The sequence below is a fragment of the Symphalangus syndactylus genome, chromosome 11, assembly GCF_028878055.3.
Source record: "Symphalangus syndactylus isolate Jambi chromosome 11, NHGRI_mSymSyn1-v2.1_pri, whole genome shotgun sequence".
Taxonomy (NCBI): Eukaryota; Metazoa; Chordata; class Mammalia; order Primates; family Hylobatidae; genus Symphalangus; species Symphalangus syndactylus.
Window position 1 is genome coordinate 49,064,369 of NC_072433.2, and position 71,875 is coordinate 49,136,243.

Here is a 71,875-nt window from a genome sequence, read left to right on the forward strand (position 1 = left end):
TCATCAAAAAGGTTTTCTCTTCAGCCTTTGAGATATTTATAAATTTTATAATAGCTCCTTTACATTCTCTTTTCTAATCCTGGTACCTTTGTCGTTATTGGGTCTGTTTTTACTGAATGACTTTTCTCCTAGTTATGGGCTGTATATTCCTACTTCTTTTCTTGCTTGGAAATCTTTGATTGGATTCAGTATATTAGAAAGCCTATATATATTTTTTTCAATTTGGAAACAGGGTCTTGCTCTGTTGCCCAGGCTGGAATGCAGTGGTGCGATCTCAGATCACTGCAACCTCTGCTGTTTTAAGCAATTCTCTTGCCTCAGCCTCCTGAATAGCTGGGACTACAGGCCTGTGCCACCATGCCCAGCTAATTTTTCTATTTTTAGTAGGCATAGGTTGGCCTGGCTGGTCTCGAGCTCCTGTCCTCAAGTGATTCACCTGTCTTGGCCTCCCAAAGTGCTGAGATTACAGTCATGAACTGCCATGCCATGCCAGCTTAAATTGCTGAATAACAATTTTTTTTCCCCAAAGAATGCTATACATTATCTGGTTCATTTTTGGGGTTCTATATGTTTATTTAGTTTTTTCAGGAATGGCTTGAAAATTTCTTGAAGCAGTTGCAGAGCAGTTTAATCTAGAGCTAACTAGCACCACTACTTGCGGATGGCTTTCTGAGGACTCTGAATTCTCTCCACTCTGCTGTGGAGATGCAAAGTTTTCAAGACTTGTCGGTCCTCCTGAAAATGCCATTCACTCCCTTATGGAGTTTTTGCTTTTTTCTGGCCTGGGGAAGTCTTAGCCTAAGTGTGCACACATCATAACATAGCCCAAGAGTGAAGGCATTCTTCTGTTCTCCAACACTCAAGATCAATGCTTCCTTTCAGTGGCCCACTCTCTGATATGTGCCCTGGAAATTGGGGTCTGATACAGGTTGGATGTTTGTACTCTCCAAATACTATGTTGAAATGTAATCCCCAGTCTTGGAGGTGGGACCTGACTGGAAGTGTTCGGGTTGTTGGGGTGGATCCCTCATGAATGGCTTGGTGCTGTCCTAGAGATAATCCGTGAGTTCCTTCTTTGAGTCATGGGAGATCTGGTTGTTTAACACAGTGTGGCACCTCCCTACTCTGGCTCCTTCTCCTGACTTGTGATACTCCTGCTCCCCTTCCCCTTCCTAAACAAACGGAAGCGTTCTGAGGCCTCAAAAGGAGCAGATGCTGGCACCACGCTACTCATACAGCCTACAGAATAGGGAGCCAAAATAAACTTCTTTTCCTTATGAATTACCCAGCGTTAGGTATTCCTTTATAGGAGTAAAAACAAACTGACACAGAAAATTGGTACTGTGCAGGGGGCATTGCTGTAAAGACAGCTGAAAATATGGAAGTTGCTTTGTCACTGGGTACTGGCAGAGGTTGAAAGGGTTTGCAGGGCCCAGCAAAAGATAGGACGATGAGGGAAAGTTTGGAACTCTTTAGAAACTTGTTAAATGTATGTGACCAAAATGCTCGCAGAGATATGGGCAGTGAAGTCCAGGCTATCAGGATGTTAGATGGAAAAGTGGAAGTTACTGGGAATTGGAGCAAGGGTCCCCAGTGTTACACCCCAGTAAAGAGCTTGGCTGCATTGTGTCCAAATCCTAGGGATTTGTGGAAAGTTGAACTTTAGAGTGGTTACCTAGAGCATCTGGTCTAAGTAATCTCCAAGGAGCAAAGTATTCAAGATATCTAGCTGCTTCTACAAGCTTATGATCAAATACAGGAGCAAAGAAATGATTTAAATTTGGAACTTATACTTAAAGGGGAAGCAAAGCATAAAAATTTGGAAAATTTGCAGCCTAGGAATTTAGTAGAGAAAGAAAAAGCATTTTCAGAAGAGGAATGTAAGGGGCTGTGGAGAAACCACTTGCTAGAGAGATTTGCATGACTGAGAAGGAGCCAAGTGCTAATAGCCAAGACAATGGGGAAAAGGCTTACAAGGCATTTTTGAAAACTTGGAGGCATTCCCTCCCACCACAGCCCACAGGCCTACGAGGAAAGAATGGTTTCAGTGGCCACATCCAGGGCACAGCTGCCCTGCTCAGCCTCAAGACACTCTTCCCACATCCTGGCTGCCCAGCCTCCAGCCTCAGCTCAAAGGGCCTAATGTGCAGATTGGCCACTGCTTCAGTGGGTGAAAGCCATGATGTCTTGGGAGCTTTCATGTGGTGTTAAGCCTGTAAGTATGCAGAGTGCAAAAAGGAAGGAGGCTTGGCAGCTTCCACCTAGATTTCAGAGGATGTGTGGCAAAGTCTTGTTCTCCAGGCAGAAAACTGCTGCAGAGGGAGAGTACCAAGAGAAAAACTCCACCAGGGCAGTGCTAAGGGGAAATGTGGGGTTGGATTCCCCACACAGTGTCCCTAGTGGGGCATTGCCTAGTGGAGCTGAGGGAAGGGGAACACTGCCCTCCAGACCTGAGAATAGTAGCACCGTTGACAGCTTGTACCCTCAGCATGGAAGAGCCACGGGCCTCAGATTCTGACCTGTGACATGAGCCATGTGGGCTGCACCCTGTAAAGCCACAGGGGTAGAGCAGCCCAAGGTCTTCAGAGCCCACCCTCACCCTAGAATACAGGACATGGAATCAAGAATTGTTTTGGAGCTTTGAGGTTTAATAGCTGCCCTGCTGAGTTTCTGACATGTGTGGGACCTGTAATCCCTTTTACTGGCCAATTTCTGCCTTTTGGAATGGTAGTGTCTAGCCAATGCCTGTACCATCATTGTAACTTGAAAATAAATAACTTGTTTTTGATAGTACAGGCTAAAAGGTGGAAGGAACTTGAGTCTGAGGGGATGAGACTTTGGACTTTGGACTTTTGATTAAGTTAATGCTGGAAGTAGTTAAGGCTTTTGGGAGTGATTGTGAAGGGATGATTGTATTCTGCAATGTGAGAAGGACATGAGATTTGAGGGGCCAGAGGAAGAATAATATTTTTCAAATGTTTGTCCCCTTGAAGCCTTATGCTGAAATCTAATCTTCAGTGTTGGAAGTGGAATCTGGTGGGAAGTGTTTGGGTTGTGGGGGTGAATCCCTAATGAATGACTAAGTGCTTTCACCATAATAATGAGTGAGTGCTTGCTCCGAGTTCATAAAACATGTAGTTGTTTAAAAGAGTCTGGGACCTCCTTTCACCCTCTCACTCCACTCTTACCATGTGATATTCCTGCTCCCACTTCACTTTCCACTATGACTGAATGCTTATGGAGCCCTAACGGGGAGTGGATGCAGGCACCATGCTTCTCACACAGCCTGCAGAACAGTGAGCCAAAATAACTTCCTTTCCTGATGTATTATCCCACCTCAGGTATTCCTTTAGAGCAACATACACAGACTGACACAGGTGTATTGTGTTATGTGAGCTTTGACCTCGGTCTCCTCAATGCCACAGGGTGCTGGTCTCCACGTGAGTCTTCCTCCCTGTGCTGCAACCTGTAACCTGGCCCTATAGAGAGCTGGGGGCAAAAGGACATCTAGTTTATTTGTTTGTTGCACTGCTTATTATCCAGTATCTGACACAGCTGTCTCACACCTGCTGACTGGTTCCATCTTGTCTACTGTAGGAGGTCAATTCCTATGGCAGTGATTCCATTTGGATGGAAACTGAGGAACAGGCTCAACATTTTCAGTCTTTGTCCCTTCTTCCCGAGAGCCTCATTGTCTTTTCATATAAGCCTTCAGAATTTGAGAAAGATATACATAAAGTTCAGCAAAATGTTGATAGGTTTTCGTTTCTGTTCTCCATTACATAAATGTAGCCTTAGCTTTTTTGTGTTACCAATTTTATGCTCAGTTTATAATTTGAAACCAGTAGGCCCTTCCTATTCGTGGGTTCCACATCAAGAAACATTGTACAAAAACATTGTGTCTGAATTGGGCATGCACAGGCATTTTTCTATTGCCATTATTTTCTAGGAAATACAGCATAACTCCTATTTTCTTAGCATTTACATTGTGTTCTGTGTTACAGGAAATCTAGGAATGATTTAAAATGCAAGGAGGTGTGAAGATTGTATGAAAGTACTACTCTTCTATATCAGGGACTTGATCATCTGAGGCATTTGGTATACACAGGGGGTCCTAGAACCAATCCCCCATGGATACTGAGGAGCAGTTGTATTTGTTTTCTCTTGCTGAAGTAACAAATTGTCATAAGGTTAGTGACCTAAACCAACACAAATTATCTTGCAGTTTTGGGGATCAAACATGAAAAATCAAAGTGTCCGTAGGACCTTGTTCCTTTCCAGAGGCTCTAAGAAGCTGAGTTTGCTTTCCTTTTTTTTTTTTTTTCTTCTTTGCCTTTTCAAATCTGAGAGGCTGACATGTTCCTTGGTTTGTGGACCCTTCCTTCATCTTCAAATCCAGCAATGGCTATTGAGTCGTTCCCACATCACATCACCCACACACTGACTGTTCTGCCTTCCTTTTCCACATTTAAGGATTCTTGGTTTACACTGGTCTCATTCACATGATCTAAGTTAATCTCCCTGTTTTAAAGTCAGCATATTAGCAAATTATCCTATCAGCTGCCTTAATTCTTATTTGCCATAACGTGTAACATAATCCCAGGTTCTAGGGATAAGGACATGGACATCATTGGGATGTCATTATGCCTGCTACACCTAGTAAAATAAAACTCAGTGACATAATAAATACTTTCGCCGAGAAAAATATCTTTAAAGAAAAAATGTTTTCAGTGATTCATAGTCTTATCAGATGAATATAGGAGGCCAAGTTCAATCTGGCTTTCAGAAAAACCATGAAGAACTTTTTAGTGTATTTAATCCCAAATAGTATGAGATAGATAATGCCACAATAAGCTGGATGTTGTTTATCTAAAGCTCACATTTAACTGAGTGTCCTGTATTTTTATTTGCTAAATCTGTCAACCCTAGTCATTTAGGATTGATACAAACAAATACATGTTTCTTCTAAGTTGTTCATATATGAGAGCAAAACAAAGAAAAGTACATTTAAGGTTCTATCACAGGTCTCTCAGGAAAAGTTTCTTGCATGTGTTATCATCCCCCAGATACCGTACAATTAGATCCTTTTGATGTTTCTTTAGTGTTTTTTTTAATTATCTCCCTTTGATCAAGACCATCACTGAAATTTATTCTTTTAAAAGCAAACACTCCTCCATTTTGGATTCATTAAGAGACAGATGTTAACATGAAAAAGCCCATATCCCAAGAAGGCTGGGGCATCTGAAACATGTCTGACCCTTTTCATTTTTGAATAGACTCTCCTGTCTTATGCAAAAATATTAAATAATTGAATTCTATTACTTGATACAATATCTGAAGTCAATATCACAATAGATGGGATTAATAGCAAATTGACCAGAGCAGAAGATCCAAGAATTAAAATACAGGTCAGTGAGCTGGGCACAGTGGCTCACGCCTATAATCCCAACACTTTGAGAGGCCAAGGGAGGCGAATCACTTGAGGTCAGGAGTTCAAGACCAGGCTGGCCAACATGGTGATATTCTATTTCTACTAAAGATACAAAAAAAAAACAAAATTAACTGGATGTGTTAGAGGGCACCTGTAATCCCAGCTACTCAGAAGGCTGAGGCAGGAGAACTGCTTGAACCTGGGAAGCAGAGGTTGCAGTGAGTCGAGATCACACCACTGCACTCGAGCGTGGGTGACAGGGCAAGGCTCTGTCTCAAAAAAAAAAAAAAAAGAAAAATGTAGGAATACAAGTCAGTGGAAAATTTTCAGGTTGAAAGGCAGAGATATAAAATAATGAAAAATACAAAAAATGACATAAACATATATGTGAAGAAACAGTAAAAGGATGCTTTGTATATGTGTGTCTGTGTGTTGGTATTGAATATATATGCAATACACACATATTGCATATGTGTTTGTGTGCGTACATATGGTTGGTGCAAAAGTAATTGCAGTTTTTGCCATTACCTTTAAAGGCAAAAGCCACAATTACTTTTGGACCAATTCTCTATCTATCTGGACAATTCTATTTCCAGGAAGAGAAAGGGGAGAGGAACAGCAGCAATAACTGAAGAACTAATGGCTGAAAATCTGCGTAAAGCAATGTTATTATTCCACATATTCAAAAAGCTCTGAAAACACCAAGAGGATGTGTCGAAAGTAAACTCTACCTAGACTAGTCACAGACAAACCCTGTTCTTTGGAGAGTTTCTTCATCTGCTTTAAATATAGTTGGAACAAGAAAAGTTGCTAATTTTGTAGCCAGGTGAATTCAATAAAATAATGAATGAGCTGCAGTGTTTAAAATTAATACCTTTTTTCTTTTCTTATGAGTCTTCAGGCATGATGAAATGGGAACAATTTTATTCCGTTATGTGATGAGTTCACAGGTTCAGAGACTTAGAGTATGACCTGCAAGCTCACTTGGTTGGAATGGATTCTGTGAATTCTGTAAACTTCTAGAGTTATCCTGTCTTTGACCACCCAAATTAAACAGCTCCAGCTCCCATTCCTCATTAGTGCAGACAGTCAAATGTTTCTCAGAACTCCCTATAGGTGCTTATGCTCCTAATATCTTGTGCAAATTCTCATTTCTGTCTTCTGTGTGACATTCTCTGGCCACCTCCACCTCACACCTGCAACCCACTACCCGTTTTCTTTGTAGCTTTGCATTAAGAATTACTGAGACTTTCCCCCTTTTCCAAGAATTTTCAAATACACAGCCATTGATTGAGACACAGTTTTGCAAAAATATAAGGATAATGATGGGTGGTTAATGCACAGAACTGTTAAAAATAAGATTAGAAATCAGAGTGCATTCTAGCTAAAGAGTTCAGCCACTCTTGGTAATAACCTCTACAGGCCACTTTGTGCCCTGATGTTACAGGTATACCTGCTCCTTTTGGAACCCGGAACTCCTTTCATTGTTAATCTCTGACGGCCAAGAAACCTTTAGCATTTTATTTTTATCATTGTAGAATGATTTAGGGCTTACTGGATTGTATCTCTATTTCACAGATGCAGTCAGCTGTCCTATCTTCCAAGACCTAAACAGCCGTTAAAGGGTCTTCTTAAATAAAAGGAGAGTTTCTTCCTAAGAGAGTTGTGCTGTTTCCCCTAGAACATAAGAATGAATGTCATTTGTCCATGGTGAATTTTGCTTTTTTTGTGTGTGTGAACCTTCACTTCTTTTATACAATCAAGTGATATATGCTTCCAGGAATCAAGAAATCCACTAATTTATTCAAAATAACAATGTATGCACGATGAATATTAAGTAACTAAATAAAGGCAGGGTCTGACTGTCCTGGCATCAAGGTAGATGAGTGCGACTGAGTTGGACAATTACAGGCTTAGACCCTGTCTTGATTTAAATTTTGGACAGTTTGTTAATTATGGTGATTTTTCATGAATATTATTTTTTAAAAATCTATCGCATTATAAGATCATCTATCGCATTATAAGATCATCTGTCTTAAGCACGGAATATCTTAGTGCTTACATTTTATACCCGAGGCCAGAGCCTCCCTCGATTCACCCTAGTCCTGGCTCTGTCATCACATCTGGATAAAATCTATATCCAGATAAAAATGCTTTTACTCTAACAAGGTCTGCTTACTTTTTTCAATCTTGAGATTAGCAAAGACAATGGATTATTTTGGAACTAAGGTGCATTTTCACAGAGGTAGATGATATGCACATTTAGTGCAGAGTTAATGTGAAGAAATAAAGAGCTTCTTATGCGTCTAGGATACACCCACAGAGTTCATGATTTAAGGACCAAACCCACCCAAGGAGAGAGAGCAGGGCCAGGGAGCTATGGTGATGCTTCCCCTTAGAGTCGATGCATCTTTCTTCTTGCGGTTTGCTCCCCTCTGCTTGTGTCCTATGCCATATTGTCCTCATTTAATTGTGTCCTCAAAAAGACTTGTTTTTAACAGCATTTACTTGGATCGTATTATGTTTGTATGTAAGGAAACCCTTGTACAACTGCATTTTGCCATCCAATTAATGAAATAGTTTATGAATGGCCAGCACATAAATGAAGAAGGCGAAGTCCACACTAGTAGAACTCTCATAGCTAAATGGAGAATTAAAAATTCATGCACCTCTCTAGGAGGTGTAATTGCATAAGAAACCTTAACCAGAAGAAGGGAGTCCTTGTGAAGAACAGGACTGGGCATCCCCTCCCTTGGCAGATCCACTATGATTCCATGAGGGAACTGGTCTTTGAGTTGGGCTTGTTTTTTTTAGGGAAGATGTGGGGTAGGTGAGGGCATGCAAGGGGAGGATGCAAGAGGAGCAAAGCACACGTTCCAGGAAAATGCCAGAAATAAATGGGGAAGGTCAAGGGATCCAAAGAATACAGATGCCTGTGACCCTGGAAAGCACTCCAAGCCCCACTGTGGCATCCCTGACCCCTGCCTGGAGAGCAGAAAAGGGTGTTTCAAGGATATTAGAGATGGCCTGCCCAAACCAGCATCACACAATGACCACAATTACTAGGATAAAGATTCCTTATCTTTGAACACCATAGTTTAATTTTGTTTACATGTCGCACGTCTCTGATGAGGTAGCCGTTTCTGAATCCACATCAGCCACAGCAGCTTCTTGACCTCCTCATGGCTTTTTGCAGCATTTTGTTCCAGGGAGACCACAGGTGCCAATTTGTTTATACCTTCTAGGGCAAAAGACTGGATGACATATGGCACCACTCTTAAGGCAGGTAACAGGATTCCTTATATCACCAAAAACACCTAACAGGGAAAAAACACACAAAAAGAGCAAACAGCGTGTTAGAACTCAAAACTCATGTTGGAAAAACACAAACTCTGTGTCAGTATTGCCTTGAGTAAATCCACAGCGGGCTTCTTTCCCAAGCCTGGGCTTTTCCATCATGATAATGAGACGCGAGTCAATCATTTGGATCTAAGTTTCTGACATGGAAACTGGCACTGCTGTGGTCTGGGGGATGTTTATTTTTGTAGAACCTGATTGTGAAAGACCCTGATCTCTCCTGAGTGACTGGGGCCTCCAGGTGGGGTCTGGTAGGAGCTCAGCAACGATCTCTTGTGAATTCAGCTCCACCATAAGAAGATAACATCAAAGCCACTATACTTCCATCTTAACATGCAGAAGCCAGTAACTTTTTTGCTTTTTCAGATCATTTAGTCTGTTAAGTATTTGATCTAGATGGGATAAAAAGATGCAACTCACTGAAATTGTTTAATATGAAATGAACACCAAGTAACTTACAAATGAAAACCACAATTAACCATAGAAATAAACTTTTGTGATGGCTTCTTTCTAATATCTAAGTCCTGGTTTCGACCTCATTCTTCTTTTTTTATCCCTCCCTCCCTCCCTCCTTCCCTCCTTCCCTCCCTCCCTCCCTCCCTGCCTGCCTGCCTCTCTGCCTCCCTGACTCCCTAACTCCCTGCCTTCCTTCATGATACTGTTCTAGCTGTTGGAAAATATGAGGTCTCTGGTGCCTCTCAGAGCCCCGTTGTTCTCACAAAACCCAGGACTCATAAATACAATTGGTAAAATGAGGCTTTCACAATATAACATCTATGTGATTAATTGTTTTAGGAAATTTTCTTTTTCCCTCTCTCCATCCTTCCCTTCCACTCTCCCACTTTTATCCTTTCATGGTTTTTATTTTATTTTCATAATATCAAGGAGAAAATGAAGGTTAGGCATCCAGGTTTAAAATTTGGTTTCAATGGGCTGTCCCTGTCCTGTGAACTTGCAGTGGCCTCACGGCAGGGACTGTTCTCAGGGCCTCTGATCAGAAAACTCCTGGGGGCAGAGTGTCTGCCTCAGTAGTTCCCACAGTATAGGCTGGGCCTTAAGATTATCTGGAATTCTCTAGGTTGCACTATCTACCCTTTAAATATAAAAATTTAGAAAATGACATTCTATACTACTTTCTTTAGATAAAATCAAAATTTCTGCCTTTTATTTAAAAAGTCACCTAACAGGTTTCAACCATAGTTTCAGCAGTTGTAGCATGGAAAGCAATGAGGAGATGAGATTTACAAGCTACTGGGCTCCTTCATATTGGCTTAGAAGAGAGAGTGAGGTGTCCATTGGGTTCTCAAACTCCTTTTCTACTGAAGGAAGCAATGCTTGGTTCAACTAAACAGGGCATTCAGTCTACTCAGTCTAAAAGTGTGGGTAGGACAAAGGAAAGAGAGAGAAAGAAAGACATGCTCTGGGGAGAGAGGGAAAAAGAAAGAAAAAGGAGAGAGAGAGGGAAGAAGAGAGAGAAACAGGAGAGAAGGATGGAGGGGATGGAGAGAGAGAGGCAGGAGAGAGAGGGATGAGGGAGAGATAGGTGGAGGGGAATGAGAGGAGACAGAGAGCTTCTACACCATTCTTCCATTTGTCCAACCCTCCTATTTCCCTGCCCCATCTCACCTGGAAGAGGCATCAGGAATACGAAGAGGAACGAAAAGAGGAGATACAAGACCCTCATGGCTGATGGCTAGGAGCTTCACCGGGAGCTGAGTCTGGGGAGGACATCAAGCTTTCCACCTTATAAAGGTCCTGGCCCCTGGTCACCACGTAGAGTTCAGAACTGGTATTGGCTGCAAGGCTCATTACAGAGATTAGAATTCAACCACTTACCTGGTGAGTCAGAGAATGGTCCTCAAAGAACAATGCACACGCAGGAGATCTTATGCAAATCTGGACTCAGGAAACCCCAGAAAATCCCTTCCTCCTGCTCTTGGGACCAGAAAATTCCTCTTATCTTGTGCCATTTAAAATCCAGTGTATAAATGGAGTGAGGGGCTGGGCCTATCTCACAGGGAAACAAACTGAAACTCAGGGCCTATAACCTGCCACTCACCTGCTGCCCACTCTGTGGGATATCCTGTTTTTCCTGAGTATCTGGGGACAGTCTCAGGCCAAATTGAGAGCTCTTTCCATCTAATTCTATCCATTGCTGGGACATTCAGCTCCTGGGGATGATACAGGGCTGGCTCAAACCCAGGGACCCTGGAGGGGCTCAGGGCTTCTGGCAGCACTGGGAGCATGGTGGGCCCCATCCTCACAGGAGATCTGAGCTGGTGAAATTCATGTGAAAGTGCCCCTGAAACTCCCCATCTTCCCCACAGGACAGAGATGAGGCAGATGGGCGCCCGCTTCCTTCCTCCGAGAAGGACAATGGGAGGGTGGGATTGTGACTGTATGTGTCCCCTCAGAGGGCACACAGGCCTGGGCCAGGAGGTGGCCTACCACCCGCACTTGAGTTCCTTCCATTCATACTGTCACTCAGGGAATGTCAGCTCCACAGGACTTCAGGGCTTTTGGAGCCAGGGCTTTCCCTGCTTTCCACAGACGTCAGCACGAAGGGAGCTCACTGCCATTGGGATTTGTTGGAGAAGCATGGAGTGGGGCTGCAAGGCCTTGACATGGTCTCCATGTTGGTGACAGGAAACACTTTTGGAGGAGCCCCATGTTTTCAGGGCTGTGTGAGGTCTCTGGGGTCTCTCAGGACCCTGTCCTTCCTCCGTAACCCAGAGTAGCAATTGTCGGACACAGGCAATGGACAGAGCCCCGTGCCAGGTGCTCAGGAGAGGGCCTTTCTCAGGAAAATGAGTGGCATTCATCCTGGTTCTTCCCTCTTTCAATCTAAGGGCAGTTTGAGAAAGAAGCAGACCCCAGTGTCTGTGTCTGTGATGTCTCAGGGATGCAGCAGTGACAGAGACATGGGGACAATGAGGCTTTCCTCGTGACCTGCCTGACCTCTTCATTTAAAATGTCAGATTCTGAAGAACGCTGATTCCTGGCAGGCCAGAGGTGGATTTAAAGGAAGCCGGTAACGATATTGTGTGGCCAAGATCCTTAATGACATTATCATAAAAGGAAATTTCTGAGCTTAGCATGGTGGCTCACACCTGTCATCCCAGCACTTTGGGAGGCCGAGGCAGGTGGATCACATGAGGTCAGGAGTGTGAGACCAATTTGACCAACATGGCGAAACCCCATCTCCATGAAAAATACAAAAATTAGCCAGGCGTGATGGCTTACGCCTATAATTCCAGGTATTTGGGAGGCTGAGGCATGGGAATCGCTCATGAGAGAGCAAGACTCAGTCTCAAAGTGAAAAAAAAGAAGGTTCTGATGGGGTATGCCAGGAGAGGGCTGGGTCAGATGCTGTCAGAACTGCTAAACAAATCTGCATCCGGGGCTGGAGCTTAGTCATCAGGGAGTCACTCTGATTGTCAGAACTTTGTTGCCTTGTGTGTTGAGCAGGCTGGAATTGAGGGGCAGACTCATTCATTCCTGACACTAAAACTATTTCTTCCTGGTGAAGAAAGCATACAGAGAAACAGAATATTAAATGAAGCCTTTATGTGCTTTGCCTAAATTAATAATTTATGTGTTTTTTTAGGTATATTTGCTATGTCACATTTAAAAAGTAAGAGGCAGCACTCACTTGCTGCTGATGACCTGCCTCGCCATGCACAAGTCGTGCCACCACCCTGCAGAAATGCTTCGATTACCCACAGTCTTTCGCCAGATGAGACCGGTATCCAGGCTACTGGCTCCTCATCTCACTCGGACTGATGGTAAAGATGTAAAATTTGGTACCGATGTCTGAGTCTTAATGCTTCAAAGTGTAGACCTTTTAGTCGATGCTATATCCATTACAATGGGGCCAAATGGAAGAACAGTAATTATTGAACATAGCTGGGGAAGTCCCGAAGTAACAAAAGATGGTGTGACTGATGCAAAGTCAATTGACTTAAAGGATAAATATAAAAACACTGGAGCCAAACTTGTCCAAGATGTTGCCAATAACACAAATGAAGAGATTGGGGATGGCACTATCACTGCTACTGTACTGGTAAGCTCTATTTCCAAGTAAGGCTTCCAGAAGGTTAGCAAAAGTGCTAATCCAGCGGAAATCAAGAGAGGTGTGATGTTAGCTGTTGATGCTGTAATTGCTGAACTTAAAAAGCAGTCTAAACCTGTTACCAAACCTGAAGAAATTGAGCAGCTTGCTACAATTTCTGCAAATGGAGACAAAGAAATTGGTAACATCATCTCTGATACAACGAAAAAGGTTGGAAGAAAGGGTGTCATCACAGTAAAGGATGGAAAAACACTGACTGATGAATTAGAAATTATTGAAGGCATGAATATTTGACCGAGGATATATTTCTCCATACTTTATTAATACATCAAAAGGTGAGAAATGTGAATTCCAGGATGCCTATGTTCTGTTGCGTGAAAAGAAAATTTCTAGTGTCCAGTCCATTGTACTTGCTCTTGAAATTGCCAATGCTCACTGTAAGCCTTTGGTCATAATTGCTGAAGACATTGATGGAGAAGCTCTAAGTACACTCATCTTGAATAGGCTAAAGGTTGGTCTTCAGGTTGTGGCAGTCAAAGCTCCAGGGTTTGGTGACAATAGAAAGAACCAGCTTAAAGATATGGTTATTGCTACTGGTGCTGCAGTGTTTGGAGAAGAAGGCTGACACTAAATCTTGAAGATGTTCAGCCTCATGACTTAGGAGAAGTTGAAGATGTCACTGTGATCAAAGATGATGCCATGCTCTTAAAAGGAAAAGGTAACAAGGCTCAAATTGAAAAATGTATTCAAGAAATCATTGACCAGTCAGATGTCACAACCAGTGAGTATGAAAAGGAAAAACTGAATGGAGAAACTTTGAGATGGAGTAGCTGTGCTGAAGGTTGGTGGGACAAGTGATGTTGAAGTGAATGAAAAGAAAGACAGAGTTACAGGTGCACTTAATGCTACAAGAGCTGCTGTTGAAGAAGGCATTGTTTAGGGAGGGGATTGTGCCCTGTTTCGATGCATTCCAGCCTTGGACTCATTGACTCCAGCTAACGAAGATAAAAAAATTGGTGTAGAAATTATTAAAAACACTCAAAATTCCAGCAATGACCACTGCTAAGAATGCAGGTGTTGATGGATTTTTGATAGTTGAGGAAATTATGCAAAGTTCCTCAGAATTTGGTTATGATACTATGTTAGGAGATTTGGTGAATGTGGTGGAAAAAGGCACTATTGACCCGACAAAAGTTGTGAGAACTGCTTTATTGGATGCTGCTGGCATGGCCTCTCTATTAACTACAGCAGCTGTTGTAGTCACAGAAATTCCTAAAGAAGGGAACAGCCCTGGAATGGGTGCAATGTGTGGAATGGGAGGTGGTATGGGAGGTGGCCTGTTCTAATTTGTAGAATAGTGCTTTACCTTTATTAATGAATTGTGATAGGAAGCCCAAGGCAGTGTTCCTCACCAATAACTTCAGAGAAGTCAGTTGGAGAAAATGAAGAAAAGTCTGGCTGATGTTTAAGAAACCACTATAACCATCAGTTACTGGTTTCAGCTGACAAAATATATAATGGTTTACAGCTGTCATCCATGCCTACAGATGATTTAGTTTGTATTTTTGAATAGAAAGATGTTGTACATTCCTGACACTGGGTACAAGAGCCATGTACTGATGTACTGCTTTCAACTTAAATCACTGAGGCATTTTTACTACTATTCTGTTAAAATCAGGATTTTAGTGCTTGCAACCACCAGATGAGAAGTTAAGCATGCTTTCTGTGCAGAGTGAGACTAATTGTGTACAAAGTAGAGAAACTTACAATTACGTGACAACCTTTGTGTACTAAAAATTTGTTTAAAGTTAAAAAAAAAGAAAGACACGAACATCATGACACTTCACTATAATTATCTCAGCATGAATCTCTTACATATGAGGGGAAATTCCCACATCAAACACAATACAATTTACACACATTAAGAATACTAGTTCCTCCATGTCATTTATTATCTTGTGAGTATTTCACATTTCTCCAATTGTTCCGACCATGGCTTCACGACTGTTGATGTTTCTGGATACATGTTTAACCTAGATTTGCACGTCGAATTAGGTTGTCACATCTCTTAATTCATTGAGTAAATATTCTTAAGGAAATGTCATGATACTGGGAGAAGAAACTTACTAGGGCTTAGAGTTTGAATTAAGGGACTGGTTGCCATCTTTTTCATGTGTGACATCACTCCTGATCGATACGTTCTTAATGACTACTAGGCGTAACATGATTATTATAAAAGTAATACACTCACATTTAAAAACTGACCCATAGAAGAGAGGGAATTCTTCCTACACACCTGTTCCAATCCCAGGAACCACCGATAGCATTGTGGTTTATACTTGTCCTCTCTAGCTCTCAGTACATTTGTGAGGCCTTGTTAGAGAAGGAGGTGAAATTGCTCTGAAATAGGAAAGTCACTGTGAAATGCAGCACCTCTGTGTCCCTGGGGAAGAAGCCACCAAGGCTTAGGTAATATGGGCCTGGTTGCTCAAGGACAGCTGGGCTGACTGTTCCCATGAAGATTCCTATGGTTGCAGCTGCTTCTTTTTTCCTGGCACAGCCCAATAAGACTCCGTCACAGCTGTGTTCATCCTAGTGATGAAGTGTGTTTGATAAGGACCAACAGGGGACATCTTTGTTTTAAAGGTAGGGTTATTATCTTGCTTCATCAAGGAAGACCATCCACTGGCAGAACTGTGGGGTTCTTCACCAAAACCAGAGATGCAGCAATTCGAGGATTTGGAGACATGTCAAGATTTGGTAAAATATAAATGACTTTTCTTTTTCTTTTCTTTTTTTTATTTTTTTATTTTATTTTTTATTTATTTATTTTTTATTATAATTTAGGTTTTAGGGTACATGTGCACAATGTGCAGGTTTGTTACATATGTATCCATGTGCCATGTTGATTTCCTGTACCCATTAACTTGTCATTTAGCATTAGGTATATCTCCTAATGCTGTCCCTCCCCCCTCCCCCCACCCCACAACAGTCCCCGGAGTGTGATGTTCCCCTTCCTGTGTCCATGAGTTCTCATTGTTCAATTCCCACCTATGAGTGAGAACATGCGGTGTTTGGTTTTTTGTCCTTGCGATAGTTTACTGAGAATGATGTTTTCCAGTTTCATCCATGTCCCTACAAAGGACACGAACTCATCATTTTTTATGGCTGCATAGTATTCCGTGGTGTATATGTGCCACATTTTCTTAATCCAGTCTATCGTTGTTGGACATTTGGGTTGGTTCCAACTCTTTGCTATTGTGAATAGTGCCGCACTAAACATACGTGTGCATGTGTCTTTATAGCAGCATGATTTATAGTCCTTTGGGTATATACCCAGTAATGGGAAGGCTGGGTCAAATGGTATTTCTAGTTCTAGATCCCCGAGGAATCGCCACACTGACTTCCACAATGGTTGAACTAGTTTACAGTCCCACCAACGTGTAAAAGTGTTCCTATTTCTCCACATCCTCTCCAGCACCTGTTGTTTCCTCCTTTTTTAATGATGGCCATTCTAACTGGTGTGAGATGGTATCTCACTGTGGTTTTGATTTGCATTTCTCTGATGGCCAGTGATGATGAGCATTTCTTCATGTGTTTTTTGGCTGCATAAATGTCTTCTTTTGAGAAGTGTTTGTTCATGTCTTTGCCCACTTTTTGATGGGGCTGTTTGTTTTTTTCTTGTAAATTTGTTTGAGTTCATTGTAGATTCTGGCCAAAAGAACAAAGCTGGAGGCATCATGCTACCTGACTTCAAACTATACTACAAGGCTACAGTAACCAAAACAGCATGGTACTGGTACCACAACAGAGACATAGATCAATGGAACAGAACAGAGCCCTCAGAAATGATGCCGCATATCTACAACTATCTGATCTTTGACAAACCTGACAAAAACAAGAAATGGGGAAAGGATTCCCTATTTAATAAATGGTGCTGGGAAAACTGGCTAGCCATATGTAGAAAGCTGAAACTGGATCCCTTCCTTACACCTTATACAAAAATTAATTCAAGATGGATTAAAGACTTAAACATTAGACCTAAAACCATTAAAATCCTACAAGAAAACCTAGGCAATACCATTCAGGACATAGGCGTGGGCAAGGACTTCATGTCTAAAACACCAAAAGCAATGGCAACAAAAGCCAAAATTGACAAATGGGATCTAATTAAACTAAAGAGCTTCTGCACAGCAAAAGAAACTACCATCAGAGTGAACAGGCAACCTACAGAATGGGAGAAAATTTTTGCAACCTTCTCATCTGACAAAGGACTTTTCTTTTTCTTAATGAGCTAAAAGCAAAGCCAGGTTGTGTGTAAAATGGGAACCATCAAGTCTAACTGACAAATAGACCCACCATGCTGTCTTTTAATGAAACATGACTCATGCTGTGTCCCCAAACCTCTTTCTGTAACTGGGGAGAGAATTCCAGGCTGTTTCTTTGTGGCAAAATGGTTCAGTTCCCCAGGCAAGGGTGGGAAGCCTCATTCTTACAGATAGGCTCCCAGAAAGCAAAGTCATCTCTATGATTTAGAAAACAAAGTTTCTCTGCATTGTGTCCTCAATGTTAAGTAATAGAAGCAGTTTTACTGGTTCTCAATTCTGGAGGCAGCGCCAGCTTCATGGGCTTGAGGGCAGGGCAGTGACACAGGGACCTGCTCTGAGAAGGGCCGGTGTCACATGTCAGGCTCTGCTGATAGCCCCCTGACTTTCTCAGTTTTTTCTTTGAACTTGTGTTTTGTAAGTGAAGCTCACTGAGAAAATGGAGCAGGCACATGGGCAGAGTGGCTATGAGGGGAGAAAAGGTGGGCAGGCTCAGGCCCAGGGACATGAAGGCCACACGCTAGAGCTTTGCTGCCTTGAGCATAGGCATTCTTGGAGCAGCCCAGGCATGTCTGGACCGGGATGGGAGGTGGCAGCAGCAGCAGCAGCAGCAGGTCCCCTCAGCCCTGGGGTGAAAGGAGGGTCTCTGTGTGGAGGCAGCACCGACACCTCTGTGCCTGTGCATTCTCAGAGTCATCCTTGGAGCTTCTGCACAAAGATTTACCCCCTGACCTGAGCACCGGGACAGGAACCATAGGTGCTCAGAGAGCATATTGGGAGGAGAGAATCACAAAACAAAAGTGTGCCCACGGACATTGCAATAAAGCATACCAGGAAGTGCTTGGAATTCTTCAGAGGGCTTAGAAGTCTTTAAGGAGATATCCAAGGCTCAGAAATGGCAATTAAACATCTAATAATAGTCACATTCAACAGAGAAGGATGCTATATTTGTATAAAACTTCTGATGGGCCAGGCATGGTGGTGCATGCCTGTTATCCCAGCACGTTGTGAGGTTCAGGTCAGAGGATTCTTTGAGGCCAGGTGTCGGATACTAGCTTGGGCAGTATAACTAGACACCATCTCTACAAATAACGATAACAAAGATAATAAAGATTAGCTGGCAATAGTGTCACATGATCGTAGCTTTAGCTTCTTGGGAGGCTGAGGTATGAGGATTACATGTGTCCAGGAGCTTGAGGCTATAGTGAGCAATGATGATACCACTGCACTCAAGCCTGAAAAACAGAGACCTTGTCAAAAAACAAAAAACAAACAAACAAAAAACCATCTGATTAATCAATTATTAACAAGGAGAGCAATTTTAAAAGTTAAGTTTTTCTTGTTAATAAATACACAGCAATAGAATTCGTAAACAGGGGTTTTGAATAAGTTACAAATCATGATGCCATATGGGTCTGCTCTGGGCCTCTGCAACTTACAGAACATGTGAGAAGATGCATCAAAATTCCGTTGGAGAAATTTACACTTAAAATTAATTCAAATTTACATGAAACTGATTTGTTTAAAGAGTTAAATCTTTGGAGAGAAATTGTTTCACAAGAATCACCAGCTCCAGATATACTAAAATTTGTTTCAAAATAATTTATCCGCATGTTGTCATAGCTTAGAAAATATTCCAGAAACAGTTGCTTCAGCAGATTCTTCCCAAAAGATAAAATGAAGTTGCTCAAGGTACAAAGTTTGTTGACCTAATATATTATTTGACAGAAAAGTGGGCCAGAAAAATTGTATGATTCCTCTAAATCCAATTAATAAAGTAGTATTTTTATTCTATTAAAACTATGAAATTAATTTCTGATGGAGATTTGTAAGATTCTGTCATTACTCCTGTATAACTATTACATTTTTCAAACAATGAAAAATATTTGTTTGCAAAAGCTTAATATCCTATTGCCTTTCATTACACTTTCTTTTTCTGCTCTTTAAACCATGGTACCCTGGATTTCCGTTTCGCACTGAAACTTAGGAATTTTGTAACCAGCCCTGCTATGGCCATTTTTATACAACTTATCTTATTGAATCCTCAGAAACAAGCCTGCCAGGTAGGTGTTACCCAAGTTTACAGAGGCAGGTCCTGGGGCCTAGAAAGGTTAGAGGACATGTTCAAGGTCATCTGACTACTAAGTGGCACAGATGCAATTTGAAATAAAATCCCCCTATCTTCAAAGCCCATTTTCCTAACCACCACCACACAACCATCATGGCGTCCTGACAACCTGCCCTCTTCATCCTCCTACAACCCCAAAGCTACAGTAACGCTCTGCCTAAGGCCAGAGTCCATGGAGCTGCTGTCACCCTCTCCCATCTCCCAAGCTGAGTGGTGAGTCCGGAGCCTGGCCTAGCCTTGCAGGAGGTGAGGGAATGAGCGCGCAATTACTGCCACCTCGTGGCAGCTCGTCTACGTGACCCTAAAACGCAGATCTAATGTCAGTTTCCTGCCTGCCTGAAGCTGGGGTGTGCACCTGAGAATTCTTGTCATTTTTTTTTCCTTGTAATGAATCTAGTGAGAGTTCTCATAATTTTAGAGATGCTCTCAAGGAAGTATCTTTCATTTATTTATTTTTAATTTTTTCTTCTGTACCCACTTTCTTTTTATTCACTCGTTTTCCTATTTACTTTCAGTTTAGTTTGTGCTTTTTTTCCCCCGGTATTTTTTACAGTGGAACCTTGGATTGTCTATTTCTGCTCTTTTATGCTTCCCATTATAATAGCAGTTAAGGTTATTAATTTCTCTCCAGGCGCTGCTTTAGCTGTATTTCCATAAATTTTGTTATGTTATGTTTTCATTTGCTATCACTTCAAATTATTTTCTAATTTCTCCTTTAACTCATTAGAAACATGTTCAGGAATGTCCAAATACTTAGGGAATTTTCCATCTATCTTTCTTTATGACAGCTTTGTACATTCCACTGTGGATAGACATTATGTTTCATTTAACTTTAAATTCTTCTGATTTTTTTAGACTTGTTTCTTAGGTCAGTATAAGCTCTCTTAGGTAACATTTTAAATCATTTTACTGTTATTGGGAGGAGTGTTCTGTAAATCTCAAACAGGTCACAATGGATGATACTGTCGTTCAAGTCCTCTCTATCTTCATGTATACGTGTCTGCCAAAAACCTGTTACAAGTTGAGTCCAGGCGCAGTGGCTCACTGCTTCAATTCCAGCACTTGGTCAGACCAAGGATGGTGGATCACCTGAGGTCAGGAGTTTTAGACCAGCCTGGCCAACATTGTGAAATCCTGTCTCTACTAAAATACAAAACTTAGCTGTGCGTGGTGGCACGCGCCTGTAGTCCCAGCTACTTGGGAGGCTGAGGCAGGGGAATCGCTTGAACCCAGGGAAGCAAAGGTTGCAGTGAGCCAAGATCTGACCACTGCACTCCAGCCTGGGTGACAAGAGAGAAACTCCATCTCAAAAAAAACAAAACAAAACAAAACATAATAAAAAACATCTTTTACAAGGAAAAAAGTGTTGAAATATCCAATTGTGATTGTTAATTTGTCAATTTCTTCTCTCAGTTCTATCAATTTATCTTTAAAAATTTTGAGATTCCCTTATAAGTTGCATACTAATTTAATAGTAATAATATCTGTTCTTGGTGACTTAACCACTTTAACATTGGGAAAAATACCCTTTTTATCAAGATAATACAACTTGCTCTAAAATCTACTTTGATTTATAGTCAATTAGCCAATACAACTAATTGTTTCCATTAGATTAATGTTTTCACACTATAGCTCTTTCCATCCCTTTTATATCAACTTATCTTTGTCTTTATATTTGAGTTGTACATTGGGTATTTTATAGCGTATATTTGGGTCTTGTTTTGTAGTACAGGTTTGCTAGTGAGGAATTCTCTTAGTTTTTGTTGTTGTTATTAGAAAATGCCTTAACTTACTATTGCAATATGTGTTTACCATAATTTTAGAAATATATTTTTGCTTGTATTGGTTCTGTGTTGACATGTATTTCTTCTTTTGGTACTTAAATACATCACTTTATTTTTTCATTCTTCTGTAAGCAATGTGTCTTCTCTCAGGCTGCTTTTAAGATTTTTCTCATTATTTTTGATTGAAAATAATTCAATTATTGATATTGTTAGGCTCTGTTTCCCCACCCAAATCTTATCTCGAGTTGTAATCCCCATAATCCCCAGTAGGGGGCAGCGGGACCTGGTGGGAGGTGATTGGATCATGGTGGTGTTTTCCCCCATGCTCTTCTCATGATAGTGAGTGAATTCTCACGAGATCTGATGTTTTTGTAAATGGCAGTTTTCCCTGGTGTCTCCCTCTGTCTCTCTTGCCTGCCACATGTAAGACTTGCTTGTTGCCCCTTCACCTTCCGCCATGATTGTAAATTTCCTGAGGCCTCATAGCCGTGCTTCCTGTTAAGCCTGCAGAATTGTGAGGCAATTAATCCTTTTTTAAATAATTACTCAGTCTCGGTTAGTATTTTTTATAGTAGTGTGAAAATGGACTAATACAATTCTAATAACCTTGTTCTTGTTTTCTTTATAATTATTCTTCTTGGATGTTTAAATACCAAGTTTGTGTGTTTACGGTCTCACCAAATTTACAAAAATAGGCTATTATTTTCTTAACTTTATCCTTTCCCTTTCAACTTCTTTCTGCCTTTAAACACACATAGGTGATAGATTGCTTGATGTTTCTGCACAGTGCACTCTTCATTTTTTATCCAACTTTTTTCTCCCTTTGTGTTATTTCTTCATTTATTTGTATTAATATGTAGTCAGACTTGTTGATCTTTTCTTCTATACCATCATATGCCATTAATTCAATTCAGAATATTTTTTATTCATATGCTCACTTTGTTTTATTGTTGGAAGGTCCATTCGTTTCTTTATATGTGTTCCTCTTCATCAAAAACAGTTTTTCTCTTCAGCATTGCACATATTTATAACTTTTATAATAGCTCCTTTACATTCCTTTTTCTATTTCTAGTGTCTTTTTCATTGTTGGGTCTGTTTTTACTGAATGACTTTCCTCTTGGTTATGAGCCATATTTTCCTGCTTCTTTGTATGCTTGGAAGTCTTTCACTGGATTCAGTATATTATAGAGCTGAAATTGCTGAGTGACAATTTTTAGCCACAATAACTTCTTTTCCTTATGAAACTCAGCCTCAGTTATTCCTTTAGAGCAATGCACACAGACTAACACAGGGCATCTCGTGCTATATGAGCTTTGACCTCAGTCTCCTCAATGCCACAGGATGCTGGTCTCCATGTGAGTCTTCCTCTGTTCTGTGGCCTGTAACCTGGCCCTATAGAGAGCTGGGGGCAAACGGACATCCCACTGTATTTGTTTGTTGCACTGCTTGTTATTCAATGTCTGAACAGAGTTGTCTCACACCCACTGATGGGTTCCTTCTCATCTACTGTCAGAGACCAATTCCCATAGCAGTGAGTCCATTTGGATGGAAACTGAGGAATAGACTCATCTTTTGGGGTCTTTGTTCCTTCTTTCTGAGACACTCATTGTCTTTCACATAAGCCTTGGGAACTGTTATGAATGATATACATAAAGTTCTGTAAAATATTGAGAGTTTTTCACCTTTTTTTCATTAAACAAATGCAGACTTAGATCTTTTGTGTCACTAATTTTATGCTCAGTTTATAATTTGAAACAAGCATACAGTTGGCCCTTCCTGTTGGTGGGTTCTACATCAGGAAATGTTCTACAAAAACAAAGTGCTTAAAATCAACATGTACAGACTTTTTTCTTGTCCTTATTTCCTGGAAAATACAGCAAAACTCCCATTTACTTAGCATTTCCATTGTGTTAGTTATTACAAGGGAACTAGAGATGATTTAAAGTATATGGAAGGATGTGTGACGATCATGGGAAAATATGACTCCATTTTATAACAGGCACTTGAGCATCTGAGGCATTTGATATCCACAGGGGTCCAGAAAGAATCCCTCACGGAGACTGTGGGGCAATTGTGTTTTCTGTGGCTGAAGTAACAAATTGTCATAAGCTTAGTGACCTAAACCAATGCAAAATTATCTTGCAGTTCCGTGAATCAAACATCCAAAATCAAAGTGTCCTCAGGAACTTGTTCCTTTCTGGAGGCTCTAAGAAGCTGAGTTTTCTTTGATTTTTTTAATTTTTGCATTTTCAAACTTTAGAGGCTGCCCATGTTCCTTGGTTTGTGGACACTTCCTCCGTCTTCAGATCCAGCAATGGCTGTTGAGTCGTTCTCACATCCCACCACGCAGACACTGACTGTTCTTCCTTCTTTTTCCACATTTAAAGATCCTTTTGATCACACTGGTCTCATTCACATAATCCATGTCAATCTCTCTGTTTTAAAGTCAGCTGATTAGCAAACAATTCTATCTGCTGCCTTAATTCTTATTTGCCAAAAAATGTAACATAATCCCAGCTTCTAGGAATTAGGACACGGACATCTTTGTGAGGCCATTATTAAGTCTACTACACTACACTCAGTAAAATAAAACTCTTTAAAGAAAAAGTTTTTTCAGTGACTCATACTGTTATCAGATGAATACAGGAGGCCTGGTTCAATTTGACTTTCAGGTGAAGCATGAAGAAATTTTTAGTGTATTTACATCCTAAATAGTATGAGATAGATAATGCCACAATAATCTTGTTGTTGTTTATCTAAAACTCAATTTAACTGGATGTCCTATATTTTTATTTGCTAAATCTGTCAACCCTAGTTATTTAGGATTAATGAAAACAAGTAGTTGTTTCTTCTAAGTTGTTCGTATATGACAGCAAAACAAAGAAAAGTACATTTAAGATTCTATCACAGGTCTCTCAGGAAAAGTTTCCTGGATGTGTTATCATCCCCCAAATACCCTACAATTAGATATTTTTGATGTTTTTTAGTGTTTTTTCTTAAATCTGTCTTTGATCAAGACCTTCTCTAAAATGTATTCTTACAAAAGCAACTACTCCTCCATATTGGATTCATTAAGAGACAGGTGTCAGCATGAAAAAGCCTATATTCCAAGAGGGCTGGGGCATCTGTAAAATGTCTGACCATATTCATTTTTGTATAGATTCTCTTGTCTTATGTAAAAATATTAAATAATTGAATTCTAGTATTTGATACAATATGTGAAGTCAACATCACAATGGATTAATAGCACATTGGCCATAGCAGAGGATCCAAGAATTAGAATACAAGTCAGTGGGCTGGGCACAGTGGCTCACGCCGGTAATCCCAGCACTTTGGGAGGCCGAGGCGGGAGGATCACTTGAGGTCAGGAGTCCAAGACCAGGCTAGCCAACATGGTGAAACCCCATCTCTACTACAAATAAAAAAAAAAATTAGCTAGACATGGTAGAGGACACCTGTAATCCCAGCTACTCAGGAGGCTGAAGCAGGAGAATTGCTTGAACCTGGGAGAAGGTTTCACTGAGCAAAGATTGCACCACTGCACTCCAGCCTGGGTGATAGAGTGAGACTTCATCTTAAAAAATAATAATAAAATAAAATAATGGAAAATAAAAAAAGACATAAACATAAATGTAAATACACAGTGAAAGAATGCTTTGTGTGTGTGTATGTGTGCTTGTATTGAATATATATATATATGCAATACAGACATAATGGATGTGTGTGTGTATATATATATATATGTATAGTTGGTGCAAAAGTAATTGTGATTTTTCCCATTACTTTTAAAGGCAAAAACTAGAATTACTTTTGCACCAACTCTCTATCTAGCTAGGCAGTTTTATTCCCAGGAAGAGAAAGGAGAGAGGGGTAGCAGCAATAACTGAAGAGCTAATGGCTGAAAATCTGCTCAAAGCAATGATATTATTCCACATATTCAAAAAGTCCTGGAAAACACCAAGAGGATGTGTCGAAAGTAAACTCTACCTAGACTAGTCCCAGACAAACCTGTTCTCTGGAGAGTTTTCTCATCTGTTTTAAATATAGTTGGAATAAGGTCAGGCAATTCAATTCAATTTTGTAGCCAGGTAATTCAATAAAATAATGAATGAGCTGCAGTGTTTAAAATTAATATCTTTTTTTCCTTTCTTATGAATCTTCAGGCATGATGAAATGGGAACAATTTTATTCTGTTATGTCATGAGTTCAAAGGTTTTGAGATTTAGATTATGATATGCAAGTTCACTTGGTTGGAATGGATTCTGTAAATTCTCCAAATTTCTGGAATTATTCTTTTTTTTTTTTGAGATGGAGTTTCACTCTTGACACCCAGGCTGGAGTGCAATGATGCAATCTCGGCTCACTGCAACCTCTGCCTCCTGGATTCAAGGGGTTCTCCTGCTGCAGCCTCCGAAGTAGCTGGGATTACAGGCATGTACCACCACACCCGGCTAATTTTTTGTATTTAGTAGGGACAGGGTTTCACCATGTTGGTCAGGCTAGTCTTGAACTCCTGACCTCAGGTGATACACCCCCCTTAGCCTCCCAAAGTTCTGGGGTTACAGGTGTGAGCTACCACACACCGCCAAAATTATCCTATTTTTAACATCCAAATTACACAGCTCCAGCTCCCATTCCTAATTAGTGTAGACAGTCAAATATTTCTCAGAACTCCCCATTGGTGCTTATGCTCCTGACATCTTGTGCAAATTCTTACTTCTGTCTTCTGTGTGATATTCTCTGGCCACCTCCACCTCACTCCTTGCAACCAACTTCCCATTTTTCATTGTAGCTTTGCACTAGGAATGACTGAGTCTTTCCCCCATTTCCAAGATTTTACAAATACAAAGCCACTGATTGAGACACAGTTTTGCAAAAAGATGAGGATAATGATGGGCAGTTACTGCACAGAACTAAATGAGATTAGAAATTAGAGTGCATTCTAGCTAGAGTTCAGCCATAATTGGTAATAACCTCTACAGGCCACTTTGTGCCCTGGTGTTACAGGTATACCTGTTCATTTTGGAACCCAGAACTCCTTTCATTGTTTATCTCTGAAGTCCAAGAAACTTTAGTTCTCATTCCAAGGGAGAAACTAAAAAGACATTTTATTTTTAGAATTGTAGAATGATTTAGCGCTTACTGGATTGTATCTCTATTTCACAGATGCAGTCAGGTGTCCTATCTTCCAAGACCTAAACAGCCGTTAAAGGGTCTTCTTAAATAAAAGGAGAGTTTCTTCCTAAGAGAGTTGTGCTGTTTCCCCTAGAACATAGGAATGCATGTCATTGTCATGGTGACTTTTTAATTTTTTGTGTGTGAAGCTTCACTTCTTTTATGCAATCTAATGATATATGCTTCCAGGAATCGGGAAATCCACTAGTTTATTCAAAATAACAATGTATACATGATGAATATTAAATGACTAAATAAAGGCAGGGTCTGACTGTCCTGGCATCAAGGTAGGTGAGTGCAACTGCGTTGGACAATTACAGGCTTAGATCCTGTCTTGATTTAAATTTTGGACAGTTTGTTGATTATGGTGATTTTTTCATGAATATTATTTTTTAAAACAACTATTGCGTTTTAAGGTTATCTATCTTAAGTACAGAGTATCTTAGTGCTTACATTTTGTTCCTGAGGTTAGAGCCTCCCTCGCTTCACCCTGGCTCTGTCATCACATTTAGAAAATATCTGTATCCAGATAAAAATGCTTTTACTCAATCATGGTGGAGAAGCTTTTTGCTGTGCTGCTGGATTCGGTTTGCCAGTATTTTATTGAGGATTTTTGCATCAATGTTCATCAAGGATATTGGTCTGAAATTCTCTTTTTTGGTTGTGTCTCTGCCAGGCTTTGGTATCAGGATGATGCTGGCCTCATAAAATGTGTTAGGGAGGATTCCCTCTTTTTCTATCGATTAGAATAGTTTCAGAAGGAATGGTACCAGTTCCTCCTTGTACCTCTGGTACAATTCGGCTGTGAATCCATCAGGTCCTGGACTCTTTGGTTGGTAAGCTATTGATTATTGCCACAATTTCGGAGCCTGTTACTCGTCTATTCAGAGATTCAACTTCTTCCTGGTTTAGCCTTGGGAGGGTGTATTTGTCGAGGAATTTATCCATTTTTTCTAGATTTTCTAGTTTATTTGCATAGAGGTGTTTGTAGTATTCTCTGATGGTGGATTGTATTTCTGTGGGATCGGTGGTGATATCCCCTTTATCATTTTTTATTGCGTCTATTTGATTCTTCTCTCTTTTCTTCTTTATTAGTCTTGCTAGCGGTCTATCAATTCTGTTGATCTTTTCGAAAAACCAGCTCCTGGATTCATTAATTTTTTGAAGGGTTTTTTGTGTCTCTATTTCCTTCAGTTCTGCTCTGATTTTAGTTATTTCTTGCCATCTGCTAGCTTTTGAATGTGTTTAACTTGCTTTTCTAGTTCTTTTAATTGTGATGTTAGGGTGTCAATTTTGGATCTTTCCTGCTTTCTCTTGTGGGCATTTAGTGCTATACATTTCCCTCTACACACTGCTTTGAATGTGTCTCAGAGACTCTGGTATGTTGTGTCTTTGTTCTCGTTGGTTTCAAAGAACATCTTTATTTCTGCCTTCATTTTGTTATGTACCCAGTAGTCATTCAGGAGCAGATTGTTCAGTTTCCATGTAGTTGAGTGGTTTTGAGTGAGTTTCTTAATCCTGAGTTCTAGTTTGATTGCACTGTGGTCTGAGAGACAGTTTATTATAATTCCAGTTCTTTTACATTTGCTGAGGGGAGCTTTACTTCCAACTATGTGGTCAATTTTGGAATAGGTGTGGTGTGGTGCTGAAAAAAATGTATATTCTGTTGATTTGGGGCAGAGAGTTCTGTAGATGTCTATTAGGTCTGCTTGGTGCAGAGCTGAGTTCAATTCCTGGGTGTCCTTGTTAACTTTCTGTCTCGTTGATTTGTGTAATGTTGACAGTGGGGTGATAAAATCTCCCATTATTATTGTGTGGGAGTCTAAGTCTCTCTGTAGGTCACTCAGGACTTGCCTTATGAATCTGGGTGCTCCTGTGTTGGGTGCATATATATTTAAGATAGCTAGCTCTTCTTGTTGAATTGATCCCTTTACCATTATGTAATGGCCTTCTTTGTCTCTTTTGATCTTTGTTGGTTTAAAGTCTATTTTATCAGAGACTAGTATTGCAACCCCTGCCTTTTTTTGTTTTCCATTTGCTTGGTATATCTTCCTCCATCCCTTTATTTTGAGTCTATGTGTGTCTCTGCACGTGAGATGGGTTTCCTGAATACAGCACACTGATGGATCTTGACTCCTTACCCAATTTGCCAGTCTGTGTCTTTTAATTGGAGCATTTAGCCCATTTACATTTAAAGTTAATATTGTTATGTGTGAATTTGATCCTGTCATTATGATGTTAGTTGGTTATTTTGCTCGTTAGTTGATGCAGTTTCTTCCTAGCCTCGATGGGCTTCAACTCTGGGATGCAAGGCTGGTTCAACATATTCAAATCAATAAATATAATCCAGCATATAAACAGAACCAAAGACAAAAACCACATGATTATCTCAATAGATGCAGAAAAGGCCTTTGACAAAATTCAACAACCCCTCATGCTAAAAACTCTCAATAAATCAGGTATTGATGGGATGCATCTCAAAATAATAAGAGCTATCTATGACAAACCCACAGCCAATATCATTCTGAATGGGCAAAAACTGGAAGCATTCCCTCTGAAAACTGGTCCAAGACAGGGATGCCCTCTCTCCCCACTCCTATTCAACATAGTGTTGGAAATTCTGGCCAGTTCAATCAGGCAGGGGAAGGAAATAAAGGGTATTCAATTAGGAAAAGAGGAAGTCAAATTGTCCCTGTTTGCAGATGATATGACTGTATATCTAGAAAACCCCATCGTCTCAGCCCAAAATCTCCTTAAGCTAATAAGCAACTTCAGCAAAGTCTCAGGATACAAAATCAGTGTACAAAAATCACAAGCATTCTCGTACACCAATCACAGACAAACAGAGAGCCAAATCATCAGTGAACTCCCATTCACAATTGCTTCAAAGAGAATCAAATACCTAGGAATCCAACTTACAAGGGATGTGAAGGACCTCTTCAAGGAGAACTACAAACCACTACTCAATGAAATAAAAGAGAATACAAACAAATGGAAGAACATTCCATTCTCATGGGTTGGAAGAATCAATATTGTGAAAATGGCCGTACTGCCCAAGGTAATTTATAGATTCAATGCCGTCCCCATCAAGCTACCAATGACTTTCTTCACAGAATCAGAAAAAAATACTTTAAAGTTAATATGGAACCAAAAGAGAGCCTGCATAGCCAAGTCAATCCTAAGCCAAAAGAAGAAAGCTGGAGGCATCACGCTACCTGAATTCAAACTATACTACAAGGCTACAGTAACCAAAACAGCATGGTACTGGTACCAAAACAGCATCGTACTGGTATCAAAACAGAGACATAGATCAATGGATCAGAACAGAGCCCTCAGAAATAGTGCCGCATATCTACAACTATCTGATCTTTGACAAACCTGACAAAAACAAGCAATGGGAAAAGGATTCCCTATTTAATAAATGGTGCTGGAAAAACTGGCTAGCCATATGTAGAAAGCTGAAACTGGATCCCTTCTTTACACCTTATACAAAAATTAATTCAAGATGGATTGAAGACTTACATGTTAGACCTAAAACCATAAAAACCCTAGAAGAAAACCTATGCGATACCATTCAGGACATAGGCATGGGCAAGGACTTCATGTCTGAAACACAAAAAGCAATGGCAACAAAAGCCAAAATTGACAAATGGGATCTAATTAAACTAAAGAGCTTCTGCACAGCAAAAGAAACTACCATCAGAGTGAACAGGCAACCTACAAAATGGGAGAAAATTTTTGCAAACTACTCATCTGACAAAGGAGTAATATCCAGAATCTACCAAGAACGCAAAAAAATTTACAGGAAAAAAAACAAACAACCCCATCAAATATTGGGCAAAGGACATGAACAGACACTTCTCAAAAGAAGGCATTTATGCAGCCAAAAAACACATGAGAAAATGCTCATCATCACTGGCCATCAGAGAAATGCAAATCAAAACCACAATGAGATACCATCTCACACCAGTTAGAATGGCGATCATTAAAAAGTCAGGAAACAACAGGTGCTGGAGAGGATGTGGAGAAATAGGAACACTTTTACAGTGTTGGTGGTGGGACTGTAAACTAGTTCAACCATTGTGGAAGTCAGTGTGGCGATTCCTCAGGAATCTAGATCTAGGAATACCATTTGACCCAGCCATCCCATTACTGGATATATACCCAAGCACCTAAGGCTTTTCTCAGGAAAATAAAAGCCCTTTATCCTGGTTCCTCCCTCTTTGGATCTAAGGGCAGTTTGAGAGACAAGCAGGCCCGGTGTCCATGTCTGTGATGTCTCAGAGATGCGGCAGTGACAGAGCAATGGGGACAATGAGACTTTCCTCGTGACCTGCCTGACCTCTTCATTTAAAATGCCAGGATCTGAAGAACCCTTGTTTTTGGCAGGCCAGAAGTGGATATAAAGGAAGCTGGTGAGGACATTGCATGGCCAAGATCCTCAATGATTTTTTTCAAAAAAGAGAGTTTCTGATGGGGTATGCAAAGAGAGGGCTGGGTCAGGTGCCGTCGGAACTACTAAACGAACATGCACCCAGGGCTGCAGGTCAGTCACCAGAGAGTCATTCCCTTTGTCAGGACTTTGTTTCCCTGTGTATTGAGCAAGCTGGAATCGAGGGGCAGACTCATTCATTCCTGACACTGAGGTGATTTCCTCCTGGTGAAGAAAGCATACAAAGAAACGGAATGTGAAATAAAGCCTTTATGTGCTTTGTCTAAATTAATAATCATGTTTTAAAAATATATATGTCTCTGTCACCTCTAGAAAGAGGCAGACATCGTGACACTTCACCTACTTATCTCATCATGGATCTCTTACAAATGAAGGAGAATTCTCACACCAATCACCGTACCATTTACACAAATTAACAAGAATAACTCCTTGACCTGAATGGACAGGAGCCGTAGGTGCTCAGGAAGCAAAGTGTCAGTAAATTATTGCAACAAAAAGTGTGTCCATGGACACTGAAATTGTTCCAAGAATAGCTTCATAGCTGTTGAGTTTTCTGGGTACATATTCAGTGCAGATTCACACATCGAATTAGGTTATCATGCCTCTTTCTTTGTTGAGTAAATATACTTAAGGAAATGCCAAGGTACAACATGGCAAGGGGTCTTACTGGAGTTACTACATGACTCTTACATGTAAATAAGAGCTTGAGTTAAGAGAGTGGTTCCCATCTTTTTCATGTGTGGCATCACTCCTGATTGAGACGTTCTTAACATGATTATGATAAAAGTAATACACTCACATTTAAAAAGCCACCCATAGAAGAGAATGAATTTTTCCTACACACCTGTTGCAATCCCAGGAACCACCGATAGCACTGTGGTTTTATACTTGTCCTCTCTAGCTCTCAGTACATTTGTGAGGCCTTGTTAGAGAAGGAGGTGAAATTGCTCTGAAATAGGAAAGTCACTGTGAAATGCAGCACCTCTGTGTCCCTGGGGAAGAAGCCACCAAGGCTTAGGTAACATGGGCCTAGTTGCTCAAAGACATCTGGGCTGACTCTTTCCATGAAGATTCCTATGGTTCCAGCCACTTCTTTTTTCCTGGCACAGCCCAGTGTGACTCCTTCACAGGCGTGTTTGTCCTGGTTATAAAGTTTGTCTGACAAAGCCCACCAGAGTATCACTTTTGTCTTTCAAAGGTGCAGATACGATCTTGCTTCAGCAAGGAAGACCATCCACCAGCACAGACATGAGGTTCTTCCCAAAAACTCAAAACATAGCTGTTATAGGATTTGAGGGCATGCCAAGCTTAATTTAATTCATTTTTATGAGCTCAAAACAAAGCCATGTAAAAGGGGAACCATCAAGCCTGACTGAGAGACTCATGGCCTGTTTTTAATGGAATGTGAGACCCACGCTGTGTCCTCAAACCTCTTTCCTGTAACTAGGGAGGAACTTTCAGGCTGTTTCTTTGTGGTGAAATGGTTCAGCTCCCCAGGTGAGAGTGGGAAGCCTCATTCCTGTAGATAGCCTCCCAGAAAGCAAAGTCTCTCCTATTTGTGATTTTAGAAAACAAAGTTTCTCAGCATTAAGCCCTTAGTGTTAAGTAACAGAAGCAGTTGTATTCATTTTTATTTCTGTGGAATGACCAGCTTCTTGGGCCCCAGGGCAGAGCAGTCCCATAGGGACCTGCTCTCAGAGGGCTGGACTGTGGTGTAAGAAATCCATCCTATCGACATTCTGAATAATTTTTTATTTGAACCTATGTTTTGTAAGTGCAGTCCTGTGAGAGAGTGGAGCCTGTGCATGGGCAGAATGGATACACTGGGACACAAGGTGGACAGGCACAGGCCTTGAGGCACCACGGGCACATGACTGGAGATAGCTGGTCTAGCTGCCCTTAGCACGCACATCCCTGGAGCAGCCCAGACACCTGGAGGCTGGGACGGGAGGTGGCAGGGGCAGCAGCTGCAGTGTTCTCAGCCCTGGGGTGAAAAGAGGGTCTCTGTGTCGGGGCGGCACCGACACCTCTGGGCCTGTTCATCCCCAGAGTCACTCTTGGAGCTTCTGCACAAATATTAACCTCCTTGCCTGAGCACTGGGACGCGAACCGTAGATGCTCAGGCAGCAAACTATCAGTCAATTATTGCAAGATAAAATGTGCATACGGACATTGCAATAAAGTAGGCCAGGGAGTTAGAGTTCTTCAGAGAGTTTAGAATTCTTCAAGGAGTTATCATGGCCTAAAAAATGGAAATTAAATGTATGAAGATAATCATGTTCAACAGAGAAGAGCGCTACTTTTATATAAACTTTCAGATGAATCAAATCTTAATAAGGAGGGCAATTTTTAAATAGTTTTTCTTCTTGTTATTAAAGATACAGAAATGGAATGCATAAGCAGGCATTTTCAATAAACTACAAATTATGATGCCACTTTGGGTCTGGCATAGGCCTCTGCAAATTACAGGAAATATATGAAGAGGCGTCAAAATTCCATTGGATAAGTTCACATTTAAAATTCGGTTCAAACTTACATGAAAATGGTTTGTTTAAACCATTTTAAAAGAATCCATTTTATGGTGGCTCACTCCTGTAATCCCAGCACTTTGGGAGGCCGAGGAGGGCAAATCACGTGAGTTCAGGTGTTCGAGACCAGCATGGACAACATGGCAAAACCCCGTCTCTACAAAAATACAAAAATTAGCCAGGTGTGGTGGCACATGCCTGTGATTCCAGCTACTCAGGAGGCTGAGGCAGGAGAATCGCTTGAGCCTGGGAGGCAGAGGTTGCAGTAAGCCGAGATTGTGCCATTGCACTGCAGCCTGGGAGATAGAGCGAGATTCCATCTCAAACAAACAAACAAAAACAAACAAACAAAAAATTTTAAAAGAATCACTAGATCCAGATATACTAAAATTTGTTAGTATGTCAAAATAATTCATCCTATATTGTCACAGCTTAGAAAATATTCCAGAAACATTTGCTTCAGCAAAGTCTTCTCAAAAGAAAAAATGAAGTTTCACCAGGTATAAAGTTTGATGATCAAACAAATTAATTGACAGACCACTGGGCCAGAAAAATTGTGTGATTCACCCACATATCCCATTAGTAAGACATTATTATTTATTCTATTATAATCATGACACTCATTTTGTGGGGAGAGTTTTATGACTCTGTCATTACTCCTGTATAACTACTATCTCTATTACATTTTTAAAATAATGGAAAATATTGGCTTGAGAAAGCTGAATATCCTCCTGCCTTTCATGACACTTTCTTCTGCTGCTCTTTGAACAAGGTGCCCTGCATTTCCATTTTGCACTGAGCCTTGGGAATTTTGCAGTCAGCCCTGCCGTGGCCCTTTTTATACAAGTTATCTCATTTAATCCCCAGAAAGAAACCTGCCAGGAGGGTATTACCCAAGCTTACAGAGGCAGGTCCTGGGGCCTAGAAAGGTTAGAGGACATGTTCAAAGTCACCTGGCTACTAAGTGACAGAGGTGCAGTTTGAAATAAAATCCCTCTCTCTTCAAAGCCCATGTTCCTAACCACCACCACATGGTGTCCTGATGACCTCCCCTCTTCCTCTTCCTACAACCCCAAAGCTACAGTAATGCTCTGCCTAAGGCCAGAGTCCATGGAGCTACTGTCATTCTCACCCATCTTCTGAGCTGAGTGGTGAGTTGAGAGCCTGGCCTGGCCTTGCAGGAGGTGAGGGAATGAGCCTGCAGCTACTGCCACCTCGTGGCGGCTCGTCTATATGACCCTAAAACGCAGATCTAATCTCAGTTTCCTGCCTGCCTGAAGGCTAGGTGTGCACCTGAGATTTCTTGTCATTACTTTGCCCCTTAATGAACCTATTGAGAGTTCTCACAATTGTATGGATCCTCTCAAGGAATCAGCTTTTTTTAAAATTTATTTTTAATGCTTTTCTGTGTCCAGTTTCTTTTTATTCACTTTTTCTTTTTCTCTTTTTTTTCTTTTTCTTATTTACTTTGGGTTTAGTTTGTTCCCTTTTCCCTTACCGTTTCTTACAGTGGAACCTTAAATTGTCTATTTGTGAGCTTTTCTGCTTTCTGTCATAATAGCATTTAATTATAAATTTGTCTCCAAGAGCCACTTTAGTGGCACTTCCACAAATTTGGGTATGTTATGGTTTCATTTTCTATCAGTTCAACATGTTTTCTAACATATCTTGTGATTTCTCCTTTGACCGTTTAGAAACATGTTCATTGATGTCCCAATATACGGAGATTTTTCCAGATGACTTTCTATATTGATAGCTTTGTAAATTCCACTGTAGATAGACACTGTCTTTTGTATAATTTTAAACTATGTTGATTTTTTGAGACTTTTCATAGGTTAGTATGAGCTCTATTGGGTAATATTTTAATGCATTCTGCTGTTATTTCATAGAATGTTGTATAAATCTCAAATAGGCTGTGCTGGATGATAGCGTTGTTTCAAGTTGTCTCTACTTTTACTAATATTTTGTCTGCTTTAAAAAAATCTATTACAGGAAGAGAAGTGTTGAATTGTCTAATTGTAATTATTAATTTTTCTATTTCTTTAATGTCTATTGATTTTTCTTTAAGAATTTCAAAATTCTGTTATTAGGTGCACACTGATTTAAAATTAATGTCTGTTCTTGGTGATGTAACCACTTTATCATTAGGAAAAATATCTCTCTGTATTACTGATAATATCCCTTGCTCTAAAATCTACCCTAATTCATGTCAATGAGCCAATATAGCCAATCATATTTTCTTTATACTAATATTTTCATACTATATCTCTTTCCATCCTTTTATTTTTACTCTAAGTTTGATCTTACAATTTATATATAAAGTGGGTTTTTATAGACAGCATGTAGTTGGGTCTTGTTTTTTACTTAACTGGCAATCTCTCTCTTTAAGGAGCTTCTAGAATGTTCACAGCACACTCTTTTCATCATATGGAATTACATTTCTGACTGGCATCTTCCCTTTCTGCCAAAAAACATTTTTGCATTTTATAGTACGAACTCAGTGGTGAGGAATTCTCTTAGCTTTTATTGTTGTTACTGGAAAATGCCTTTACTTATTATTTGATTATGTGCTTACCCTTTTTTTAGAAATATACTTTTGCTGCGATGGATTTCTAAGATAACTTTTTTTTCTTTCGGCAGTTGAAGATATCACTTATGTTTGTTCTTCTGTAAGTCGTATATCTCCTTTCAGGCTGCTTTTTAGTTATATTTTTGTTTTTGAGATGGAGTCTCTCTCTGTTGCTCAGGCTGGAGTGCAGTAGGGTGATCTCAGCTCACTGCCATCTCCACCTCCTGGGTTCAAGAGATTCTCCTGCCTCAGCCTCTCGAGTAGCTAGGATTATAGGTGCGTGCCACCATGCCTGACTAATTTTTGTATTATTTTTTAGTAGAGACAGGTTTTCACCATGTTGGCCAGGCTGATCTCAAACTCCTGACCTCAGGTGATCCTCCCGCCTTGGCCTCCCAAAGTGCTGGGATTACAGGCATAAGCCACTGTGCCCGCCCTCACACTGCTTTTAAAATTTTCTTTTTATTACTGATTTAAAGTAATTTGATTATGATATGTTTCATGTGGTTTTCTTCGTGTTTGTTCAGCTTGGATGTCTTTGTGTGGTAAATTTGTGTGTTTATAGATTCACCAAATTTGGAAAACAATAGGCCATTCCTTCCTTAGCTCTATCGTCTCTCCCAAAACTTTTTTTTTTATTTAAGATGGAGTCTTGCTCTGTCGTCCAGGCTGGAGTGCAGTGGCGTGATCTCGGCTCACTGCAACCTCTGCCTCCCAGGTTCAAGTGATTCTCCTGCCTCAGCCTCCAGAGTAGCTGGGATTACAGGTGCATGCCACACACCCAGCTAATTTTTGTATTTTTAGTAGAGACGGGGTTTCACCATATTGGCCAGGCTGGTCTTGAACTCCTGACCTTTTGATCCACCCTCCTCAGCCTCTCAAAGTGCTGGGATTACAGGCTTGAGCCACCGCACCTGGCCGTCTAAACACACATAGTTGCTATTTCTGCACAGGTCACTGCTTATTATTTTCCAGGCCTTTTCTCCTCTCTTTGCATTATTTCTTCACTCATTTGTAGTAATATAAACTCGGGTTTACTGATCTTTATTTTGGAATATATACCACAATCCGATTCATAGTATCTTTTACTCAGATGTTTATTTTTAATCTCTGCAAATTCCATTTGTTTATTTATATCTCTCACTCATCATGAACAGTTTTTCTCTTCAACCTTGGACACATTTATAACATTTATAATAGCTCATTTATATCTTTTTTTGCTGATCCTAGTATCCTTGTCATTTTTGGATCTGTTTTTACTGAATGATTTTTCTCTTTGTTATGACCATATTTTCCTGCATAGCAGCTAATATTTATTGGATTCAGTGAGTTATAAAGCACAAATTGTTGAGTGATGGATTTCGCTGATTTTCCTTGAAGAATGTTAGCCTTTATTCTGTCCCACATTTAAGTTTCTTATACATCAGTCTGGTCCTTTCAAGAACGGTTTAGAAAAAAATTTGTTAGAGTAGTTGCAGAACAATTTAATCTAGAGCCAAATAGCACCACTACTAATGTGTTAGTTGCCCAAGGACTCTGCAGTCTTTGCACTTTGCTGGTGGGAATGAAAACTTTTCCAGCCTTTAGTGCTCCTCAAATTGTTATCCAATCCCTTTTGGGTGTTTTTGTTTGCCTCTGGCCTTGTGAAGTCTTACCCCAAGGGTGCTGAAGATTTACCATGTGTCCCTGCCCCCACTGCCAACACTTGAGGGCCTTGCTTCCTTCTAGGTACCCTCTCTCTGCTATTCTGCCCTGGAAGTGGGGATGTCTTGTGCTTCGGGAAGCTTGATTTCAGTCTCTTCAATGCCTCAGGATTGCTGGACTACGTTTGAGTCTTCCTCTGTGTGCTGTGGACTGGACCCTGCTGCTGTAGTGAGCTGGGGGCAATCGAAAGTCTCACTTCATTGGTCTGTTTCACTGCTTATTATCCAATGTCTGAACACAGCTGTCACACCTCTTGACAGGTTCCATTTTGTCTACTGTCAGAAGGAGATTCCCATAGCAGTGAATCCATTTTGGATGGAAAGTGAGGAGCAGTCTCGTCTTTTTGGGTCCTTGAGCCTTTCTTCCTAACAGCCTTGTTGTATTGTCTTTTCTCCATACATAGCGCCATGACTGGGGTCTGGTGTCAGGTTTGAAGGACCACGCACTCCATCTGCTGGAATCCTTCCACATCAACATTGAGAGAGTACTAGATAGTTAAACTGCAGTACCTCCAAATCATTTGAATGATTAATGATACTTCAATCAATAAATCATTTGAATGTACTTCAATTCAATAAATACTTGTTGAGCAGCCTTCATGCTCAGGGCACTTTACAAGCAGTCCAGGAAGAATTAAGACAAACTCCTTGCTTTTAAGGCTCACAAAATCTAATATGGAGATTGGCAATATGTCACTGTACACAATATAAAAGCCAAGCAAGGGCTGTAGATGGAGGACTCAAGTCAGAACCCTGTGATGAACCAGAGGAAAGACTGTAAGCATTTGGGAAATCACCTGTGTTTTTAAGACGGAGATAAAATGTGAGACCGTCCCTGCAGGACAGGTTAAAGTTTAAAGATGAAGTTAGAGGAGTGAGGCAGACATAAGGTCAACCAGAGCAGAGGCATGGGTGAGAGAAAGCAAAGTGAACATCTGAGGAAGAGCCAGTTTCCTTATTTCTCTGAAGACAAAGTTTTTGGAAGGAATTAGGATAGCCCCTGAAAGATGCATGAAAACCTTAGAGATATATTTGGTGGAGAGATGCCATTTGGGGTAGAGGAACTGAAAAAGCCCAAGGCTTGGGTGACATGAAAGCAAAGGGCATATTTCAAGAGAGTGAAGAGTCCAACTTCACTGGGGTATAACGTTCACAAAGGAGGAATAGAATCTGGTAACTCTTAGATAATAAGGTCAGGCTCCCTTCTAGATTTCTCCAGAGATTCTACTTTCTTTGAATGAAAGGTGAGTCCTTAAGACTTTCTGAGTTGCCTGTTTGGAAACAACTACCAAAATAGCCAGATTAAAAAAAAATCAAACTCCTAATTTTTTTTGAAAAAAAATTTAATTTGATTTTACTTTTATAAACTTCAAGAAGGCATTTCCACACTTTACAACAATCTCGTCATGTTTCAGGGTTTTTATTTCTTTCTTCAGCAGCATTTTCAGCCACACATTGAGCACTTGCCAATCTGTTCCTCCTTTGGAAGGCAGCAGAGCACAGCACACCGGCTGCCTCTGACTCTGCAATAATATTTCTGTAATGTGTTTATGATTCCTCCATGACCTGCACTGACAAAATAGCACACATAGAAAGGTTTTAGGAAGGCTTTTGGTACACGTACAAGGCTTCTGGAATTCCTCAAATAACTCATCTGTTGCTTTTCTCGTATTCTTTTCTTTTTCCTTTTTCTATAAAATCGGGAGGAAAATAAATGTATGACTAAAAAACCCATAGACAATGTTTCTAAGGCTGCAGCTCAGCTGTGGACCCACAGTGGCACTGGGGAAGTGGTGTGACCCTGTGACTGCTGCAGGAACAGTGGGGGTGCTGAGGCTGTGGCGTCCTCAGAGGCAGCCCAAACAGTCCACCTCCAACCACTGCACTTAGTAAAACAGGAGCCTGTGCTTCTATTCTCAGTAAATCCATCTTCCCTGCTGTATTACAATTTTATGTCTGATTCATCTCTCATCAGCAGGTATAACAATCTTCCCTTGAAGAGGTGGGGAAAGAGATAGATAGCTTTGGGGAGCAATTTAGTTTCTTAATGATTTTTTTTTTTTTTGAGATGGACTCTCACCCTGTCGCCCAGGCTGGGGTGCAGTGGCGTGATGTCGGCTTACTGCAACCTCTGCCTGCCAGGTTCAAGCAATTCTCTGCCTCAGCCTCCTGAGTAGCTGGGATTACAGGTGCCCGCCACCGTACACAGCTAATTTTTGTATTTTTAGGAAAGACAGGGTTTCACCATCTTGGCCAACCTGGTCTTGAACTCCTGACCTCGTATTCCACCCACCTCGGCCTCCCAAAGTGTTGGGATTACAGGCATGAGCCACCGCACCTGGCCTCTTAATGATTCTTGCCTGAAAAAAAAATGGTGATGCCTAGTTCCCATACAACAAACCTGCTTGGTCTAAAGCACTCTGAAGGATGGAGAAATACTGACTCTGAATTACATATTCTCAATTAGCTCAATCCTTCGATTTCCCAGCCCATCTTACATGGAACAGGCATCAAAAACAGGAAGAGTAAAGCAAACAGAAGATAATGGATCCTCACAGCTGCCAGGCTTCACCCCACGCTGAGACTGGATGGGAAGATGTGCTTGGTCACTTTATAAAGGTTCCAGCCATGGCTGCAATTCTTGTCATGTTACAGTGATGACACCATGACATGTTTCCTGATGCCTCATACCAATGCCTCTCACCATGCAGAACACACCCACTCACTCAGTTAATTAGGAACCCAATGGTAAGGCAGAGCTCCCTTTGGATGTGTGGCTGTCCCGGTGCTCTCTGGGCTCCAGGGGCTTCTCTGGTTGTGGGTTGGATTGGGTTGTGACTACGGATAGGGCTGGTGTGGGCAAGAATGCCCCCTTTGAGGAGTAGTCTCAGGGCATGTGGCCGGGGGCTAACTTGTCCGTACTTTGCTACTTTGGAGACTTTTTCCTCTTCCTAAAATGCTGGGAGAGTCTAAGACCCTCCTGGGGACCAAATAAATCCAGCCCTGGACATATTCAATATCTAGCAATAGGACTGGCTTTTTGGTAGTGAGGTAAGGGAGGAAAATGGGCTACATTCAAGGTTAGCTGACGGCCTGGCTCTTGGCCTATGATGGGGTGTTATAATTTGAGTGAAACGTGTCTCATTCTTTCATTTTTATTTTCTTTTTGAGAGACAGAGTCTCACTTTGTTGTGCAGGCTGGAGTGCAGTGGCATGATTACAGCTCACAGCAGCTTGAGCTGTCAGGCTCAAGAGGTCCTCCCACTTCAGCCCCCTGAATAGCTGGGACCACAAATGCATGCCTCCACACATGGTTAAATTTTAAATTTGCTGTAGAAAATAAAGTGGGGTCTATGCTGCCCAGAATGGTTTTGAGCCCAGATGTGAACTCCTGGGCTCAAGCAATCCTCCTGCTTCAGCCTCCTAAATTGCTGGGATTACTGGTATGAGCCACTGTGTGTGGCCCATGTCAGATTCTTCATCATTGTCTAAAACCTACCAAATTTATGCGTAAAGATGGTGTTTAATTTTACTTCATCAGAGAAAGGGGATGCTGGGATGATAGATTTAATAGACTGGCATCTCCTGCTGGTCAATGACTGTCCCTGTGCAAAAAAGGGGCTTCAGAATAGACATTTAAGACCTCAAGTTACTCTTTTTTTTTTTTAATTTTTATTTTTATTTCTATTTTTATTTTTATTTATTTATTTATTTTTATTATACTTTAGGGTTTTAGGGTATATGTGCACAATGTACAGGTTTGTTACATATGTATCCATGTGCCATGTTGATTTCCTGTACCCATTAACTCGTCATTTAGCATTAGGTGTATCTCCTAATGCTGTCCCTCCCCCCTCCCCCCACCCCACAACAGTCCCCGGAGCGTGATGTTCCCCTTCCTGTGTCCATGAGTTCTCATTGTTCAATTCCCACCTATGAGTGAGAACATGCGGTGTTTGGTTTTTTGTCCTTGCGATGGTTTACTGAGAATGGTGTTTTCCAGTTTCATCCATGTCCCTACAAAGGACACGAACTCATCATTTTTTATGGCTGCATAGTATTCCATGGTGTATATGTGCCACATTTTCTTAATCCAGTCTATCGTTGTTGGACATTTGGGTTGGTTCCAAGTCTTTGCTATTGTGAATAGTGCCGCAATAAACATACGTGTGCATGTGTCTTTATAGCAGCATGATTTATAGTCCTTTGGGTATATACCCAGTAATGGGATGGCTGGGTCAAATGGTATTTCTAGTTCTAGATCCCTGAGGAATCGCCACACTGACTTCCACAATGGTTGAACTAGTTTACAGTCCCACCAACAGTGTAAAAGTGTTCCTATTTCTCCACATCCTCTCCAGCACCTGTTGTTTCCTGATTTTTTAATGATGGCCATTCTAACTGGTGTGAGATGGTATCTCACTGTGGTTTTGATTTGCATTTCTCTGATGGCCAGTGATGATGAGCATTTCTTCATGTGTTTTTTGGCTGCATAAATGTCTTCTTTTGAGAAGTGTCTGTTCATGTCCTCTGCCCACTTTTTGATGGGGTTGTTTGTTTTTTTCTTGTAAATTTGTTTGAGTTCATTGTAGATTCTGGATATTAGCCCTTTGTCAGATGAGTAGGTTGCCAAAATTTTCTCTCATTGTGTAGGTTGCCTGTTCACTCTGATGATAGTTTCTTTTGCTGTGCAGAAGCTCTTTAGTTTAATGAGATCCCATTTGTTGATTTTGGCTTTTGTTGCCATTGCTTTTGGTGTTTTAGACATGAAGTCCTTGCCCACGCCTATGTCCTGAATGGTATTGCCTAGGTTTTCTTGTAGGATGTTAATGGTTTTAGGTCTAACATATAAGTCTTTAATCCGTCTTGAATTAATTTTTGTATAAGGTGTAAGGAAGGGATCCCTGGATCCCTTCAAGTTACTCTTGACCCAGGAGCATTCAAGGCAGTCCAGGGGCCAGATGATTTCCCCTGGATATAGATTCAATGCTTAGAGGGAAAATGCTAAGAAAGAAAAAAAAAACAGCTATTAAACTTAAATGTTCAGGAATCCAATGGATGGGTTGTATTTGGTTGACTATCAATTGGGAGCTAAGTAAGTCAATGACAATTCAATTGGGAGCTGAAGTCACCGTGATGTCTCCTAGCTGCTACTTCATTTGAATGCAATTATAACGGATCCACTAAGTATCAAGGGTGTGTTAGTTTTGGGAGTGTGTGTTCAGAATTAGGGTGCACCACACCTGTCAGATTCAGTAAGCAAACTCTGAACACATACTATAGGAAGGAACAACAATCATGTTTTCAGTGTAGGTGAGGGTGAAGTGGATGAGATATCAAGAGGGACCAGTCTTGGTTTTTTCTCTCCAGAAGCTCCCTGTAGGGCCAGGTAGATGGGCAGACAGTCAGATGATAAATTTAGGATGGATTATAATGGTAGTCATAGGAAGAGTTCAAGCACAGGGCTGCAGAAATGTAGAAGAAAGATAACTCATCATAACTCAAAGATAACTCTCTGAGCCAAGAGTGGAGATCAATCAGCAGATTTAAGACTTTAGATATGTAGATGCTTCTTTTTAAAATCTAACTTTCCTCTTAAGTTCATGATTTGAGACAAAGCAATTGGAGATATTCATAAATGGGGGAAGGAGGTGAGTGTGGGTGGGATGGGTGCTGACCTCACAGTCTTACTATGTCAGAGATAACGATGGCATTGGGTGTTGTAGAGGATTAGCACCAGCTCTCATCCTGGAGTGCAGATAGTCAGACACTGGAGATGACTTGCTTTTCCACATGGAGAATAGACTTCCACAGGTGAACCCCTGGTCTAACCTGTTCCTTCACAGACTGGGAGGCATTTTTATGACAACACCACTATTTCATGAAGGTTCCTTGGGGAGGAAAAAGCGCCCCTTTTTTCTTGTCAACTAATTTGGGTCCTGGAATCGGAGATTGGGCTGTGACAATCAGCCTTTTCAACATTGGACATACTCCTCATTCACAAAATCAGTTTTGGGGGGGACTTATGTGTTTTAAGAAAATTATAAAAGTAATGCATTTTTATGGTGAAATTTCAAACAATAGAAGAGAGAGACTGTGTAATTTACTTCTCTACTCCAGGGAGCCATGATAACTCTGAGTTGCCCTCTTTTTAATCTCTTTATAATCCTTTTTATGTCATAAATACTTTTAGCCTCTCAAATGATAACAATTATACATGTACTGTCTAATAGTTGGGTGAATAGATTCATGTGTCTGTAGCCTTACAGCATTAACAAGAGCTGAGTCTTGTCACTCCCTGCCCCTGGGCTCTGAGTCACAGCACTTGGAACTACAGATCCTGCAAATTTTTATACCCATGTGCTTGGTTTCCTTGTAGCTCTCACAGCCAGCATTTCTACAATTTTGATTAGGTTGAGTGAGGAAGAGAAACTTTAGTTATTTATCACCTTTGTTCATGTCAGACTTTCCTTTAATTATTAGTTTTTAAATCCTGTTCTTAAAATGTGGAGCAGAGATGTGATTGGTCCAAGCTTTTGGCTTAAGGACAGAGCTATGTGGAAGACAAACACCAGGTCTGAAGTGAGGTCTCACTGGGCTATCGCTCACCCTACCATGTATGGCATGGGCTTACCTGAATGAATTACCTAAGCTCTGTGAGCATCTGTAACTCAGCAACAAAGCAGAGAGAGCAGTACATTTCCTGTTTAGGTCACAGTGAAAGCCCTATGAGTTAATGGTGTCAAATTGACTTGTACATTGCAAATTACCATGTGACCCATGTATCACCCAAGTATCACCCACGTGACCCTCGGTTAACAATATCAAGACTCTGGCATGAGTTCCCAGCACGGGAAGCCAGGGTGTCAACTCTTCTTCATCTTAACATAGCCTAAGATGAAGGTTGGCTCAACCATTCCCCTTTGCAGCCATTAATCTTGTCACAACCACCATTATATAAGTTCTACAAATAAAGGCAGACATTTTTCTAATTTTATAGATGAGGACACTGACGCTCAGAGAGGTTCAGTGACATGCTGCAGTGAATGGCAGCATTGTGACCTGAAGCCAGCATGGCCAGTCATTCCTCTATCTGCTCTCAGAGCCATCCCTTGCCTGCTGGTGGTCTACACTCATGTGTAGTGGTCTATACTTAGCTGTGTACCCTTTTCCATCAGCCCATTGTCCCTAAACTCATTGCATCCTAGCATCTCAAGAAATCCGCCCAAACTACTCTTCCTAAGTTCAGCCAAGCCTTTTACATCCCCAGCTCAATGAGCTTTTTGTCTGTAATCTTCCAACCTGACCACTTTGCAATATGTGCCTTGTAAGGCCACTTTCAGAAACCTATTCCTCCATTTCAATTCAACGTCCAGAGAACTTCATGGACATCTGCACTGTATTAGGGTTTTAGGACCTGGTGCTGTGCAGGAAAGAAAGATAAACAGTATTTACTCTCTAGTCTCTGAATTTTCACTATTTCCCAGTCTAATGGAAAAAGATGCAATCTGACAGTAACACGATATAACAGATATCCGCTTTCCATTTTCTCCTCCTATCCTTCCCATTACTGCCTTTGAATCTTCATGGAACTTTTCTTCCTTCTCCTGTCCCTGAATTCCCCAAAAGGGAGCATCTTCAAAAATTTAACATTTTCATGGCCATCATAATGATGATGATGATAATGATCCTCCTCCTCACGATCATCATCACGTCATCGTAACAGATTTATTGAGCACATATTATGTTCTAGACACTGTGCTAAGCAATTTACTTGCATTTATTTCATTTGAATCATGCAGTAATTTAGTAATGTCGATACACGTATCTGCATTTCAGAAGTGGGGAAAGGCCAGTTGATGCTCCCATGCTCCTAACTGTATTCCAGATGCTTACTCGTGGGCCTCTGCTGGCTTCATACAATCTTTGGGATGTGGTTATCTATGCCTGCATGTGGCTACCTTCCATCTTCATCTCTAGTCTGGACCATTTCCCCAATGTTTTCAACCAATCTTTACATCACTTGAAGATCTTTACCATCTTGATAACATTAATACCTTGTACCTCTTCTCTTTTTCTGTAAATATCAACTTCACTCTCCAAATTGCTTGGTGATAGAGGCTGGAAACTAGATTCTTTCTGACTCTTCTTTTTTTTTTTTTTTTTTTTTTGAGACAGAATCTCACCCTGTCTCCCAGGCAGGAGTGAAGTGGCACAATCTTGGCTCACTGCAACCTTCACCTCTCGGGTTCAAGCGATTCTTCCACCTCAGCCTCCCAAATAGCTGGGACTAAAAGTTTGTGCCACCATGCCCAGCTAATTTTTGTATTTTTAGTAGAGACAGTGTTTCACCATGTTTGCCAGGCTGGTCTTGAACTCCTGACATCCAGGGACCTGCCCTCCTTGGGCTCCCAAACTACTGGGTTTACAGGCATGAGTCACCATGCCTGGCCAGGCATCAGCCAATTTTTCTACAAAGTAGTTTGCATAATTTTCAGAGACCAACCCAAATACCAGCTCCTCATCATCCCAATCACCCCAGTTGAAAGTGATCCCTCCCTCCTCTGCAGTTCTGCAGAGCACATTTTGCATAACACTTGGAGCTTCTACCAAGTTCCATAATGAATGCCATATACTATTTGTGAACATTTCTTATTATCTTTAGTAGATGGTATCTTTTCATTTATGTCCTTACGTTAATGAGAAAGTATATACTCAAGTCTTATGTTGCTTTCACCCTTTAGATCATAAGGATTATTTTCAAATCCTAGAGTATCTCCTAGGATGCTCAGGATGAATATCACAAAGAAGAAATAATTCCAGAAGAGCAAGGAAATAGGGAGAGAACACTAGCAGCTAATGCAAAGACAACAAATGATTTACAACATGAGAACAATCTGAACACACTTATGGTTTAACAAAACATAAGTAAATTCGTGAGATACTGAGTGTGGCAGGCAGCCACTGCAATGGCCCCCAGTAACCCTTGCCTTTAGGAATGCTGATATCGTGCTTTAGTGCAAATATGATATGGAGGGTGGGGCAGAGGCTTATAAGACTGAAGGCCAGAAGACCAAGAGCTGAACTCAGGGCTGCTGTGTTTCAGATGCCAGTGGGAGAAAGAGGCAGACCTGAGTGCCAGAGCCATCTAGAAGAAGCAATCAAGAGTTAATACAATGGTTGAGCATGAGAGAAGGAATTAAGAGAAGAGGCAGGCTAGGGATACTGTTCAGGGGACAGGGTAGGTGGCAGTCCCGTTAATTAGAATTAAAGTGGTGATACCAGCAGGCACTGAGGGAGACATGCTATGGAGAGAGAGCCAGGCTTAACATATGGCATCTTTTTTAAACAGGCTCAAACTAGTTTAGGAATCTATAGGCTTAGCAGTGATGTGGGGTTGCATGCCTTTCCCAGAGTTTCTAAAATCATGCCTGACAAGATGGGGGCTGACTCTCCTAAGTCCTATGGGCAAAATCAAGGAGGGTTAAGTGTATGAGAAATTCATGTAGGGCTACCCTAAAGACATTTTTCTACCCATTTGGCAGCAATATTTTCACCACAAATAGAATTAAGTGCATAATAGTGTCTCACCTTCTGTTTACACTGTGATACTCCAACCTGGTTCTTTCTATTTAATCATAGCTCTGTCCCAGTGAAAACACACCCTATAATACCTCTGGCCACCAGCCTACACAGTTCTGCTGGCTGCTTCCTCAGGGAGGACTTTTAGGGTACAGGTGGCTCTTACAAAACAATCATGAGGTCAACTCATCAATGGGCTGCCAGCCGAGGTGGGGAAGTGATGCATCCAAGGCAAAAGGTTTGACCCAGGGGACTTTTTTGTTAAGACAGGTCATCTGCCACTATCCTTTCTTCAGAACTGGTAATTGAAATGAACCTATTGACTGATGTGGTAATAGGCCATGGATGACTATTAAATGATTTGCACATGGTGGCTGGTATCTATGGAGCTGTTAATATGTACCTGGCATGGCAGTTGGTGCTTTAATGCATTTCTCTGACAGAAAAAGGCATAAAGTAGGTATCAAAATTTTTACTTAAGGATAAGGAAGAGGCACAGTGGCTCACACCTGTAATCCTAACACTTTGGGAGGTCAAGGTGGGTGGATCACCTGAGGTCAGGGGTTTGAGAGCAGCCTGGCAAACATGGTGAAACCCTGTGTCTACTGAAAATACAAAAATTAGCTAGAAGTGGTGGCGGGCACCTGTAATCTTAGCTACTTGGGAGGCTGAGGCAGAAAAGTTGCTTGAACCTGGGAGGTGGAGGTTGCAGTGGGCCGAGATCATGCCATTGCACTCCAGCCTGGGTGACAGCAAAACTCTGTTTCAAAAAAAAAAAAAAAAAAAAAAACAGATTAGGAAACTAAGGCTAAGATAAATGAAATAACTTTCTAAAATTTGAAGCCCAGGACCATCAGGCTCACAGATTATGCTAACTACTTGCTTTATTATTCAGGTTATTGTAGTTATATTTTATATCCACGTTTCTGTCAAAGGTTTTCGGTGTGGGATTTCCCAGTGGAAAGGTAAATGATTATATGTGGTGGAGAATAAATGAGAGAGGGCTTGGGGAATGGAAGCCACACCTCACCCAGTTGGCTCAGACCACAGGGCTACTCCTGTTTTGAGAATGTCCAGCTAACTGCCTTATAAAATTACATGGTATGGTATTTATGGTGCTAGAGCACCAAGAAAAATTCAAAAAAATGATGCATTTGACATCTCTGACTCAATCTCCTCTTCCATATTTTTCAAGAGGTTTTATGATTGCCTATATTAGGGGCCAGCAAAGCTTTTCTGTAAAGGGCTAGACAGTAAATATTTCTAGGCATTGCTGGCCATGTGGCTTCTGTTGCAAATACTTAATTCTGCAGGTGTAGTACAGAAGCAGTCATAAACAATACATAAACAAATGGGCATGGCTTTGTTCCAATAAAAATTTATTTATAAAACTGGGTGGCAACTGGATTTAGCCTGTAGTCCATAGTTTTCTGACCCCTGGCATAAATTTGTGAGACACTGAGTGTGGCAGGCAGCCTCTATGATGGCTGCCAGGGATCCTGTCTTTGTGAAATGATGTTATTCGTGCTCTGGTGTAAGCCACTCCTTTTGATTACGAGCTGACCTCATTCACTGTTTTCTAATAAATAGATTATAAGTCTGTGAAGCAATAGATTATAACTTAATCTCAGAAGTCATGAGAGTAAGCTATAAAAAGGCTGCGGGTTCAGTTTTGGATGCCTTCTCACTCTTCTTGCTCTTATGGAAGCCAGCTGCCGTGTTTTGAGTTGCCCTATGGAGAGACCTACAAGGCAATGAACTGAGGAGATTCTCTGGCCAACAGCTATGGAGTCGCTAAGGCTCTTAATATACCAGCCCACAGGGAACTAACTCCCTCCAATAACCATGTGAGTGAGTTAGGGAAGTAGATCCTTCCCTGTGTAGGCTTCAGATAAAACTGCAGCCCTGGCTGACAGCTTAACTGCAACTTCATGACTGAGCTTGATCTAGAAGCACCCGGCTGAGCCATGCCTGGTTTCTACAATCCAGAGAATGTGTGAGGTAACAATGTTTCCTGTTTTCATCCACTAAGTTTTGGGATAATTTGTTATGTAGCAATGGATAACTAATATAGTGAGGTATAGTGCAAAGAATGGAAGAGATTTAGAGACCTATGTTTCAGTCCCAGTTTTTTTTTTTACAAATTTACTATGTAAATTTAGGCTAACTGTTGACCAAGTCTAGCCCTTCCATTTTTTATTCTGCCTACAAAAGGGAAAGGAATCATGGATTTCTGAGGTCATTACAGGTCTAAGTCTTCATGGTTCATTGAATTGAGTCAAGCTGATTCCCGCATCTAAACCAGAGTCTTGAATTGGAAACCCATGAGTAAAATATAGTCCATCAACGTATTTTGATATTAGGTGTCAACATTTAAAAAACTAAAAATTTTGTATAAAAATCCAGTCTTCTGACTTCTTCAGAAAAATTCAGTGATTAAACCACCAGGGCTCACATTTCTACATGTAACACTAAGATTTATCCAAAAATCTCTTGTCCCATTACATCACAGGTCCCCAACCTCTGGGCCATGGACCAGTACCAGTCCCTGGACTGTTAGGAACCACGCCACACAGCATGAGGTGGGTGACAGGCAAGTGAGCAAAGCTTCATCTGTATTTACAGCTGCCCCTCATCACTCGCTTTACCACCTCAGCCCCACCTCCTTTCAGATAAGTGGCAGCATTAGATTCTCATAGGAGTGGGAGCCCTATTGTGAACTGTGTGTGCCAGGGATCTAGGTTGCATGTTTCTTATAAGAATCTAATGCCTGATGATCTGTCACTCTATCCTATCACCCCCAGATAGAGCTCTTTAGTTGCAGGAAAACAAGCTCAGGGCTCCCACTGATTCTACACTATGATGAGTTGTATAATTATTTCACTGTATCTTACAATGTAATAATAAAGTGCACAATAAATGTAATGCACTTGAATCATTCCAAAACCATCTCCCCCACCTTGGTCCATGGAAAAATTGTCTTCTACAAAGCTAGTCCCTGGTGCCAAAAAGGTTGGGGACAGCTTCTTTACATAGAATATGAGTGTTGCAATGCATTGCAGTACCCAATTCCTTACTATCTCTCACTGGCCTGGCTCTGATGGACTTTGGGGAACCACTTGAATGATGCTTGATTTTATTTTGAGATCTTCCCTAAAACAGAGAAATTATGTTCTTTTACCATCAGGTTGTATCTTGGGTCCAGGACACTGGCCAATTTTTAGTTCAATATGGCCTTTGTGAAGTTCTGTGATGTCATAATATCTAGATCCACAAGTCCTGCTGACACAAACTTCAGGGAAATCCCAGATCAGAGCCACGTATTCTTATGTCAGAACATTAGAGCTCTTATGTTCTTCTCTCTCTTCCTCACATCTAGAATACATCTTATCCCTCCATCTTTACAGAAAAAGACACAAAGTTCTACATACACACACACATTTCTAGTTTCACACAATTGTGGTTGGTAAAACATACTTCATATGATGTTAATCTTCTTAAATTTATTAACTTGTTTTGTGGCCTAACATGTTATCTACTCTGGAGAATATTCTACGTGCCCTTGAGAAGAATGTATATTCTGCTGTTGAATAGTATGTTCAGTATACATCTGTCAGCTCCATTTGGTCTTTAGTGTTGTTCAAATCCATTGATTCTTTACTGTGTTTCTTTCTAGATGACCTATCCAATGTTGAAAGTGGGGTGTTGAAGTCTCTGCTACTACAGAATTGCTGTTACTCCTTTCAGTTCTGTAAATCTTTGCTTTACGTATTTATAATTGTATTATTTTCTTGATGAATTGACTACTTTATCATTATATAATAACTTTATTTGTCTCTTATTACAGTTTTTGACTTAAAGTCTCTTTTATCTGATGTAGGAACAACCCCTCTTGCTCTTTTTGGTTACCATTTGCATGGAATATTTTTCCCATCCCTTTCCTTTCAGCCTATGTGAGGCCTTCTAGCTAAAGTGAGTCTCTTGTAGACAGCGTATAGTTGGACCTTGATTTTTTATACATTCAACCACTTTACATGTTTTGATTAGAAAATTTAATCCATTTACATTCAAAGTGATAGGTAATGACTTACTATTGTCATGTTGTTAATTGTTTTTCTTTAGTGTTTGTAGTTCCTTTGCTTATAAAATCAATGTACTATTTTTTTCTCTTCCTTAACTTCAGATCTCAGAGTATATTTAAGACTATCACATCTTTGAGCAGTTGCCCATTAATTCAACCTCAAAACTTGGCATCTGCTTTAAGTCAAGCTGTGAGTTCCTCATACCATTCTGTGCAATGGCAAACCAAAAATGTGTTTTAGTTTTTCTCCAAAACATATTGAATTCTCTTTATCTAGTTTTTGGAGATGGAAGATTATAGCAGTGGAAATCAATACCCTCCTCTTCTCTATTCATCTCTGATATAAGCATGTGCACAGAGGTGGTTTTTGGCATTTATCCATTTTCTGGGGACAGCCTCTTTGCAAAGGAAGTCTTTTTCTCTATTTTTATTTCCATAAAGGCTACTCAGCCAAATAAGTGAGATAGCTGCTTATTTCCCTACCCTGCATTCTATTTATTCTTTTTTCAAGGTTCCAACTTCTTCTTACCTTTTTATGCTTTTTTCCAGGCAGAAAAAAATATTTAATTTGATCCTAACTTGAAGAATCCAGGCTCAACACCTCCTGAGATACAAAAAGAGGGTGACAGTGTGCCTTAATGGTCCAAGAAGGCATAAGGTGGATCAGGAAAGAAATCAAATGCTACTTTCGTGAACAATGAGATCCTAGCTCTTGGGGAAGTGAGAAGCATCTCAGTAATCAGGGAACTATTTCTTTCTTCACTTGGGGTTGAGACTGTACAGTCCTCAGAACCTAACATTTGTCCTGGGGAGATTTACAAATGTTCTAACAGGTTCATGAGCTAAGAAATAAGCTTGTCTGCCCTCACCCTCATAGGCATGCATGGAGACAGCCTGAGGGTTGGACCAGTACCCAGTAGACAAGGCATTTTGGAGAGCTCAGCCCCTCAGGCTTAATGTTCTCTGGAGCTTGGGTGTCACTAGATACCCATGATATTCCTGCTGCTGTTCTCAGTGACTGCTCCAGCCTGTTTAAAAGAAGGGAAAGAGGTGCTGGAACAATAAAGTGGTGTCCTCACTGCTGGCAGGTGGGAGGGAGGTAATGAAGGAGAGCAGTGAAGCAAGACTGCACTCCTAAGCAGAGAAGGAGGGTGAATGAAGGAGGAGGACAACTTGGGGTCAAGAGACTGAGGCTGGAACATGTAAGAGCCCACTGGCTTTTTAAAGGGCCTAAGCAAAGAAACTTCCCTTTTGGAATCTGGGAAAAGCATAAATTTTCCAGACTTTAATTTGTTGCCCTTCTTATATGAAATCACCAGAAACTTTGGTAAAATGTTCTGTTTGTACTGCATAGGTCTCATACAAAAGTGTGAGGGAGTTTGAAGGAACTTGTGGTCAGGGGAGGGTCACTGTGGTCCACGACAACCCTCCTGTGAGCTCCTGGAGAGAGGGCATCACCTTTTACATGGAGGTGACCACAGCAGAAGACCATGACCCGCAGCAGTGCCTCAGTTCTGGGCAATGCTCACAACACATAGGAGGACTCAGAAACACTTTGCTCAGGAAGAACCACAACTCTGTACTTCAAGCAATGGTTCTGAGCTCTGGACGCAGAATGAGCACAATGAGGTATCTTAATAGAAACAGCTAAAGATCCACCCCAGACAAGGAAGTCAGGTCACTGTAGGAGGTGCCTTGGCGTAATATTTACTTTTCAAAATCAGCCGAGATGGGGCTGAGAACCACAGGATTAGAGGAAGATGACTCCTTAAGGATGAGGACGCTCATCTGGCTTAGAGACACAACCTGGCCTGTAGCTGATACCGTCTACACCTCAAGCTCCTGCCTGTAACAACAACTCAGGGATAACGCTAAACTCAAATGTGAAGCTTTTCCAGTTCCTTTGGTTTTGCTCACCTGTGACGTGCACCACACCTAGCATCAAACATCGCAGCTGAATATTCAGTCCTGTGAGTCGCCGTGACTCTCTGCCATCAGCTGGTCAGGCAGATGTGAATTCCAGGAAGCCTGAGGCTGGTGCATCTCCCTGCCGGGAACGGACCTAGCCCCTGCCCTGTCTTGTGGTGTGAATGTGCATTCCTGGTGCTGAGATTGCCCGGCCACCTTTACTCCCAGTCATGCTAGAGTCTGCCAGGCTTTCCTCACCTGGAGGAGGACACATGAGTCTTGTGGGAGGAATTGGATAGACACACACCCCCTTTAGAGGAAGAAGGATGGAGAAACACAGTGATGCCAAAATGCTGCCTTCCAAGACTTCTTCAGCTGTAGCAACTTTCCCCACTTCCAGGCACTACCACATGCCTGGTCAATCCTACAGAGAGGCTGAGAGTCTCTTTATCACTTGGTCCCCCTGTTGCTGCCCCTCTACCCGGCCTTGCAGCTGATGCTTCCCTCCATGGGCTCCCCCACCCAGGATCTAGGTGCTGAGTCAACTGGGAGGCAGGAAGGGAGGACAGAGTCCCTTTGACTCTCCCCACATTCTGGTGGGGCTGATCTGTCACTCTTCCGGGTGCCAGCCACTGGGCTAGTCCTTAACTTCCTTCCTTCATTTCTTCCTTCCTTCCTCCCACTTTCATTCCTCCCTCCGTTTCCTCCTTCTTTCCACAAACATAGGCATTGAGCTAAATATTCAGGAAAATAAATGGTGCACAGGTCACAGGCTCTGGGTGGCACAGGAGTCTGTAGAGGACAGCAGACACAGGAGGCAGTTGCATGGTGACAGACTCCAGCTCCAGGTGGGCCCAGCAGTGGAGGAGTCACAGGAGGGGCAGCCAGCCACATTTGGGCCTGAGCGTCAGCTTCCCAGAGAAAGTGTAGTCAGAGCTGCAACTTAAAGGGTGAAATGGGAAATGTGAGCAACGCCCCAGGTGTAGGAACCAGAGGGTACAAAACTGGAAAATAAAAAAGCACGTGAGTTCAGGAATTTAAAATACCTTGGGGCTGGAAGTGGTGGCTCAACACCTAAAAACACTGGCAGTGTGCAATGGTGCATGCCTGTGGTCCCAGGTATTTGGGAGGCTGAGGCAGGAGGAGCACTTGAGCCCAGGATGTGGAGGCTGTAATAAGCGGTAATAGTGCCACTGCACTCCAGCCTGGGCAACAGAGTGAGACCCTGTTTCAAAAAACAACAACAAGAAAAAATACTTTGGGCTGGTTGGAGATGAAAAAAGTAGCAGTTCTGGCTGGGGAGTTTAGCAGGGGCTTCTTTACAAGGGATCTTGGGGACCTTATTGGGAAGTGTGGGGCTAGCCAGGAGGACAGTGAGCAGCTTGTGATGGGGTTTAGGCAGTCAATGCGGGGGTCAGACTAGGCTTCAGGACAGTCAGCCTTGTACCTAGGGAGGCCTGGGAGCACCAGGCTCAGCGTCAGGGAGGCTCCTGAGCTCCTTCCTGTCTGGTGCTCATCGCCCCTTTACGGGCCACCTGGCTTTGGTTGTGATGTCTCCGTCTTGCTTTTAGACAAAAACCAGTTGCTGAATCCATGCCCAGGGCCTGGGACCTGGCTTTGCTCTCTGCTGGCCTCCCTGTGCTTGCTCATCGAGTCTTTCCCACTTGTCATTTTCAGCTTCCATGCTGTACCCAGGATCCCACCATAGGAAGGAAGCCAGTTCACTCGGCTACATTGAGTTTATGCTTCTCTGTTGCTTTTCTGCACCATGCAGACTCATTTGGGGACTAGGGGAGCCTGTTGTACTGATGGGTCTCATGCCTGAGCCTGACCCTTCTCTCTCCCTGCAGCCCTGCATTGGAGTCCCGGGATATGAGAAGCTGGCAATTCAAGGCCTGACAGCAGGCTTAAGCCAGTGTCTAGAGGTATAGAACTGTGCCTCTAGTTCCGTTTATTTTTTAGAGTAGGAAATATGAACAATGGATTCAAACTTCTCCTTGGAAATTCAAATGGCAAGAGGAGAAGCCTGCTATGCTAACATGGATCAAAGGGATGGAGACTTTTGAATGTAAAATCATCCACCAGCTTCTCCCAATACCCACTGCTCAGACAGACACAAATCTCCCTCCTTCCAGGACCATCTTGCCAGGCTCCTGTCTGCTTCCGTTCTCCTGAGACAGGGCAGCGGTCCCTTGTCTCTTAATCTTGAGGTGAGTTCTGAAATACCTTGAGACGGCTTCCCAGAGCAGCATGGAGCAAAGCCCACAAGTCATTTTCCACCTTGCCCAAATCCAGGAATACATGCCTTTGGCAGAAACCCCAAACTCCTTTCACACATTCCCACCACAGCGAGAACAGGAGACTCTGCCCCTTTCTTCCACTTTACCAGCTGTGTGCTTTTGGGCAAGTTTCTTAACTTGGGTGAGTTTCCACTTCTTCATGTCCAAGTAATAATAACCACTTCATTGCAGATCAAGTGCAAAATATGAAAAGCAATTCTTAACGCATGGTCTTCTGTTAACCTTGCTATGACCAGGGTAGTTGTCACAAGCAATATTTATTAAGAGAGGGAGAGCTAGAAGTGACATTGTGGGTGAACAGCATGTTTCCTATATTTGATGGCATAGGAACCATGTGGCATAAGGGAAAGTGCCCCAGGTTGGGGGCCCATCTGGGTCCACCATTGACTTGCTCCGTGCAGACATGCCTCTTGAACCTCAGAATAGACATAGTAAAAGTCTGCTGACTCCCAGCTGTGTGGCTCTGGGTAAGTGACTTCACATTTTTGAGTCTTAAGTATCTCATCTGCAGTGTAGACAAATTCATGCCACTCCGTAGATGACCTGGGATCAACGCATGGGCAGTGCTCGTCATAGAAGCTGGAGTGGGGAAAGCATTCAGTAAGCTCCAAGGAGCTGGGAGAGGTGGTGTTGCTAGGTCTACCTGCAGGAGGTGCTTGGGCCCCTGGGAGTTTAGCAGTGGAGTTCTTCTATACCTGTATTCTGGACAGATCTGATCTGAGCTCTGCATCTGCCTGGGCCTTGTCTCTACCGGTGCTTGTGTCCCCTCCCAGGGGCCTTCCTCTGGGTAACCACAGTGACCACCAAGACCTTGCTGGCCTGTTTATGGGGTGGGCTACTCCTTTGTGTGCATCCTCAGATTTAGGCAGGACAGGCACATGTTTACCTGCAGGTGAGACCTGTGACCAAGCTTCCAGTGGAGTCACCTGTAGGTGATCTAACACACACGTGGCATCCCATAGGGAGGAATCCTGGAAACAGCTTGAACCTCTGGCATCCCACCATCCAGAGGACCATCAGGATTTTAGAGATGCCATTTATGGTCTTCTGAGTGTGGCAGACCCTTGCTTCTCCCCAGAGTGAGGGAGGAAGCCGAGGACCTTGGGTGAATTTCTTTTATAATTTTGGGTGAATTTCTTAATGTCCAGGTGTCCTTGGCTGAGAAATGGTAGACTAGGTTCATTCCAAGCAGATTAAATTATTTGTGTGCATAGCGGGGGATGTGGAAGGCAATTCCAAGAGAGGAATTTTAGTATTCTGAGTTATTGCAGTGTTATTGTTAAAGCACATAGCCTATGGCCCTGCAAGAGTAGTATTTTGAAAGGTTTCCTTCTTTGTTTTGTTAAAAATCCATCTTATCCTTTTATTGTTGCAGTATCTTAGCAGACAGCCATTTTCAGGTGGTCGATAATCAGCCTGGGAGAGATAGGCTGCCCCTCTCTGCCTCATGTGAGGAAGGAAAGGGGCTTGGAGGAGTTTCAGTGGCATGGACCTGCTCATCTTCCCCAGCACAGCATTGTCATGGGGGTGGGATTTGGAGGTAATAAATCACCTTCGGAGATGGGTGGCAGGACAAGAGCCTCACCTTTCTGTGATGATTATTCGCATTCAAGGATCCCAAGAGGTGGCGGGACAGGCCTGACTGCCTTGATCTGAAGAGCCCAGACCAACTCTAAAAGGTTTAGACATTGAGCTTATGTGGGAGATTGGCTCACGCATGGGTGGTTTAAAAATCCATTCTGGGCTGGGCGTGGTGGGTGACGCCTGTAATCCCAGCACTTTGGGAGGCCAAGGAGGGTGGATCACCTGAGGTCAGGAGTTTGAGACCAGCTGGCCAACATGGCAAAACCCTGTCTCTACTAAAAATAGAAAAATTAGCCAAGTGCAGTGGTGCACAACTGTTAATTCCAGCTACTTGAGAAGGCTGAGGCAGGAGTACCACTTGAAACTGGGAGGCGGAGGTTGCAGTGAGCTGAGATCGCACCATTGCACTCCAGCCTGGGTGACAGAGTGAGACTCAGTCTCAGAAAACAAACAAACAAAAAATCCATTCTGGCTATAATTGCATAGTGAGACACTATGTGTAAATGTGTACATGTATCTGCATGTGTGTAGTTTAGTCACTAAATTACTCCACCTGTATGACATTAAAATACAATATGTACTCTTTCCAGGTTGACAACAATCTGAAATCACATTTGCTGTGTCTTATTTGAATCAAGAAGATTCAAATATTAGATAATGAAATGAATCACCTGTACAGTCCCAATACTGTATGATTCACAGGGAATTTCATGCATCCTTTGTTTTCAGAATCAAAGAGCACACAACGTGTGTTCAAATTACCAAGGAAGGGCCAAAGCTCAGTGAGGTCAAGGACGGCAGACATAGGACAAGGACGCAGGCATTTTCATTCCTAGTTCAGAGCTTTTTCCAGGATGCCATTAGGCTCATTGGCGCATGGCTTTATTTAATGACATCCTGGGTCCCTTTTCTGTCTATGATTCCATGAGGGAGGGACAGAGGGTGCACATGTCATGCTGTCAGAGGCAGATGCTCAGTGTGGAGACTCAGGAGCCAGGGGGCTCTTCACTTCTCCAGCCCCCACACGTCGAACCTCCCTGTTAGCTCTGCCACCTCCCGTGGGGTAAGTGTTAAGCCCCTGAAAATGAAGGGGTTACAAGTTCTGTTATGAGGCCCTATAATAAAGGAGAGCTAATAAAGGCTTCGCCCCACCTTCTGATCGGATTTTAGAGGCAAGTACCCCAATGGGAGGGGGAGTGGCTGGAATGAGGAGAGGAAAAAGGCGGTGAAACCAGGGAATCATGAGAGATGACAGGGATGCGGGCTTCAGGCTGTGACTAGGATGTGGCCGCGGTCACGGTGGGATTTCCCGGCATCCTCTGCTGAAATCTGCCCCAGAGCTTGGATTAAAAAGGACAGTAGTGGTGCACTGAAGAAGACCAGTGTTTGAGGCTTAGGTTAATTCACTTATTCCTCCCTCTAGTTCATATTTATTATTCTTCACTGGTTACTAAAGATGTAAATATGAGTATTTATGAGTACCAGGCCCTGTCCTTGAGGAGCTCAAAGTCTAGTGGGAGGACTATAAATATGTAAATAAATGATGGCAACAGAGTGACAAGACCCTATGATAGGATGCGCCAAAGTGTCTGAGGGGCAGAGATGTAGAGCAATTGATAATGCCAGGCAGGAATGCGGGGAGAGGGCCAGGAAAGCTTCAGAGTGGGATTGAAATTCGAGCCGATTTGAGTACAAGGAGGGAACAGCTCTGTCATTCCTGGTTACTGTGTCATCTCAGGAAGCTGATTCCTTAGAGATACAGTGGAGATGATCATACTTATCTCAGAAGAAAGAGCTACGTGGCAAGTATGAGGATTTGCCAAGAAAAACATCCTGGGCCCCCATTGGACCAGGCCTAGTCCTTCTGCCCCTGCCGGCTGGTTGGAGCTCCAGCCCACCACCAGGCACCCTCCTGCCCCTCCTGGGGTTGGCAGAGGGTTCACGCACCTCTGAGTGCCAGCCAGAGAAGCAACTTGCAATGTCCTGGGTCTCCCAGCACCTCTTCCCAGCTTCCCCTGACCACAGGCTGAAGGTGTCTTAGGAAGGACAAGGCAGGTGAATCCTCAAGTTGAAAACAGATCTGGACTGAGGGCAGGATGGGGTGGACACAATCACTACTTTTATTTGTCCTCGCACTGAGGATCATACTCCGGTCTCCCACATGGATCCCGGGGGAGCCAGTCCACGGAGCACAGCCGAGAGGCAGCCCAGGCTTAGTCAGAGCCACAGACCGTGGGTGAGGCTGCTGCTCTTCTGCTGCAGAGAGCTGCCTTCTGGCCTCTTGAAGGGGAGGCCCGCCCCTCCACACCTGTGGGTACTACTCGTTAGGTGGGCCGAAAGACTTGAGAAAAGGAATAAGACACAGAGACAAAGTGTAGAGAAGGAAAAGCGGGGCCCAGGGGACCGGTGCTGTGCTTACAGAGGACCCACACCGGCACCGGCCTCTGAGTTCCCTTAGTATTTATTCATAATTATCTTTACCATCACCGGTGCTGTGCTTTGAGATGTGTATGCGAACATCTCCATAAACCTTTTAGCAGTATTGCTCCAGCAAGCCCCACCTTATTCCTAAAGGCGGTTTTCACAATTATCTTTACCATCACCGGTGCTGTGCTTTGAGATGTTCCATCGCCCAGGGACGGGCAGAAGACAAATGTTTTTCTTTTCTCTAGATTTAAGAGAATGGTGATGACCTTTAACCGTAAGCAGCCTTTAGGCACTTGTTTAACAAAGCACATTCTGCACCGCCCAAAATCCTTTTAACCTTAAGTCACCACAGCACATGTCTCTTGCAAGGACAAGGTTGGGGGAAGGGTCACAGATTAACAGCATCTCAAATACAGAACTAAATGGAGTCTCTTATGTCTACTTCCTTCTATATAGACACAGTAACAGGCTGATCTCTCTTTCTTTTCCCCACAGCTCTGAGGCCGATCCGCCTGGGCAGCCCTGCCGTCACAACTCCAGAAGACAGGAGGCAGGAAGAGGAAGGCTCTACTCTCCTTATCCACAGCGTTGTCTGTGCTGCTGGTCTGTCCCTGTTCCCAAATAAGAGCAGATGCACCACAATGCCTCAATAAATAACCTTGGCGGATTCAGTCTGAACTTAATTCATTTCCACACCCCTGGCGTGAGTGGTAGGTACCCTGTACAGGGCAGAGACGAATGAGGCACTGTAATCAGTGCCATGACATTCAGGCCAGAAGCGTTGGTAACCTGGGCCCCTGGCTCTCCCCTGCAGTGACCTCAGCTGCTCCTGTCCTTAGCCCAGTGCCCAGCTTCCGAACAAGTGGTCAAAAAAATCCCATCTGGCCGAGCGCGGTGGCTCACGCTTGTAATCCCAGCACTGTGGGAGGCCGAGGCGGGCGGATCACGAGGTCAGGAGATCGAGACCACGGTGAAACCCCGTCTCTACTAAAAATACAAAAAATTAGCCGGGCGTGGTAGCGGGCGCCTGTAGTCCCAGCTACTCGGAGAGGCTGAGGCGGGAGAATGGCGTGAACCCGGGAGGCGGAGCTTGCTGTGAGCCGAGATTGCGCCCCTGCACTCCAGCCTGGGAGACAGAGCGAGACTGCGTCTCAAAAAAAAAAAAAAAATCCCATCTGCAGGCACTGGGGGGCAGCGCCCCCCTGCGTATTAAGTGTTTGTATTGCCGGGATGCCTGCCTGGCCCAGGCCTTTCAGGCTTTGAAAAAGAGCGTTTTGGGGATTCTGTCTTAGAACCACGCCAGGACATTTTAGGACTGAGTTCAATCCTGTCACTTTAAAGACGGGGACAGGGATGCTATGGAGATCTGCCCAACATCCCAGAGGGGCGGAACAAGAATGTAAGTCCCAGTTTTGGGGGCTCATTTTGTCTCTGGGCTGATCCAGTCAGATTCATTCTCAGGCCTCACAGAGACACTTTACATTGAAAATAAAGAAGAACAAAAAAAGTAAAGAAAAATTAAAAAGGGAACAGAACGAGTCCGGAGCTCGCCACTGAGGACTCCAGGAGCCTGCACCGCCTCCCCTCCCCTCCCCTCCCCTCCCCTCCCCTCCTCTCCCCTTCCCTTCCATGTTTGCTTCCCGGAAGCCTCAGCAAACACTCCCAGGCAGCCTGTTTTGTGCTGGGAAATGCCACAGGTACCAGTTTTTTTTTTTTTTTTACCATGCCTTACAGGTGGACAAACACTTCCTTTGGAGCAATTTTACATAAGAGGGAGATAACATTTTCCACAATTTAGATCAGCCCAGGCCCAGGGTCCGCCTTAAAAATATTGAATAACAGAGCCTAGGGCCCATGCGAGCGCCCTCCTGGCCGGCCCTGGGCTCTGCGAAGGGCTCCCTGGGGGTTCTCACCTGCACCACCCTGGCAGGGAGGGACGGGGTTCCCATCCTCCTCACCTCACCTGCTGGAGACCCCTTGGTCCTTGGGTGAGGCTCTGCTTCCACACCCCCAGGCTGCTGTGCTCTGATGGGGTCTGAGATCAAGCCCAGCTCCTTCATTTCATTTCTGAGGAACATGAGGCCAAAAGAAGGGGCTGCTGTCTAACGGCACCTGCCCAGAAGTCCCATCCTTATGGAACCAGGCTCCAGCCCCCCAGTGGCCCTTCATGTTATTTTGTGTTTCTGGTACACAGATCTCCTGGTGTGGGTTGGTGGCACTCCTGGCTGAGAATGTGTCTGCCGGTTCTGAGGCATGGACGTTTGCTGCGTTTCACTCGGAGCCAAGGCTAATAGGGGCCAATGCCCTTCAGGAAGCCATTCCCTTCAGGGATGGAACAATGGCCCTCCCCTCTAGAGGCATGACAGAGAGCCCTGCAGAGGTGCCTGTGCCTAAGAGAGACTTACTCTGTGCACTTCCAGTGGTCTGTCTGATTGTATTTAGAAAAGTGAAAAACAAGAGTGAGTTTAGAAGAGGCTGCGAGAGGCCAAAGGCGTGATGCCAAATATTCATTGCAACTTGAGCTGGGAATTGAGACTGGAGCCCCAAAGTGTACATTCTGGGGAGCTCTTTAAAGCAGCTCAGCTCATTCAGGAGCACACTGGTCTCAGGCAGCGACAGAAACAGGGACACGGAGCATCTTCCCAAGCCACCTGTCAGTTGGAAAAAAGCTTGGCGTGGGGTCTCTATCTCTCAGCACGTTTGTTTTTATTATTTTTTACATTTATTACCTGTAATTAGCATTCACTCTTCTTGGAATTAGTATTCAACAAATTCAAGCAGGATCCAGAGAAAAGCAAAAGACAGCTAAGCATTCAGGAATCTCCATGAACAGGAGCCCTGCCTTGCTCCAATTGCACATAAATATGTTTTTTAGAAGGATCATAGAAGAATGAGTGCTGGCTGATAGGCATACCGAGAATGCCATTTATGAATTGCTAGCCTGGGGGAAATGTGCTTCACCTGATGATTTTCATTTTTCTTTCATTCCTAAAATGGACTCGCTTGCGCCTTATTATACACATTATCAGCTTGTTGTATTAATCAATTGAAATAGCGTAAGAGTAAATGCTTGAAAACTATACTGTCCTACTGAAATGTGACCTGTTGGTGTTATTGCTTGAGGAGGCATAAAGGGAAAAGGGATAAGGTGCATTACCATCTGGCTGAATAAGCAGGAGAAGGCTAGTGCTGGGTGTGGTAAGAAAGAAGTCGTCAGGTGGAAAACAGAGCAGCAGATTGGCTGCATTTATGTCCCTCTGAAAATCAGTTTGGGGCTTGGTTTCTAGTCTGTTCCCATCTCCAGATACTTAGGAGACATTCCCTTGACTAGGAAAGGAAAGTGGAATATCACAAACTTCTGAGATCCCTTTGAAAAGGCAGTACATGGAGAAGTAAGGAAGTTAAAAAAAGGCTTTTATGAGCTCTTCACCTTTGGTGCTAAATTCATTCAACAAATATTTATTGAACACCTACTACAAGCCACACATTCCTTTAAATCCCTTGGGATACTTCAAGATCTCTGCCTTCCAGGAGCTTATATTTTAGATCCCAGATCTGCCATCCTTCTCTGGTTTCTCTTTTCCTTCTTCATCTGTATTTGATACGCAACACCTATTCCAGGGATCAGAGCCAATGTCATGCTTTTTCTCACCAGAATGGCAGAAAAAACGTCTGCAGGTCCCCTGCTGCATACGGCAGATGGTATTTCTAATTCCCGGTGGAACATCCCCTATGGATACAACAGAAGAGAGCTGACATTTAACTCATATAGTGCAGAGAATAGAAGATGACCCTAGCCCACAGCCAAGGGTTGTTTATTCTGACAATGCTAAGTACTTTTGGACAAGTCCCAGTTTCACCAAACTTTGACTTCTTAGCTTTAAAACAGGAATGATAATTTATATCTGAGATATTACCAGGAGGATGATAGGGTGTGTTTTATGGGGGCCCACCTGGCCCATCTAGGCCCTAAAAAGCCCATGCAGATCTTAAATCAGGGTCCTCGAGCCTCCTGGTGAGAGATGTGCACTAGAAGGAAGCAAAGGGAGTTTTGGAAAACAGAAGTGGTCCAGAATGGGACAGGTCTTGATCTCTAAGGAAATTAGAAGTATTAACCCATTCTCAGCTTATGGCCCAATTTATAGTTTTATGTCCTACAATGAAAAGGAGAAAATAAAACCTCTCTCCTCACCAGGACCTGTGGGCTTGTAAGTCACGAATGACCACCTAAATTTTTTATAACAACAGGACATTGGGCAAGAGATGGTTGAAAGAAAGATCTTACTTATGTCAGATCTGGAAATGCCACGTACAATGACTTTAAACAACAACAACAACAGCAGCAACAACAACAACAACACAGTGTGGGTCTTGCATGATTATGAAAACACTCTTGCACAACATCCAACCTCCAAAACGGGGTCTAATCTCTGATTCTGTATCATCTCAGCCCTGTCACAGCTTGGAGGGGACAGCAAAGTGAAGAAGGTGGGGGGTCCACCTTTAGTCAAGACAGAAGAGCCCCCAGCCTGGAAGCATGGAGACCTGGATTCTGGTCTTACTTCTTCCAATATCTCATCATGTCTCCTTAGACAACTCATTTAACTGGTTACACTTCAGCTTGCCCATCTGTAAAATGTGTTATATGTGCAAGCAGGGGGAATATTATAAGTTTGAAGACCTACTATGACCATAAAGATTCATTGCACAGTGTTAAATTAACACTTTCCTGGACTTTGGTTTTCTTTTTGTAGAGTATGGGGCTGCTATAGACAATCTCTGATTCCCTTCCAGCTCTGACATTCGTATGACTATAACTTTCTTCTGAAAACTTTTCTCAGACTGCAGTGAGTGCTTGCCACTTGTATCAGAGCAAGTATACCCCTCTGTCTTGTGTCAAGACCTTTATAACACTTATTTAGCTTTTAAAAAGCTTCACAGGGGAGATCAAAATTGCCCAAGGCTGAGCCCCACGGTGGCCCACCTGCACCCACTAACAACATACAGACACACCTACACACTGTCCGTACAGACACACACATAAATGGAATTCCTGCACGACCTTCCCCAGGGCTAACCAGGAGACATGTACCTGAGTTTGTTTGGACCAAACAAAAGAGAACAGCAAACAGAAAAAAGACCTTCATGTTTTAAGGTCCGTTGAACCTCCCTGCCCTCCCGTGAAGGAGAGCAAATATGATGAATGACGGAATGAAATGGAGCGGAGAAGGCACAAAATGGGACATTTATAGGTTTTTGGGAATACTGATCAGCAAGAGCATATTTATCTGCTCTACTGAGTAAGGCTGTGGCAGAAGGTTACTGACAACTCTTCCCTTTCTGCCTAAAAATAGACTGGCTTCCTGATATTCAGAGAAGCAGGGATGAACCAATAATTCCATACACGGATACCGAAGAGGAAAGTGAACCAACGTTGAGGTGTCGCTACTTAGTGCCACGCGCTGTGCTAGGTGCTAGAGACATGGTTGTGTAAAGATATATTTTCTGCCTTCAGAAAGCTGTCGTGTCCACCACAGTTGAACAGATAAATAGCTTATTTCCCAGCAACATGACTCCCATCTACCAATAGAAACATAGGCCCATGTGCATTAGGAGACACGTGCAGGAACATTCACTGCAGCACAGTTCCTCGCAGCCAAGAGAATGCAACCAAATAGTGTATTATGACGACAATAAAACACATAATGTATTTCCACACCACAACAAGAAGAGAAAAACAAGAAGATGTGTACAACAACGTGGATGAACCTCACAAACGCTATGCTGAAAGGAAAAAAAAAAACAGAGACAGCATACCACATTATTCCAAAAATTTGGCAAAATGGATCTATTTGTGAAGAGCCAGGATGTTGTCTACTTTGGGGGAAGAGGACAGGCTCTTCTCTCATTTGATGAAGTTATCCGCTGTTGGAGGTGACAGTCTAGTGAGGGATGCAGAGAGCCCCCAGCAACCGCAGGGCTGTGTCATCCTGGGCTGGAGGGATGTTTGTGGGCTCTGGGATGCCGGGGGTTGGGAAAACAGAGTCTGCAAGAGCACGATATTTTTGTGTGTGGGTTTATATAATGTGTTTTATTAAAACACACAGTTGATAAAGCTGCACATTTTGCCCCTATTTGATTTTAGTCCCGGGATCACTTCTTAGATTTATTTCTCTTAAGATTCTCTTAAGCAAAAGGGGCAAGTGAGAAGGATGTCTTCTCTCCTATCCCCCTGGGCTTCATAACAATTGCTGTTAGCTTCTTATAAATCCTTCCAGAGGTGCCCCATGTGTATGGAAGCAGAGATGAATCCATACCCCATTTTTATGTAAGTAATTACGGACTCTGGATATTATTCTGGACTTGCCTATGTTACTTGTTATATCTTGCAGAGCTTTGTTATTCTTCAGAGCAGCTTCATCACATTTTCTGCAAGCTGTCTTCTGCCTTATTTAACCTGTCTACAACAACCATATGTCACCATGAGTCTACCTAGACATGGACTTTGAAAAAGAGACATCAATCAGTGGCCTTGGACTTTCTGCATGGGTGAACAGTGCGAGCATCTCAAAGAGGCAGGGGCTGGGTGTTCGTTTTGAACTTTCCACCTTTGGAGAGATTAAGCAGGACAATGTGCCCTGGCAGAGACTCTCTGACTCACAGACTTTTCTGTACCTTGCAAAAGCACCTTTGAAGTTAGGACTTGGAAATTGGGCACTCCAAGCTGCTTTTGATCCTCTGCCAAAAAAAAAAAAAAAAGTTACCTTAAATGTTAGCCATGTACTAAGTAACTGTAAAATAGTTATGAATATTTGTGAGGGTCCAACTCAGTACTTTAAAAAAACGATTAAAATGTGAAATTTTTTCTCTGTGGAGCATTTGTTCTGAAGACATCTCTGAAATGCCTCATTAAAAAAAAAAAAAAAAAAAAAAGAAAAGCAGTTTCATTTGCCCCTTAGGGAAATTGCCTTCCAAACCAAGATGATACCCTAACTTCAAGGGTCCCAAGGAATAATGATAATTCTGAATGTATCCTGTGCATGGACAAAGTGGCTGTATGATACATGAATAATTGTTTGATAAAAACACTGAGTTTGGATATTCAAACATTTGAGTCATTTTTAAAAAGTCACTAAGATGACTTTAGATAAAACAATAAAATGCATATTTTATGCTTTACATTCATTCTTTCTACTTACACTACACCTTATTTGGAAAGGATCCAAGGTAAAGGTGGATGGCATATTTTTTCCAGCAGTACAGTCACTAATCAAATCATTGTGAAATTATAGTTAAGAAAATTTCTGTATAGATTGGAAACAATAAACTATTGTTGGAAAATAAATTCATTTGGGGATAAATAAATTAATAGTATCAAATTTTATCATGTACCTTCTCCTCCAGACTTGAATCCATTTCCAAATCACAGACCCAGAAAACAATCCCCAAGAAACTATTTCGTGGATAATTCTGAAGGATAAGACATATCATTTCAAAGAAATCAAACTAGGAAATCAAGCTTATTGGTTAATTGTGTTAATATCTGGTCACAGGTTCATAGGTTCATCTAATTGCAGATTTGAAATGAAATAGAGTTCAATTTGTCCCAACACACAAGATAACTATTCTGATGTGCATCATACTCATGAATGGAAAAGAAGAGTGTAAGGAGAAGAGAGGAAAGATACCTTTGGGTTTGCAAACATTTGATAGTAGAAAAAATGTTTCTGTGTTTTAAAAAATATTGATACAATTCAACAACAAAGAGAAAAAAAAACACATTTAAAAATGGACAAAGGACTTAAACGGATTTTCCAAAGAAGAAATTCAAATGGCCAGCAAGCACACGAACGATGCTCACTGTCATTAGTCATTAGAAAAACGCAAATCAAAACCACAATGAGATATCACTTCACATCTGCTAGGGTGGTCATAAAAAAATAAAACTTCAGAAGCAGTGGCTCACACCTGTAATCCCAGCACTTTGGGAGGCCAAGGGGGGCACATCACAAGGTCAGGAGTTTGAGACCAGCCTGGCCTATATGGTGAAACCCCATCTCTACTAAAAATACAAAAATTAGCCGGGCAATTAGCCAGGCATGCTGGTGGGAGCTTGTAATTCCAGCTACTCAGGAGGCTGAGGCAGGAGAATCCCTTGAACCCGGGAGGCAGTAGTTGCAGTGAGCCGAAATCGTGCCACTGCACTCCAGCCTGGGCACCAGAGCAAGACTCCATCTCAAAATGGAAGAAAACAAAACAAAATTTCTGAAAACAGCAAGTGTTGGTGAGGATGTGGAGAAATTGTAACCTTCACAGGTCGCTGGTGGCAATGTACAGTGGTGCAGCTGCTGTGGAAAAGTCTGGCAGTTCCTCAGAAAGTTAAACAATATGAGTTACCAATATGGCCTAGCAATTCAACTCCTAGGTGTATACATACAAGCGGTGAAAATAGGTGTTCAAACAGCAACCTGTACATGAGTGTAGTGTTCATAGCAGAATTAGCCACAACAGTCAACGGTGGAAGCAATGCAAATGTACATCAGTTGATGAATGTATAAGCAAAGTGTGGCTCATCCATACAATGCAATATTATTTGGTCACGAAAGGAAAAGAAGTACTGCCACATTCTCCAACATGGAGGAACCTTGAAAATCTCAGATTAAGTAAAATAAGCCAGGCACAAAATACCACATATTGTATGATTCCATATATGTGAAATGTGCACAGCTGGCAAATCCAGTGGCTGCTTACTGGTGTCTCCTTTTGGGATGATGAAAAAGTCAGCTGGGGGTTCTCCCCACTTTTTTGTCCTCATGGGCAATGCTAATGTTACTCCTCTTGCTCCAGAGATTTTATTTATTTATTTATTTTGGTCTTTCAAGAAAGAGGCAGGGTTTGTGTTCGTGAATTTAATCTCTCTTTATGAAGGCATACTAACTTTCCACTTTGGTCTTATTATTTATTTCCATTTTGGTCTTATCAACTAAGGGAGATTCCCTGGGTGCAGAAGGTCATTTCCCATGACCCAAAGAGGTAAGAATAAGCCAGGTGAGAGCAGCTCAAGCCTGCAGGGTTGTGGTGACCACCACATGTAGGGACAGGAAGAAAAGATTAGAAGCGCCCATTACTTATGTCACACGAGGTGCAACGGGGTAGAATTGACTGAGCCTGCCCACCTGTCTCTTGCCCTGCAGACCTCAGGCATTGAAGAGAAGACGGGCTTCCTGATAACAGGGACCCTCTGAGCAATGGATGAGTCAGAAGGATCTAATCCCGGGGAAAGCTGCTGGGGTGCAGGGGAGGGAAGGACACTGCGCGGAAGGTGGACGTGCAGAGTGGAATACAAGGCAGTTAGGTGTGCTGCAGTGGGTTCTGAGACAGCCTCCGTCAAGCTGCCGTCTAAGGACCTCTTCCCACCGCGGTACGACTGGTGGCCATAAAACCTCATCAGGGCTCAGGGGCCTGTACTAAAAAGCTGCTGTGAGAACAAAGAATGCATAACTAATGGAATTGCTGACTCAGGACTGACCTGGAGAACCCATTATACTTACTCAGTTGTCTCCAAGCAGGATGGCACATTTATTTTTTAATGTCTGTAATTTTTATTTATTTTTATTTTATTTTACCTTAAGTTCTGGGATACATATGCAGAACGTGCAGGTTTGTTACGTAGATATGCATGTGCCATGGTGGTTTGCTGCACCCATCAACCCATCATCTATGTTCTAAGCCCCGCATGCATTAGGTATTTGTGCTAATGCTCTCCCTCCCCTTGTCCCCAACCCAGCACTGCAAATATTATAATACCAAAGAATGAGAGGGAAAAAAATCAGTTTCTACTTGTTTTTTATGAATCCAACGTAGGCTTCAAAATCTCCCTGGGTAACATGCTTTAATGTCATACCATCTTTTTATAAAATTTTTATTTGTTTATTTATTTATTTATTTATTTTTTATTTTTTTTTTTTTTGAGACGGAGTCTCGCTCTGTCACCCAGGCTGGAGTGCAGTGGCGCGATCTCGGCTCACTGCAAGCTCCGCCTCCCGGGTTCACGCCATTCTCCTGCCTCAGCCTCTCCGAGTAGCTGGGACTACAGGCGCCCGCCACCACGCCCGGCTAATTTTTTGTATTTTTAGTAGAGACGGGGTTTCACCGTGGTCTCGATCTCCTGACCTCGTGATCCGCCCGCCTCGGCCTCCCAAAGTGCTAGGATTACAAGCGTGAGCCACCGCGCCCGGCCCAATTTTTATTTATTTTTTATTCACCACTATACAAACAAAGAGTCTTATCATCTTACTGCCTAGGAAGTGCTTTCTTATGTTAACTCTGTGAGTTTCTGAGTGCAACTTAAGTCTACAACAGAATGTCTTTGATTATAATTAAGTGATATCTTTGTATATACATATATATATATTTATTTTTAGGCACATTAATTTTGTTCTTACAAATGTGTATTTAACATTTAAGAGTAATGCAATAACTTGATGGTATTTTTAAAGGTACAAATATCTAAAAATCACCAACAATTTTAACATTAGAAACTTTATTGTTTTTAAGCATACTTTTCACTGTTAATTTTATATCAAATATGTGAACATTGGTATAATTTTTAGGATAGACAATTATTTTGAAAATGTTATGCATTTTAATGGTTTTTCACTGTGTTATTTTTATTATACCTAAGGAATATGTAATATCTCTGAGTGGATGTATTATAGTTTGCTAATATAGTGCTCCATTTTGAACTTTTTACAGTTTTTTGGTTTCTCAAAGTATTTTTTTATTTTCTAGGATAATTTCTGAGCAGAATAACTGAAACAATGAGAACAAGTATTTTATGTCTTGCATACATATTAAGATTGCTTTACAAAGAGGTTATTTAAGTTACCAGTGCTTCTGGTTTTGTATGTGAGGACTAGTTTCATACACCTTCATTATCCGTGGGTATCAGCCCCATGTGAGTGTGCCCATATATAAGTTGATTAAGGAACATCTTTGTTCAGAAAAAAAGCCTGGAAAGGTGGCATTCTGTAAAGGGCTCTGTGTATCTAGTTTCTTTCCTATGCTGAGCCCCGGGATCCTGATTCTTACCCAGATACTTATATTTAGGTTGCTGCAAAAGTATTTGCGGTTTTGACCATGATTTTCAATGGCAAAAACCACAATTACTTTTGTAGCAATCTAATACATAACAATATTTGCAGGAAGTTTTAATTTATGGGAATTAAAGAAAGCTGCAAAGAGAATAACGAGCTCAAAGTTTTGTGATGTGTAGTTTATTGTTAATTAACTTGAGCCTAAAATAATTACCACTGATGAAGATTTTATGGACAGATTAGGCAAATATCATTATTTCTTCCCTATTTATTTACTAAAGACATCCATGAAACTTCTTTTAAGTAGAGATACCCTACAGAAAATTTTAAGACAAACAGCAGATTCTACCCACATTCATTCTTTGCCACCTCTCACTCGCTTGCTTACCCTACCAAAGCAATCCACCACAGCTGGTCTGCATGAGCAAGTAGATGTTAGCCGTCAGTGTAAAACTAGCAGAAGTGAAGTCAACACTTTTAAAAACTGGAGGAGACTTAATTGAACTGGAATATGTGTGATTTCAATGGAAAAATGCAGTTTTAAAAAAATCAATATGTATTTATTCCTAATGAGATTTGAGAAACTATGGTCAGCAAAATGAGAATTAGATCCCATGAGAAAGTCACACGTTGAGAAAGAAAGAGACTGTTAGCAAATATGACTATTTAAAAATAATTAAAAATCTAATAACTGAACTTCAAAATCCAAAAATAGTAAAAAAAATAGATGGGCTCTACAGAAAGAGAAACTGATATAAAAATAAATATCTGCAAAGTAAAGAACAAAAGGGAAAAGCATGAAAATTATGGTTGAAAGATAATGAGAGGATATTTCAAGGATAACTGGGGTTTAAGCAGGAGGCATTCCAGACAAAGGGAAGATAATTGATGGAGGAAAGAATATGTAAGGTTAGATATAAAAGGAGTACATGTACATGGATGAGAATAAAGTAGTAACCTGGCCGGGCACGGTGGCTCACGCCTGTAATCCCAGCACTTTGGGAGGCCAAGGCGGATGGATCACCTGAGGTCGAGAGTTCAAGACCAGCCTGATCAACATGGAGAAACCCCGTGTCTACTAAACATACAAAATTAGTCGGGTGTGGTGGTGCATACCTGTAATCCCAGCTACTTAGGAAGGCTGAGGCAGGAGAATTGCTTGAACCCGGGAGAATCGCTTGAACCTGGGAGGCGGAGATTGTGGTAAGCCGAAATCGCACCATTGCACTCCAGCCTGGGCAACAAGAGTGAAACTCTGTCTCAAAAAAAAAAAAAAAAAAGAATAAAGTAGTAACCCAGTAAAACTATTAAATTTTACCGAGGAGAAAAAATAATCAATAAACAAATGAAAAAATGCTCAACTACATAATAA

At 42.0% G+C, this 71,875-nt stretch overlaps 3 protein-coding genes, 1 long non-coding RNA gene and 1 pseudogene across 6 annotated transcripts in view; 1 reads left to right on the top strand and 4 right to left on the bottom strand.

The window, feature by feature from the left end:
- Positions 1–8,505: 8,505 nt before the first annotated feature.
- On the bottom strand, positions 8,506–10,516 carry LOC129493232 (defensin beta 4A). Its single transcript, XM_055299153.2, has 2 exons — positions 10,415–10,516; positions 8,506–8,748 (listed from the first exon to the last, which is right to left on the bottom strand). Exons 1-2 carry the CDS (start codon positions 10,470–10,472, stop codon positions 8,612–8,614), a joined length of 195 nt encoding a protein of 64 aa, XP_055155128.1. The 5' UTR covers positions 10,473–10,516; the 3' UTR covers positions 8,506–8,611.
- A 1,978-nt stretch (positions 10,517–12,494) lies between these two features.
- Positions 12,495–14,306, top strand: LOC129493205 (60 kDa heat shock protein, mitochondrial-like; annotated as a pseudogene).
- Positions 14,307–38,945: 24,639 nt separating this feature from the next.
- On the bottom strand, positions 38,946–45,515 carry LOC129492621 (beta-defensin 103A-like). The gene is given in 3 exon segments (XM_055297864.1): positions 38,946–39,091; positions 40,024–40,091; positions 45,487–45,515. Coding segments are annotated over 3 exon segments (243 nt in total).
- A 1,120-nt stretch (positions 45,516–46,635) lies between these two features.
- On the bottom strand, positions 46,636–47,873 carry LOC134731786 (uncharacterized). Its single transcript, XR_010114374.1, has 3 exons — positions 47,800–47,873; positions 47,511–47,543; positions 46,636–46,673 (listed from the first exon to the last, which is right to left on the bottom strand). It is a non-coding gene; the product is annotated as an uncharacterized lncRNA (long non-coding RNA).
- Positions 47,874–59,983: 12,110 nt separating this feature from the next.
- Positions 59,984–71,875, bottom strand: part of LOC129492946 (sperm-associated antigen 11A-like) — a 16,176-nt gene continuing 4,284 nt past the window's right edge. The window contains exons 3-4 of one of the 3 annotated variants that reach the window (XM_055298481.1): positions 63,060–63,137; positions 59,984–60,018 (exon numbers count right to left, since the gene is read on the bottom strand). In XM_055298481.1, coding sequence (XP_055154456.1) covers positions 59,984–60,018; positions 63,060–63,137 — 113 coding nt within the window. Of the gene's footprint in view, positions 60,019–62,838; positions 63,138–64,499; positions 64,607–71,875 lie in introns of those variants that run through there. The other 2 variants (XM_055298483.1, XM_055298480.1) reach the window with 2 other exon arrangements.

Coding starts and splice junctions, on each gene's coding strand:
- LOC129493232 (XM_055299153.2), bottom strand. CDS start 10,472: ATGAGGGTCTTGTATCTCCTCTTTTCGTTCCTCTTCGTATTCCTGATG. Junction 8,749..10,414: donor ATTCCTGATGCCTCTTCCAG/GTGAGATGGGGC, acceptor TTTCCCTGTTAG/GTGTTTTTGGTGATATAAGG.